This window comes from Eretmochelys imbricata, chromosome 10, assembly GCF_965152235.1.
Source record: "Eretmochelys imbricata isolate rEreImb1 chromosome 10, rEreImb1.hap1, whole genome shotgun sequence".
NCBI lineage: Eukaryota > Metazoa > Chordata > Testudines > Cheloniidae > Eretmochelys > Eretmochelys imbricata.
The window spans coordinates 63,979,770-64,051,858 of NC_135581.1; positions in this window are offsets into that span (position 1 = coordinate 63,979,770).

The following is a 72,089-nucleotide window of genomic DNA, read 5'->3' on the forward strand; positions in this document are numbered from 1 at the left end:
GATAGAAAAGCTTCCTTTGCTTTCTTTCTTTTTCTGAATGCTGCCCCAGAGGGGCATTTTCTTCTTTCACTCATGACTGCTGTTCTGTGCCAGCTGTAGTGACTCTCAACACTCAATTGAAGGGAACAAATAAGCAGGCTGGTAGCAGGGCCTGAGTGAGGGAAGATATCAGCATCTTAAAGGCCTAACTGGCTCCAACTACTTCAGTTGACTGCCTGTTCTCCTCAAGTGGGTTGAGGGAAGCAGCAGGAAACAGGAAGCTCCCTGAGAAGCTGGTGTTAATCAATCCAGGTTCCTGGGGGGTGCTAGAGAGGTACATAAGAGGCTCCTCCTCCTCTCTCTCCCTGCAGCTCCTGTTGCTTTCTGTTATTCCCTCTCACCTTTTCTCCTGCCTGCCTGTTATGTCTCTTGTGCCCTCCTTGCTCCAGCACAGCACTCCACCATCTCTGTGCACCTAGAACAGAGAGAATACGTATGCACCAGCAGCAGACACAATTTTCTACACTTTGGGTCCTAGTGCCCCCCTCCCCTCCACAGTCTGGGACCTGGCCGCCTCAGTTCACCTCATGGTAAGGCCAGCCCTGCATCTCTCTCTCTCTCTCTCTCTCTCTCTCTCTCTCAATATTCTACTCATGAGATTTATCTCTGATGCCAGTTACATCTGTAACCCTTCTGCCCGTCAGAGTTGGCAGCAACAAGGGCCGGGTTCAATATCTAGGGGATCCATTCCAATAACACAATGCAAACCGGCTCGAGCCCCCACCCAGTGACCTGGGACAAATATATACCACCCCCGCTGGGCGCCTCCAAGAGGCAATACTTCCCCTCTCGCAAGCACATAGCCTGAGTGTAGCAAAAGCCTTTTAATAACAGAGAGAAACAATGTGGCATTATGTTGGGGAAACACCACCAACAGGATTCATAACACAACCCATGAGCAAAAAAAACCCACCCCAGGCAAATTGGGGCATGCCCTTTTCCCTTTGGTTCTTGAGTCCAGCAACCCCAAATCACCCAAAGTCCCAAAAGTCCAATGCCCCAAAAGTCTCTGTCCCTGGTCAGGGCAGCCCCAGAGTTCGAAAGTTTATCTGCGGAGCTTTACCTCCCAACCTGGGTGGAAATGGGACGGGGGTAAGAGGCACCTTACATGATCTGAAGCTGACCGCCCCATAGCTCCATAGCGGCGCTCCGCTCCGCCAGCCGCCCCACAAACTCCTTCGCTCCGCTGCGCTCCGCCAGCCGCCCCACGAACTCCTTCGCTCCGCTGCGCTGCGCTCCGCCAGCCGCCCCACGAACTCCTTCGCTCCGCTGCGCTCCGCTCCACCAGCTGCCCCACGAACTCCTTCGCTCAGCTCCACGACCCACAAGCAGCTCCTGCCATCCACACACTGCTCCGCGTTGAACTGCTTCACCAGCCGTGCCGCAAACTGCTCCACAATATATCTTCAGGCTCCCCCACTACTTAACACAACACTCAGTGATTTCAGCTCTTAGGTGAATTCAGCTTGTAGTAGGGGAGCCCCAGTGCTGGTGCACTGTCAGCCCAAAGTGAGCTCAGCAGCCTATAACTAGACTTCTAATGAAATCAAAATTAGCTCTGATATTCCACAGTGGAGAGAGGAGGAAGTGCAATTAGCATGTAAGGCCCTCACCAAGGGGCCCATGCCACCAAGTATTAATACTTGTCCCCAGCCTCTCTCTATTCACACAGTTTTGGAACCCATGACCCTTGCCTAGCGAGTGCTACTTAGTTGATGGTGAATCCCTCCATCATAACAAAAGGCCACGTACAGTTCCAAGCACAGTTCCCATAATCAGGGTAATAACAATTTATTCTTCCTGCCCCAATAACAGAGACGCTGGGGATCCCACAGCAGCCAAAGTGACCATTTGAGCAGCTATGGTCTCATTCTAGGCGTGGTGGGTGTGCCTATGCAAATGACATCGGCCCCTGAAGTTCTTTTCCACAACTTGCCACACCTCACCACCAGATGTCAGGGTGGAGCTCATCCTGACACTGCTTACACATCATAAGTGTGCTTGTTTACTGAGACTTTCAGTTCTTCCTGTTTGTTCCCCCTATTCCTCGTATATATATATATAGATATATAAGATTGTGAGCAGATTGCTCCCCAGTTTTCCCTAGAGGAGTTCAGTCTCCATAGCTTCCAGTCTGGTACTTTTTGCAAACAGTACATTTGTACATAGGACTCTCTTCTCCTCTGCAGCTGAGCACCACTCAGCAAAAAGGGCTGGGCCAGTAATGATTCTGTGCCAGCTTAGCACTGGTGTGAATTAGAGCAGCCTAGGGGCTGCTCTCACACTTCTGAGGTGAGGTCCCTAAGGATCAGCATAGTGATGTTGGACCCATTGTCTCCCTTACCCAGCATATACTATGCACTGGAGGTGGGGCGATGAATAGCACGTGTGTCTACAGGCTTTACATCAGTGAAAAGTTCTATGAGCAGTCCACTTGTGATCAGAATCCAGTCAGTGCACCACATAAATCCCATATATGCCCTCAAGAGATTAAGTGGACCTAAGTGATGCACAGAGCTATGTTGGCCCTCAGCACAGGGTGAAATTCACCCTTTCCGAATACAACTCTTTCTGGTTTAGATTAGTTTTACTAGACTTAATATACTGTAAATGCTGCCTGATTTTCAAAGCACACTCTCTGTATAGTGATGTTTTTTCCTGAAACGAGGCATATGTCCTCAATAACCTGGTAGGATTAGATTAAAAAGCAACAAGGAGTAAAATTTTGACATGTGAATAAATAATCTGCACAGAACCAAACATGGCCTGAAACAGAGAAGTGTTACTGAACTGTTACATGTATTTTTTGAGAATGGTTATTTTGCTAATCAATAGTGTACGTACTTAATCAAATGCAGCAGGCTGGGCAAAAGGTCAAGCACTGATCACACATTACTGATCACGACATCTGCTGATGTTTCCTGCGAATTTAATTCTGCGTACTAATAAAGCTCACTTGCTATTAACATGCTTGAGAGGATGTGAAAAAGGGTTCAGCACAATCATGTTTGGAAAGCATAATAAAATGTCTTTTTGTCAGGAGAGCTCCCACTGTACAACAGGCGTCAGAGAATGCTACATTTGCTATTCTGTATATAAAATAAATAGCTGGTTAGTTATGTTACAGCTGAAACGTGAAATGTCAGTTTTTACTAATGAGTGCAGAAGGCTTGATTAAGACGGACTTCCTGCGTGTTCTGAACAGCTGGATGTGACTAGGTTTGGCATGTAAAGCTGGCTTGGAATACTTCTCAGAACAAGCACGATCCAATCTAGGGATATGCATTGGCCCTAAAATTTGTGATTTGGGGACAGTTCAGGTTTGGGCTTTGTGTTAAGGTAAAAGAAAAAACATAAAAAAGCTACTACAATGGAATGAAGGGCCTGATTTGAGGCCTATTGAAGTCCATGGTAGTCACCACATTCCCTTCAACGAGCATTGGATCAGGCCCAAAGCGGATGCAAAGCAGCCTACTCTAATCGTATGTAATCTCCATTAGGATAGGAGTGTGAGATCTGTTGAACTCAGAACTAGAATGCTTTGGAGTGAGCCAAAGTTCAGGAGCAGCCCCAGGGTCCGAGGCTGAGTTGCCACCTCTTCTCACTCTCTAGGTTATAAGAAGTTGCAAAGTGTTAAACAAGAAAACATGGCAGGCTTGCATCGGGGGGGGGGGGGGGGGGCAATGGTGCAACATGCGCTATCACTGCTTCCTGTAGAGAAGTTCTAGATGAAAGCATACTAGCTAACCTCAGTTATGACTGCACAACTTGACAACCCAGCCTCCTTTCCTCATGAAATGGTTTGATAGTGAAACCTAGAGGCAGCGTTTCCTTGTACTGCAGTGTTGCTTTTAAAATGCACATTTGGAATTTTAAAAAAATTAACATAACATTATGATGGGAAACATGCAGCATTTCAAGTTTAGAGATAATCCACACAGTTGATTTTGTTTCTGTACTGCAACTACTAATAGAATCCATGTACTACAGTGTCATTACCAGCATGTCATCCATATTGAAGTGTTTTGCCTCAGGTGATAGATGCTGTTGATCTTAATGTCTCTCAAATGTCAAAGCTCTGGAAACCAAAAATATGTGAGAAATGGTCTGTGCTGAAATTTTGTTTGTTGCAAGCAAGATTGTTTCCCTTTTCCTGCTCCAGGTAACTTTCTGTGGGCTGTCAGGTGTCTCTTACAGTTGCAGAACACACTAACATGCACATCAGTCTGGTAACAAGCAAGAAATTATGGCCTCTGTTAGTAGCAATAAAATACATAACTTTCTCTAGATCTAATATGGAGTGTGCAGCCAAAACTCTTGCGGGGGAAAATTCCACTACAGATAAACAGGGTTTTATTGGTAGGGTAGATACAGTAATACCTGCTGTCCTTGTAATTAGCAATTCAAAGCTTTTGAATCACACCCTGAGTTCTCCTTTTGGAAGTTGTACTTCTGAGAATGATCCTGCAATAAGGGAAAAACAATGGTTTGCTGATCTAGAGGCAACATTCCCAGAGGAATCATCTTTCCAGAGGCAGTAATCTGGGAATGATACGATGGCATCTCAATATATCTCTAGGTGAGCATACATCTGGTAGGTGAACAGCCAAGAGCAGTGGAATACACAGTTCTAATTAGGGATCCCTAAAGTCACACAACAGATTTAGATGACCTACAAAAAGTACTGGGCTTTAAAGTGTGTGATGCCATAATGTGAGGCATGACTGTTGCACAGTATTGTGAATATTGTTGATATAGTGAATGGAGGATAAACTATGTGCATATAGAAAAGGAGGACTTTTGGCACCTTAGACACTAACAAGTTTATTTGCGCATAAGCTTTCGTGAACTACAGCTCACTTCATCGGATGCATCTGATGAACTGAGCTGTAGCTCACGAAATCACTTCATCGGATGCATCCGATGAACTGAGCTGTAGCTCATGAAATCACTTCATCGGATGCATCCGATGAACTGAGCTGTAGCTCACGAAATCACTTCATCGGATGCATCCGATGAACTGAGCTGTAGCTCATGAAATCACTTCATCGGATGCATCCGATGAAGTGAGCTGTAGCTCACGAAAGCTTATGCGCAAATAAACTTGTTAGTGTCTAAGGTGCCACAAGTCCTCCTTTTCTTTTTGTGGATACAGACTAACATGACTGCTACTCTGAAATATGGGCATCTATTTACTCATAGGAGAGTTGGAGATTTTCTTCCAAATCAAATGAACAATAAAAAGACAAATGCCATTATTTCTTGGGGATAAGGATCTTGGGATTTCACTTCACTACTCCACTTTCAAAAACAAGGGGGAAATGAGCTAGGTTGAAATATTTTAATTTTTTTTGCACACACAGTTGTGTAAAGGCTGTGCTCTCTCTGAGTGGCCAACTCTGACTATACAGCTGATGTGGCTAAACAAGAGCAGCCCACCCATCAGAGCACCAAAGAGTTCAGCGATCACTTCATATAAAGCAAATAGCAAAGAAATTGAGTGCAGTAGCTTTCGTCTTTTGAGGTACAGTAGGCACAGAAATCCCATTATTTGCTAATCGGATTTTGCACATACCACCCCCTCACCACTTTGAAACTAATTTGAACTGCCCACACAATGTCCTCTTGGGTTGTCATTGGTGGAGCATCCATCTGCTTTACTTCAACACTTCAGTGTTAGTCAAGAGAATCAGGAAAAATATATCTTGGTATTTTCAGTAGGCACTTGTGTTTTTGTTCCTGCACCTGAAGGGCAGAGTTCACAAATGAGGATTTAGGTCCAAAAGTCTGAGAAGTGCAGCCATAGAGTTAAGAACAACACAGGCACTCTGATGTGTCATAGTGCAGTACCATCATATAAAGTTATCCTTGAAATGTACATAGAAATAATTTTTATACAGAGGGATTCATAAATATGTTAATTATTTGGGCAGGTTCAGGTGACATTTCCTGTGGCTAAATGCAGTTTTCTTTATGTATGCTGTTTTCCCCTCACAGCACGTTGTCATGTGCTTCAAAGGGGGCATTTAGGTATATTTACAAAACCACAGGACAAATCCATATGAATAGGCAAAATGATTAATACTTTTATGGCAGTTTTCTACTCAGCTAACAGGATTCTCTCCATAGGAATTTTTATAAATAGAGTCAGACACAAGATGTTCCAGTTGGAAGTCTCTCAGTATTTTTAGTCCTTGGAAATACCCTGTTTGCATCTCAGATTTCCCTTCCATTGACAAAATTAGTACAATAACTTCCTGCTGTCTCCTGTCTCTGAAGACTGATTCCTGTCCTGTAACTCTCATTTCCCTGGCTCTGCTGCAAAGTTGACAAGACATGCTTTGACAGGTTTCAGAGTAGCAGCCATGTTAGTCTGTATTCGCAAAAAGAAAAGGAGTACTTGTGGCACCTTAGAGACTAACAAATTCATTTGAGCATAAGCTTTCATGAGCTACAGCTCACTTCATCGGATGCATTCATGGAGTGAGCTGTAGCTCACGAAAGCTTATGCTCAAATAAATTTGTTAGTCTCTAAGGTGCCACAAGTACTCCTTTTCTTTTTAAGACATGCTTTGAGTTTTCTGAACCAAAATGTGCCTACAATGCAAAGCGTCTATCCATTTTGTGGGAACGCTATTGTCAGATAAAAAGCTGAGGAGTGAGAGAGTCCTAAACTTTTGATGCATGCTTTTAAAAAAATTATTACTTTATCTGGTTTTGAATGTCAATAGCAGCCCTTGTCCCTGTGGTGAATTTAATTTCTCTTTGTTCTCTGGTATATTGTTGGTGTCACTTTTTCCTTCCGCTTGCAAACTGGATAGTTTTAATTCAGACATGATATCTGTGTGCTCCAATCCAGAGGCCCTATCTATGCTGCTTAGGTCCCTTTCTACAGTATTCTTGGTGTCACCAAGGATGATTGTGCTTCATCACAGATGATGGCTCTTCCAGATCAGCCTAGAATTTCATGATTGCCAGAACAATATGAGATTGTCCCCAGTAGGGTGAGTGCCACTTATAATGCTGCGAAAATTCTGGATTTGAGGTTTTGGTTGAGAGTAGTGTTTGGAAGGTGACTATTACACAATTGTCATGGATTGGTCATTGTCTCCCTTGGTTTGAGACTGGCCATACCTAACTTGGATGGCTAAGGGACCTGTTTTGATGGGCTCCCTTCGAAGACTGATAAAACCAGTGAGCTTCCAGGCAGCCTTGGAAAAAAACATATTGCTAGACCATTCTATGGATTGTCTGGTAGGACTTTACAATGATCTTTTGTCTTCTATTATTGTGCATGGAGTAGCCACCCTCAAAGTCTCTGCAGTTCACAGATGATCTATGACAGATGCAGTTAAAGGGGAGGCAGCTAGAGTTTCGGGCCGAGTATGACTGATTGTGGTACACAAGTATTTTAAAACTGTATGCCATGGCTGTTTCAGAAGTGAAGAAAGGTTTCTTTGGATGAACTCCTGAGGATTTTGCTATTGATTTCACCTTTTGTTTCCATCCTGGTGTTTTCCAAGTCTTGCAGAGCAGCACTGTTCTGGGAGGTTAATAGCATGAGTAATTCCAGCTCCTTCCATTCAGAGTCAAATTTTCTTCACTGTTAGTAACTGCCATAGTACTTTGCAGACAAAATCTCTCAGATCTGGACTGAGGTTTTTTTTTTCTCTTTCTCCTGCGAAGCCAGAGAAAGTTTCTTGTAGGAACAAATGTCTGGTCCTAAGTTTCCACCAGTGCCACTCATGTTGGCTCTTGGGGTGTTAGGGCTACTCCAACTACAGCCCATGGGAGCTGGACCCAAGACCTTCGTGGCCAGTGTGGAGAAAATGGCTCTACTGTTGGTGGAGATTGTCTGTCTCTTTGCTGAGGAACGGAGTACCAGCCACTCCTGAGTTGTTGTAAGGCCTCTGCTCAAAAAATCTACTCTTCATGATTCATTCATTCCAGTGTTCCTGGAACAGGGTCTTCTGACCTCCTCAGGGTTTAAAGGGCCACTATACCCCCATTACAAGATGAGGGCTAGAAATAGGACTGTTTCAGATAATGTGTCTGTGCTTCTTGTGTGCTACAAATGCCTAACTTTTCCCCAGTCATTTGGGGAACAAATGGATTGAAAGGATTCATTGACTGGCAACAGTAGGGGGAGAAGTTTTTTTAAATTATGTTTGCTGAGTCTTATTGTATTTTGCAGCCTTTTATAATTTATGTTGTGAAAATAAAACTACATACAAGCACCCAGAGCATGAGAGAGAGAGATGCTTGTGTTTGCTTTATAAATCTAAATAATAAATAGTAAATATTTACTTTGGTACTTGATCATGTTGTCTGGTAACATAAGAGCTCTGATTCTGTAAATGATCTTTTTCTGAATTAAAACAACTGGCAAAGAGTATAGTAATCTGCCACCTTTTTATATGTGGGGAAACTGAGGCAGACTAAAAACAGTAGAGGTATTCAGACCTAGAAAAGAGAAGCCAGCCGGTTTTGCACAATTAAATCAGCTAAATAATAATTCTCAGCTTTCATTTCTCCCAAATAATGTTTTAACCTGTTTTTAAAAAATTATGCATAAACATTAAATCCTATTATCAATGTTTTATTTTCTGTAATAAATGCATCCTAAGCAATACAGAATAAAAGCTATAGGATGTTGGGAAATATAAAGACCTTTCCCTCTAGCTTGCTAGTGACTTTTTTTAAACCCTCAGTTATGCTGGTAATTATTTTTTTTTTTTGAGCTTTTAGAAAATGCTCATTGTAACATGTTCAAAGGTTTGAAGCTTAAAGAATAATCTAAATTCTCCTGGTTTCTTGGCAGCAAGTGTTCCCTAGCAGCAGTGATACAGTTCCCACTACAATGTCACTAGCAAGGTGTCCTGCACCAGACTCTTTCACCCCAAGTAATAAGTTGCTACACTTCTGAATGCCTCCTGAATGATCGGAAATAGGACACTTTGTACAGTGTTAGGTTTGTTACATTTCCTCTTGATAGCATCTTCTCATTTTTTTTCCAGAGCTGCATTCAGAATGTACCTGAGCAATGAATGAAATAATTGGGTCCAAAAATAAGGTTTTAGTTACTGAGGGGCAGGATGCTGTAACTGTAAATCGGTTGAATCATTTGGGGGGATATTTTATTCAAAGATACTATGTAATAATGGGGAGATAATGCATCGTTTTACTGCAGTTAACAGGCGTATACCCAGATCTTGTGGATATGTCTTTCAATACTCCCTTAAGGCCAGATACTCCAATGGCTTCAAGGGAGCCACATCAATTTACACCAGCTGAGGATAGGATCCATGGAGTGAATTTAGTGCATGGAATGCTCTCTAATGGGAGCATTGCTCACCTGTCATTACTCCATCAGAGCTTTTGTCAGAATGCTAATACTCCCAAGCAGAGCCACATCTCTTCATTTAGATAATGCCATGCTGAAGAGTTGGGTAAGATTCAGGATCAAACTCATCTTTATTGGAAGTTTAATCCACAGCCACTCTTCCTCTGGTTTTAGCCCCTGTGATAGGGAAATTGTCTTCTGTCAGCCAGAATGTTCCACATGAATACTTTCAGGGGAAAGGACAGAGGAATTCTGTGAGATGGCTGTATCCCAATCTGTTTAGGGGGTTGTTGTAGGTGACCAGGACCTTGCACTGAATTTGGAAATGGACAGGCAGCCAATGTAGAACATGAAGCACTGATGTGATATGCTCCTGATGCATTGTAATGCCTGGTACCAGCTTTGATTTCTAAGTGGTCCTTTTGATTAGACCCACATAAAGCAGTCTAAGCAAGAAATGAAAATGCATGGATCACCATGGCTATTAGGTTTTCATCTATCAGAAAATACACAATTTCCTGGCCAGCCATAAATAGAAAAAGGTAATTTTTTCCACTGCAGCTATCTGTGATTCAGAAGCAGAAACAAGTCCACCAGGATTCTAAGGTTGTACATCTCTTTTGCATCAAGGGGCAGATATACTCAGTGTAGAATAAGGTCATAGACTCTGTCAGTCCATATTGGACACCTTTTTGAATGGTGTCCAATCAGTTCCTTAACGATTGCCAGCTGATCAAAATTTGGACATAGTCTGTCCAAAGATTAATTGTATTGTCAGATCACACCAACTAGAGCAAAACATGTTCTAACTTTCCTAAGGGGTTTGCTCTCATTTACATGCCCTATTAATTTTGTGTTTTCTCAGACTTTACTCTTTTCTTTGCTCCATCTCCATACTTCATACTATCTTTGACTTAATTTGAGTAAAATTGTGGCCCTGCTGTAATCAATAGGAGTTTTGCCATTTGCTTCAATAGGGTCACATTTCCACTCTTTGTATCCTTCCCTTTGTGTCCGTGTCAAACTCTCATATCTATGGTTCCCTCTCCAGATCGCCTTTTATGTTTAAACTCCCTGTCATTCACTTTCTTTTCTTCAAATCTCTTCTCTAAACACTATTTTTGGTCAAGCCCATCATAGTGAATCCACTATTAAAAAGAACTTGTAGTTATGTGATGCATCCACTTCTGGCAGCCTGGTGCTTTGAGTCTGTATTATTTGCCTTTGGGCCAAATCCTGGTCTGATTGAAGTCAGTCGGGTGTTTGTCAATCATTTTAGTGGGTTGTAAGCTCCTTGGAGCTGAGGCCATGTTATTCCTATTTTCTATATACAACAATGGAGCTTTAATATTCCACTTATCCTTGAAGAAATTCCCTGCCTGGCAGAGTGAATTCCATTGAATAACACTGAGTTCTTGTATGAAAGACCCTCCCAACTGTGCAGGACAGAAGAAATGTGAAGGCCCCAGAAATGTGGTGTTAAGCATGCTGTCCACAGTCTACATTGTTTTATGGTGTCAATGCTATAACTTGTGCCTGTTGTTTCACAGATTCCCTTTCCTACCAAAACCAATAAACATTTAAAAAATAAAAAGAGATGTTTTGTAATCTCTTGTGCAAAAAAAAAAATCCACCTAGTAAGAGCCCACCTTTCTAAACAGATAAATGGGGGAACAGGTCTAGTCCACAAGTGTATTTAATGGTAATGAAGAGAGTATGGACAAATTATATTGGAAAAGCAATAAGGGCCAAGTTTGCTATACATGACATGTAATTTTGGGATCAATTGATTCACCTCTTATTGATATAGCCTGCTCCCAAAAATGCCACATTAGGTAGAGCAAACCATTCCTCATTGCTGAATTCCAATGTAGTTATTGTCTCTGCTGACTTCTGATTACCTTGCTAATAGGTTTCAGAATAACAGCCGTGTTAGTCTGTATTCGCAAAAAGAAAAGGAGTACTTGTGGCACCTTTGAGACTAACCAATTTATGTGAGCATGAGCTTTCGTGAGCTACAGCTCACTTCATCGGATGCATCCGATGAAGTGAGCTGTAGCTCACGAAAGCTCATGCTCACATAAATTGGTTAGTCTCTAAGGTGCCACAAGTACTTCTTTTCTTCTTGCTAATAGAGTAGCCAAAGATCCTGAAACCATAAGTTAGTAGCTTTATTTGGAGATGTTATGAGCTGCTTTTACTGTAAGGTGAATGTTTCAATTTATGTATGCATTTCAAGTAGGATGTTCAAAGGCACTCAGTATTGGCCTAACTCTGCTCCCACTGTCGTCAATGGGAGTTGCTAGTGACTTCAGTGGGAGTAATTAGGCCAGTTGAAAGCACTTTTGAAAAATTCCATTCCTCACTTTTTAGTTTTGGGAAGAGAATCAGATGGCTCAGGAGACATTGGTAGCTTTTCACTGGTGCAAATGTGATTCCAGTGCTCAGCGCTCAAAAGTCATTGCAATGGGATAGCTGTCACAAGAGATCATGATTTGGAGTTGGAATCTAGTGGACAGTAAAAATTTAAAAGAAACCCTGACAGGCACTACTTGATGGGCTCTTTTCTTGGCAGTCTCAGCAAAGAAGCCAAGGGCTACGAAGGAGCTAATGAGTGTGAAGCCAGAATCACACTCTCGTTATGAGGTTATCCATCAAGGTCAAGCTGAGGGGCATTGGTGGACAGCGTGAGGAAAGCCTGGACTGCTGATGTACCTACTCTGTGGGTAAATGGAAGATATCCATCTACAAGACTGTGAAACGGATACTATTTGTGAGCACCAAGCTCACTTAATATTTTTTGAAAATGTGGAAAATGTTAATTATTTTCCAATGGATACATCTGCCCAGTTCAGATTGTGCTGGAAGCAGTAAAATATCCTTCAATTAAACAGTTGCATGTCCCTGGAGGCAGAATGAGGGCAGGTAATGGCATCACTCTACCCAAGCTCTGTTCACAATTCCAGGTGAGTTGGATGCTTGTGCTATATAATGATCAGGAGTGAAATAGTTTAAAACATTGAAATTTAACGTCATCCTTAGGTTTCAGGGTGAACAGTTCTTCCCTGAGATGAAAGCAGGCAGTTCACACTGTTCCTTCGAAAGTTCATGCTGGCATACTTGCTTGTTAAAGTGAAAAAAGTTTGTGAACCCAGTTTTATGGTTAGTGCAGAAAAATGAGGAATTTGGCTGGAAAAGCCAACAAGTGAAACAGAACAAAGAGACCAGTCGAATTGTACATCCCAGCTCAGGTAGACAGGCTCACACTGGCACTGCTCAAGCTAGCACTCTAAAAATAGTAGTAAGGCTATAGCAGCACTGGTGGCAGCTTGGGCTAGCCACCTGAGTCCCAAGTCCACCTGACCCCCTGGGGCCAAGCTCTGGCAGCTAGCCTGAGCCACCAGCAGCCTCACAACATCCAGGCTGCTATTCTTAGCCTGCTAGCTTGAGCTCAGCTAATGCCAGACTGTCTACTTGCGCTAGGAATCACACCTCCCCGCTGCAGTGTAGACATACCCTAAATGGTGCCCTGAATACATCATTTGGGGCATTATGGTCCTTTTAGGGTGCAAAATGGGGCCCAAATACAACTAAAATTGCTGGCATAACTGCCTGTGAGGCGTTGTGACAAAGAACCATGATTTTTATACTTGCCTTCTTTTGTGTTCAGTAGGCAAAATGCCTTGTTCTAAATGAGCAATGGGGCCGTTCTCTATCCAAAAAACCCCCAAACAAACATTGAACAGAATGTATTGGTTGTTGATGAATGAATGAGGATAAGATCAATCAAGGTCAAGTGAAGGGAGTGGTTACAGCAAAGGACAGGGCTCCATGACAGAAGAAAAGAGCAAGAAATTAAGAAGTCAGGGAGAGAGGCATTTTTAGGCCCCTGACAGGCCCAGTTCCCCCCCAGCCCCCTTTCACACAGCTCTGTTTGCATGAGCCCTCCACATTGATGTGAATTTCAGCCCAAATGGCTAATGTAAATATTTCTCCAAAAGTTATTCTTTTCCTTAAAAATGTAAATATGAAAATAAAGTAATTTCAAAATCAATTTTGACAGTTCTTAATTGTCATTATGCCTAGATCTATACATAGTATTTGTACTGTTATAACAAATTTGGTTAGGGGTGTGATTTTTTTTAACCAATATAGTTATACCAGTACAATCCCTAGCTTTTTACCCTTCATACACAGGAGTAAGCTATAAATACCTTTATACAGACATACTTATGTCCACACTGGGAGGGGGAGGCGGGGGGGTTATATAGCTTTAATTATATCAGTTAAAGTGATATAGCTTTTGTGTGTAGACAAGACTTTAATCTCTCTAATCTATAGAATCAGCATCTGAGCAGCTCTCTTAATTGCCGCAGCTGAAGAACAATGGGTTTTAATGTTGGTTTCAGAAAATTGTTAAAAAGGCAACTTACATATCCTGTTGCTATCAACCTGCACACACAATTTGTGCTCTGCAGAATCTCATCAAATACTTTAGTTAATTACTTGCTAATTATGACATTGTTGAATGGCTATACTGTGGCACCCATATAATTGTGGAGCACAGCATGCTGAGCACTTATAAGCCTGAGCATATTGACTGGTTACAATAAATCCCTTGCTCATTATTTATCACCTGTTTAACATTCCTAATCTGTTTGCATATCATAACCTCAAAGAACAGCATATGAACTGCTATTAGTGATATACAGTAATTTAAATTAAGAGCAGAGAATATAGCGAAGCTATGTTTTGTGTTTGTGTTTTGAAGTTATATTTTATATGAATGTAATTGTACATCCAGAAAAACCCTTCTCAATTGTCAGTGCATGGTTGTCTTCTAGCTAACACCAGTATAACTTCATAGACTTCACTGGAGTTAATCCCAATTTACACTGGTGTAAATAAAAGGAGAATTGGGCCCAATGTGTTTTCATGAGTAACATACTGTGAGCTAAATCCATAGTGCAGCTGACAAAGGGGAGGAAAGGTGCCTGCCTTTCTGATTTCTCAGTTCTGGGAACATCACAGGAGTTGAAACGGCCTCTGAAATTTAGAGCAGCATAAGAGCTCTAACAAGTCTCCGATATGTGCAAGAAAGGAGAGCAGGTGGTGTAGAGATATCTGTGCCACCTTTATACCCTCAGTGCATTCCCCTGCATCAGTGGAATCCTCAACTGCTGCTTTAGGGCAGCTTCCTGGCTGATTTTGTGCTCAGTAGCATAAAGTAAGAAGAACAGGAGATACGAATCTGGCTCTGTGTTTTGTCCTGCTAAATAAGTAAAATGTGCCACCTTTAAATAAAATATTTTCTCCCTATCCCCTTTCCAAATCCTTGTTCTCACTCCCTCAAATATAGTTCTGGAGCTGGGAAAACTTTGAACGTAGTTGTCATTCATATTATACACGCTACCACCAAGAACAAGATATCAGGATTCCTACAGCTGTTGAACAAACAAGATATTTCATTAAAACTCAGTGTAAGTGTTACACTCGTCTCTCGTTCTTGCCATGCATCGTTCTCACTTTGTTCTCAAAATGGAATGTTAAAGCAGGAAATGTCTGATCAAAGGCCTTTCAAGATTCATTTTAGAAAAGTGAGTCACTCAACATTTGTACTGTCTGGGTTCTCTATTCAGTAACAATGCCACCTGCAGCATAAATATGCACTTAGAGAAAAGCTTAATGACAGTCATGTACAGAATATCTAAGTAGCACATAGCTAACTTCTAATTTCCCAGTAAATGTAAAGATCTTTCCATAAAGACAAACCTTTGTTCTAATGTACTGTAAGTTCATTGCCAGTGAAAGGAGATTGACTCTTTCTGACTGGCTACACCCTGTCTCTATAGTTCTCAAAAGGTTGGAGGTTGACCAGGAGCCTACACTGTCTGTTTGTGCTCTTACTATATGAGAACTGAAAATACACTTTTAAGCTGCTGCTGTTATTGTTGCTGTTCTTTTCAAACGGTGAAAATGTTGTACCGAGCTATTTAAAAATTAATGTCACATGACATGTCACAACTTGGTGGGTCTGGATTTGAAATACGCTAGGAACCAGATAACTGGTACAACCATGTCCAACCCCAGCCAGTGATGGATTTGACCTTTGGTCATTTTTGTGGCTGTACACAAAAAGTCCAGTAACAGAGTATCACCCCATGACAACTGTTGTCTACAGCCTATGCCTGCTTTACTGATAGTAATGCTGCTGTTTATTGATGGAGGAATTAACTGAGATCAAACAACAAAAATTTGCTTTGTGTAACTACCAAAGCACATGCAACTGAGCATGTGCACCTAAAAATAGGCATGCTTAGGCACAGTCTCCCAATTTTCCTTGTCACACAGACACGTCCACTGACTCAGATCCAGGAGAGCTGTTGCATTATTACCTTCCAAAAAGAGAAATGGCTGTTTTAAATGAGCAAATGTTTCTTGGCATCGATATAAGGGAAATGCCTCTATAAATGACAGAAAATATTCTCAGAGCTGGGGAGAGCCACACTCCTCTACATTCATTCTCCACTCATTCTCTGGAATGGCACATTTTGGGGGCTGTTTAGGGGGACAACACCCCCTAGCATTTCCCAAACTACGCCTGCGCCCGCACCTAGAGTTGGCGTAGAGCAGGCAGAGTTAGTTCTTTGCCTGCTCTAGAGACATTCTGTGCTAGAGGTATTCTCTAGGGAGACTTTTGCCTGCCCCATGACATCTCTGTATGCTAGCTGAGCTGGCACAACAGCACCTTAGAGCAATGATGAATTTGGCCCAGTATGTTAATTCAAGTCATCAATTAATTATCACTGTGTGCATTCCAGTTAAAAACACCAGCCTTATTGTATTCATCTACTCTTCTTTCAAATCCTTGGCTGTGGAGGGGTGGGAGAAATGTTTTCCGCAAAAGACTTTTTCAGTTTGGTACCCAGAAAACATTGTTTGCTACCTTTGTGATAAATGCTTTGGATTTGTCTCCATCAGAGGGATTTAGGCCGCCAAAAGACTAAGTCAAACATGGGAGGAACCACCACTTTTCCGTACATTAATTTTAGAAAATTGCAAGGTCTTGGAAGATTATTTTTCACATTTTTACCAGCAAAAACAATCTTAAGCTGGTTGAGACATAACCATGTAAAGAGCGGACCTTTTTACCATAGGAACAGGAAGGGAAAACAGAATAGATGACTGGACTGTCTCCTTTCATTGTTTGACCTTTAATTGAAAGATTGAAGATAAGTAGTTCCTGGGAGAAAGCAAAAGGCTGATTCACTTACCCTGTAGCTTCAAGTGAAAAAGCTTCCTGGAAGCCTTACTATATATTATGAATCATCCTCTTGTCATTCCAAGAAGTTCATAGCCAAGTAAAATGCTAGAAATGGATTTATAGTACAGTGATGGGCAGTAGGGCCTAAGTGAGAGGTGAAAGACCTCAAGATAATACATTCAAGCATCCCTTAGGACTTTTTTGTAAAGCTGATGTTTCTGACCTCAGGAACGGCTGTCTCTCTGTATCAAGATTCACTGCTCTCTTAAAATAATGCCATTTTGGAAAGTTCACTACTTTACATGACGTTTTTACAATGTAGATAGACTCTGTTCCTGTTTCCTTTCAAGGAAAGCATATCAGGATCATCACAGCTTTATCTTTGTGGGATGTCGAAGCATGCCAGCTGCAGTGATGTTATCTGTGTTGGGCACCAAACTGTAAATTTCATGGAATCAGAATAAAGAAGAGCAGCTGCAGAACAGGTTTGTTTATATCTAGTTGTGAAGTGTCCAATTAACAAATCCTAGAGATTGTGTGTCCACATGTCATAGAGGTGAATTTATTGTCTTGAACAGGAGCTGAGTTTTCAGAGTGAAGCTGTGTTGCCTTCTCCAAAAAAGTGGGATTCAGGGGTAAAGGTGCTTACAACTCCAAAGGGTTTCTCAGTATGTTTTCATTTAGTTGGGGAATACAACCCCTTTCTCACTTTGTGATGTGAAATCAGTCTTGTCTCATATTTACAGTGGCTGTTCCTGTTTCTAGCTCATAGGACCACCAGCAGATTCTGGCATATGCTATCAAAATGCTATCGGTGGAGGAACTGCTGTAAGAACACCTCACTGATTCTGTCTCCCACAGGAAACATCCTATTCTGTTTCAGGAGCTGACTTCTTCTGTGGCTCCTGTGTCAGGCACTCGTATGACAGGGAGTTTGACAGGCCAGGGGCTTATAGTATCTTTTTTAAATGCAACTAACGGCCACACCTATAAAGTTAGTAGATTTCCTAGTAGAGAAAAGGTTCAATGTAGATTATTAGAGCTGAGATCCCTGAGCAAGTTCTTGGCTTAGCAAGACAAACATACTCCAGCACATTGAAGAGGCTCCCTTACGCTTGCTAGGTATAATATGAGAAATGTCACGTTCACTAAGAGAATTCATTTTTAATAAATGGGGGAGGAGGAGCAGTCCTCTTGTTCTGCTATCCTCCCCAGCATATATGTAACCCATACACCTTCTGGGTGTGGTGTTCTGTCCCATCTAGTGGCAACAAAACCACGTAGAGAAAGATTAAAGAGTCTGCTCTACAGTAATCTGTATCTGTCATGCACTAGTCAGTCTGTGGTTGTTACATATACACACCTGATCACTTTGTTATATAAATACTTTATATTTTCCATATAGCCAACACCACCGTCCCTAACACTCTCCTTTCTGGAGAGGGGTGGCTGGCTAAGGAAGATTGTATGGCAGTGGAGTTGTCTGCTTACCACAAGGGCTGAATTTGGCCCAATGTTTTCAAATACATTGAGCTTGATTCTCATCTGTCATGCTGGTACAACTCCGTTGACACCAATGATCTCACTCTTCATGTACACAAGAGCAGAGTGAGACCTTGTTCCCAGTTAAGAGTTCTTCTTAGATTGTCTGTGCAGTGTTACTAAGGTTGGCATTTAAATGATCACAGCTAGGACTTGAAGTGAACACTTCACAGAGGTGAATAAGGTGCTGGAAAGATTTTTCTTTTTTCTGATTCTATTGTTTAACTGGAGACAGCTTTCTGCAAGGCAGAAATGCACTGATTTACATTCTGAAGGTTATCTTTCCAATGGAGAAGGATAGAATAGATTTTTTTTATTATACTTCATTTTATTTTTGAGGAAAGATTCTCTAGAAATGCTGTTAACTGGTGTTGGGTGGCAATAGCAGTGAGGGGTTCTCTTAGCAGTGGGATTTGATACTGGATTGGATACATTTTATATTTTGGTTGATTTCTCCTTTCTTTCCCCTTGCATGCTGGCAAGTGTATTATCAACCTTGCTTTTTGCTTTATCCATAGAATCTTTGGCTCATGTTGTGTTGATAATGGATATTCAGTTGGAAGGTGTCCACTAGAGAATGATTAGATATTTGACTTCTATTTACCCCATCTCACAAGTCCTTGATATGTGGAACTACAACTGATTTCATTCATTCAGCAAAAACCTAATGCTGTGTTATCCAAAGTGTGCTGTAGGATTAATTTTCATATTGAATACTCCTGTTTTTAAATTAATGGGGAGGGAGAAGTATTGTTAATCCCTTTAAAGGCCTACTGCTCTCCTTACTCACATGAATAATGAAATTAACTACAGTATATTTACACGTCTAAGTAAGGAGAGCAGGATTTGGCCCTTTATAAAGCAGGAATAGCTATAGTACACCGGCATCTAGATATTGTTATTGGGCAGTAAAACTTCAATGTCTTATCACTTAGCTACAAGGACACTTTAAGTCTCTTCATTGCTTGCCCTTGTTTGCCTTGTGTCAACACCCCACAGAATTTCAGCTGAAGATGGAGGTAAAAAGACCACAGGGAAGGTGCCTGTGACGTACCCCCACGCTTGTGTGTGTGTTTACCCCCACACTTACCCTGGAAAAGGGTTAATGCAGAGTGAGAAGGGGGCTAATTAACTCAACAAGCCACAGCTGAGTGGAATCAGGTAGCCAAATAATCCCCTTCCCTGGCTGAGTGAGGGAGCCAGCTGAGGAGGAACGAGCTGGGACTATAAAGACAGGAAATTGGAAGCAGAAGGAGTGGCTGGGAACATCTGCAGTCACTTCCTAGCAGCAGAGAACAGTTCTTGGAGGCTACAGGGACAGGGAGCCCACAGATACGCCCAGAGTGTGGGGAGGGTTAGGAGGCTGGTAAACCCCAGAGAAGGGGGGAGTACCAGATGGTGGTAGAGGGCTCAGGGAAAGCCAGTAAGGCCTAAAAGGGAACAGACCTTGACTTCTGGCTAGAGGGTCCCTGAGCCAGAACCTGGAATAGAGGGTTGGCCCAGGTTCCCTTGCCAGCCACTAAGGAAGTGGCATTGAGGCAGTGAATGGGAAGACTGTCTAGGATTGCTGAAGGAAGACATTGGTACCCCAGAAGGGGAAAAGATGTAGGGTGGCCTGGCTGCAGGGCCAAATCATGAAGAGGAGGCTGAAACTCATGGAGCAAGAGAGGGGCTGCAGACCCAGAGAGAGAAGTGGAGAGATGGTGTGCAACTCACAAGCTATTCCCCAGAGTGACTAGGAGGAGGCACCATCCTAACAGTGAGTGGAGCACCCCATCACCGTACCAGACAGCTTTACGATCAAAAGGGTGCTCACAAAACAAAGTGGAGTTTGTGGTTTGATATACATATATACAGGCATATATTAAATCATCACATATGGAAATTAGGCACTCACCTGCTATTTGTGCCTTTGAAAATCACTCCCATAATCTAACACTTCATGTAAATTAGTGTGGTAAAAGAAACTGTGCTTTTGCTTTTATTCAATTATTTTTTTGCCAGTGTTTACTATTAAGTTATTAACTGAGCTCATTACAAATACAAGGAATCAAAGGACTGGAATTAACATTTTAGTAAGTAAGATGTTATCTCCTTCCATTCACCATATTTTTATTTTAAATTCTAATATGTGTAATGTTTTACTATTGAATGATGCAGGGGTTTCCATAAAGTCCAGTGAGAAATGGAATGAGGCTTTACACTTGGCTTATTCCAAGGACAAGTATAATTCAATTTGTGAACAGGTTGGGATGATTTTTATTAATATAAACAAAACCAACAGAAAACCAACACCTCTGTTAAATTTTCAGCATAGAACTTGCTTATCGCCTGATAAGTGGCAGATATTTTTTTTCTGATAGTCAGAAATATGCAATAGATGGAAGTAGGGGATTTCCTTAAGAAGGCTTGGAACTATTGGAGAATTAATATTTTGTTTTAAAATAACTGTACTAGTTACAAGAGTTGCTGGAACTATTCCTTCTATTAGTTTACTATGGTGCAAATCCTGCATTTCCCCAGGAAGTTCCCAAATGCAGACGAACGGGTGCAGTTCTACTACATAGAATTCGGGGAGGCCATGTCACCTGTGTGTACCACAGAGCATAGCTCCATGGGGGCTCCTTGAACTGCAATGTGGAGAGGCATTGGCAGGGCAAAAGAAAGGCAGGCCACAGCTGGTGGATCCACAATTATGAAGGTCTACCAGGCCATGGAGTGGCAGGCCCAGCATACAAGTAGATACTGCTTCAGCCTTGAGACTGACATAGTAGCCATGCACACGCTCCCCTGATGTTCTGCAGAATTGGAAAGAGGAACTCTTTCTTGGAACTCACTAGCATAGAGCCTGTGTACTCCGTACATGCTAAACAGCTCTGTGTAGGGTATTATTCTTGGGCTGGGTGAACACAGTCCACCTCCAACTGAAGGACAGAGCGTTGGTGTAGCTCTACAGCTACATTAAAGATATTATCATATCACTAGTATTCAAAAGACTATGCTAATACCTGTTATGTCTCTAAGCATGCCCATTGTGAACTAGAAGATTTTCAGAAACTTGATCAGTTTCAATCTGAGATGACTGATCATTCGTTAATGCAAATGCATGCCTTCTCGCCAATTATCTAACTCCAGAGTCCTTACTAGACATTCTGGACATTAGTCCAGCCCTTGGACTGGAATAGGTCCCATGACCTCCAGCACCATCATGTTTCAAACCCAGTGGATCTGTGCCAGACCTACTGGCCATATTTTCTGTCCCCTGGCCCAACTCAGTATTCCCAACTCTCAATATATTGGGCTGAAGAGAGCCCAGTTCCACATGATACAGAGGTTGCAGATCCCCCTGTCTGCCTGCTTCACTCTCACATGCAGTGCAACTATGGCAGTTCTGCTGCTTTGAGGGCTTCCATGGCCTCTTTTATAATGGATGAAAATTTTAGCGTAGAGAGCACTGGTGGAGTTTCTAAATGCATCACACCTACTGATATGTGATGGCCTCATTAGACATGCATAGGCAGAGTTCATACAGATATTTCCATTCCAACGTATTGCTGATTAGGGTAGTTTGTTCAGTTTTAGAATTGATTGAATGAGGAAAAATATTAGATAATTTATTGAGTTATTGACCAAAAATATTTGATCAAAAATGTTAATGTGAGCTGTAGCTCACGAAAGTTTATGCTCAAATAAATTTGTTAGTCTCTAAGGTGCCACAAGTCCTCCTTTTCTTTTTGCGGATACAGACTAACACGGCTGCTACTCTGAAACATGTACATTTTTCCATGTACATTACGCCAGCTGTACATTTTCTCTGTTATGTGTTTAAACAGGACATTTAAAAAATAGCTTCCACAGAAGAAACAAATATCCAAGCAAATATTTGATTCATACAGAGTAGCTACCAGGCAGACTATTTCTCTAGTGTAAGCAGATGCAACTCCATTGACTTCAATGGAGATATGCCAACTTATACTGGGGCTGCATTAGCTCATATTTTTCACTGTAATATGAATTATTGTACATGTGCAGCAGATACAAATCTGTTGTGTCAGTAATACTCCGTGAAATATAAAGTGTGTCGAGATATATATGGTTCCATGGTTAATCATAACAAAGGAAATTAAACCAGCAGAGGCTAGGGAAGAGTGATTAGGTGTCTGACTTCAGTTTACAAAACAAAGGAAATAAACTCCACCATTAAGCCAATGTGTAGGATATCAGCATAGCAGGATTCTCCAGAAAGTGGATGAGCAACAATGTTAAGCTCAACAAGATGTGTTTTAAGTACTGTTGCATATGTAGGGCCAGTATGTCCAGGGGCAGAAGGAGTAAGGAGGGTACAAGATGCCTCCACCACCTTCCAAAGCTTAAACTCCATCAATAAACTCTATAATTATAGCCCAGTCATTCTAACTTCAATACTTGGAAAGATATTAAAACAAATTATTAAATGTTCAGTTCAAAGCACCTAGAGAATAATAGAGTTAGAAGGAATAGTCAGCATGGATATGTAAAGAACAAACCAACCCAATTTCCTTCTTTTACAGGGTTACTTGCCTAGTGGATGAGGGCGGGGGAGGGCAGTAGGTGTGATAAATCTTATTTTAATAAAGCTTTTGCATAGTCCCCCATGACAGTCTCATAAGGAAACTAGGGAAATGTGATATAGATGAAATTACTATAAGGTGGGAGCACAATTAGTTGGAAAACAATACTCAGAGAATTCTCTACAGTTCACTATCAAAATGGGAGGATGTATCTAGTGGGGTCCCAGACAGGTCAGACCTGGATCTGTTCTTAGTCTTTATTTTCATTAATGACTTGGATAATGGAGTGGAGAACATGTTTATAAAATCTGCAGATGACACCAAGCTGGGAGGGGTTGTAAGCACCTTGGAGGGAAGGATTAGAATTCAAAACAACCTTGACGAATGCGTCTGAACTCAACAAGATGAAATGCAATAAAAGAAAGCACAGAGTACTTCACTTAGGATGGAAAAATCAAATGCACAACTACACAATAGGAAATAACTGTCTAGGTGGTAGTACTGCTTAAAAAGATGTGGGGGCTATAGTGGATCACAGATTGAATATGTGTCATCACTGTGATGCAGTTGGGGAAAAAAGTAATATCTGGTGTATTATCCAGAGTGTTGTATGTAAGACACAGGAGGTAATTGTCCCACTCTACTTGGATATGGTGAGGCCTCAACTGGAGTACTGTGTCCCATTCTGGGCGTCACACTTTAGGAAAGATGTGGACAAACTGGGGAGTCCAGAGGACAGCAATAGAAACGATAAAAGATTTAGAAAACCTGACCTATGAGGAAAGATTGAAATAAAAATGGGTATGTCTAACCTTGAGAAAAGAAGACTGAGAAGGAACCTAATAACGGTCTTCAAATATATTAAGGCCTGTTATAAAGAGGACTGTGATTAATTGTTCTCCATGTCCACTGAACAAAACAAGAACTAAAGGGAATAAGCTGCACCAAGGGAGATTTAGGTAAGATATTAGAAAAAATTCCATGTATAACGGGTAGGTCAGCACTGGAACAGGCTTCCAAGGAAGGTCATGGAATTCCCATCACTGGAGGTTTTTAAGAACAGGTTGGACAAACACCTGTCAAGTGAATGGTCTAGGTTTACTTGGTCCTGCCTTAGCAGAGGTGCTGAACTTGACAAATTTTCAAAGTCCCTTTAGCCCTACATTTCTGTTAGTCTATACCCTGGAGGGTGACTAGGTACCAAAAAGGCAGCATCAATCAGTAAAGGTAGACTTTAGCTGGAGCAAATCCTTGCAACCAACAAATAAGAGGGAAGTAAAGTCAGAATTAACCCCTTACTCAGTAGGGGCCTGATACTGCACTTTATGATACAGCTCTCGTGTTCTGGATGCCAGTGTCTTCATACCAGCCTGTGGAGCTGACTGCACACAGGGTATGTGTATGCCGGCACTGGAAGGTATAATTCCAAGATCGAGGAACCATACTTGCTCTAGCTCTGATCAAGCTAGTGCACTAAAAATAGCAGTGTAATCATGGTGGTGTGAACACCAGGAGGGGATAGGCACCCAAATATACACTTAAGGTCTTATATGAGATTATACTTGAGGTAGCTAGCCCCTCATACTGCCATGGCTAAATTCTGTTTACTGAACTAGCTCTGATCAAGCTGACGTGATATGTGCTGTAAATTACACCTCCAGCTCTGTAGACCTATCCACAAAGGGCCTTGCTTGTTACGTAAGGAGGCTTTAATGATCCTTTGCATATAGAAGGGGGATTGAGGCAACTTTACAAATGTTGTTAGGCAGGCATATAAATAAAAAAGTGACTGTAATTTCTATTATGCTTAATATGCCATAACAGCGTGCCAACCTGGATACATCTTTGCACATGCATACACACATGCACACAGATTTTCTTACAAGTTATTAGGCTGGCACATCAGCTGTGAAGGCTTATAATAGAAGTCGGTAAGTTTCAGTATACTACGCTGTGTGGAATCCAATGCATTTCAAGATGTTAAGACTTAGCAGTAATACAGCAATTAAAAATGTGAGGTATCAGAAGCTGCAGCTCCGCGACTAATTAAAATTAAACTGGAAATCATTTAAATGTTTTTGTCAGGGGCAACATTAAACTTTACAAAGAACAAATATGCTGTGGCAAACCAATTAGAAATATTTATATTTCTGTTTTTTTCTGTAAGGTGACTTTTATTTACCATGTTTGTCTAGTTATCTGACTAATGTTTACCAGACTATACTGTGACTTGTGTTTGGTTTTTGGTCTGAATCTGCATTTTGTAATCCAGAATATCAGAGAAATACAAAAGATTGCATTTGAGATCTTAGCATTGACTAACATCTGTAAATTCCTCCTGGTTCTCAAGGGTTAGATAAATTCATAAATCCTTCATATTTTACACACACAAGCAGCCCCAACAAAGTTGCATGGGGTTGGATGGCTCCTGTGGGAAAAGATTGTAGCCAATGGCCACAAATGTGGTAATTGAAGCCTTTGACCAAATAGGTGTTAAAAATTAGATATGACAAGTTGTCAGAGAGAGAGGGGCTGGGATTTTCAAAAAGCCTAAGGGAATTATATGCCTAAATCTCATTGAAATTTAATAGGTGAGTGCCTAATTCCCTTAGGTTGCAAATCCCAGCCTTTATCTCTCTATGGCAACCTGATTTCTGATGCTGCTTCACCAAGTATAGTCCTAATAATACAGACATGTCTGTGAAGATGTGAGGATGATGGAAATGCTTATATTCAGTGCCTTTATTTCAGAATAATGGTTTAAAGGGTTTTAGATGAAAATTAGTGAAGTGAAGCAATTTCCTGCTAAATGCCTAGCAACACAGGCTTTAGTCTGTATTAGGGATGTAAACATATGCCTTAAACTTCATAATGGAATTTATTAAACTTAATGGGAAAATTTTTATTATATTGCAATGCTACAGTGAAGCTCTTCTTCCTTCTCTTTTCTTTGCCTGCAGCTACAAATAAATTTGACACTCCATATTATGTTATCCTAGTTCACTGCAAGTTTATCATGTTACCTGAAACCATAGCCTGAATCTGAAATTGCTGGCAAAAGTGGTTACACGTCATGCCTTTCATTCAAATGAAAGAGGGATATCCAAATGTCTCTGATCACATGTAAAATGACTTTATGGCAAATATGTTGTGTTCTGTTTAACTATATACTGCTGTTGTTACTGAGCCTTCAGCTAACTGGAACAGCTGGAGTAATCTTCCCACTTCAAGGACTTGCAGTGGTATTGTGAGTAAATATAAACAGACTGCACTAATTGTAACTATCCAGTGTCCACCATTGTTCAAAACCATCTCTGCAGGAACTATATGTAATGTGCAAAATTCTGTCCTCAACTACACCTATTCAACCCCACTGAAGTTTATATGATTGCATGAGTGTAACTGAGAGTAGAATTTGCATTCTGATTGATAAAGCTGTGAGTATGGATTAATAATAGTAGTCTGCTTTATTTACAAGGTGGCCAAATTTGGCCCAGTGGGTTGCACAGTTGTAATGGAGGTTTCATAGCTCTCATCACATTCTACACCCGAACTCAACCCTCTTAGCTTTGTGTCTCATTACAAAACCCAAATTCATGCCAGAGTTCCCAAAAACTTTACTGAGGGGTGGATGAGCCTAGGCTTTGATTGTTCCATAGCAACAGCGGGAACTATGGATGAATTCTGACTGAATTTTACAAGTTTCACTGATTTTTTTTAAGGTTTCAGAGTAGCAGCCGTGTTAGTCTGTATTCACAAAAGGAAAAGGAGTATTTGTGGCACCTTAGAGACTAACCAATTTATTTGAGCATAAGCTTTCGTGAGCTACAGCTCACTTCGTTCATTTGATCCTGAAACTTGAACAGAAATTGAGGGTACAAACCATTGTGACCCAAAACAAATGAAAGGTTTCTACAAATCCCATATGAACCTAAGCTGCCAAGTTTCACACAGTTTGAACTGTAACATGCCCTTATATTTGTAATTAACAGGGAATATTTTAGCAGTTTTAAAAATGTAAAGTTTCTGGGGTGCTAATAATTTATTAATTCAGTGTCTGTTTCAGCTAATTTCCTTCCCATGAATGCCAAATCTTCCTGACCAATTCAAAGTTCTGACAATTTCTTAACTTTCCAGTTAAATAATTGATATGTCCTAGTGTTACTAATGAACTGAATTAGTAACTACTGTATGGTGCCACTATACCTTTAGTCATATGGCCTGCCTCACCATCATTGCTATTGTAAGTACTAAAATTGAAGCATAGATCAAATGTGGGCATTTCCTTATGGAAATTCACCACAAAAGCTAGATAGATTTCGAGCCAGAGAACTGTGATGGTTAATAAACCATGCTCTGTTCTAACACTAAAATATTTTGCTCCTAGATAGAAATGGTAATGTAAAGTCAAAAGAGTTAGATTTTAAGCTCTTTGGGGAGGAGGCCAGTTTTCGTTCTGTGTTTTTACAGCACCTACCACAATGGGGGTAGTAGGCACTAATGCAATACAAATAATAAATACAGCTAATAATCATAATACTCAGCAACATTATGCTTCACTGTTCCGTGCTGGGTATCGCTGGAAGATGATTAATCACTCACTAAGTTAAAGGGAACGTTTTAAAGAGACCCTTTAAAAACTAACTTTGTTTTTTGTTTGGATAGTGAAATTCTACTCTCTTTTATACCAATTTTATTCCAGAATAACTCCATTGAAGTCAATAGACTTACTCCACATTTAGATTTGTATAACTAAGGGCAAAATTTGATCCAGAAGTTCCAAACATCCCCATTCAAGATTCTGGTTCGTTGAAAGATAGTGTTGTGGTCTGCTGTTCAAAACCTGTCACAAGGCCACAGAAGTCAATATTCTTCCTTCAGACTAAGGGTTCAACCCCGTTAACAATTAATACAGAAGCAGCAAAGCTGGATGAAATGCTTTCTTTTTTCCAAATTTAACAGAAAAAAGAGAAGAAAAATTAAAATATTTTTGTTAATATTTTCCTGGTATAGTTCTACCAGTTACAGAGCTGGTACTGAAATTTTTCAATTTGAAAACTTGAAAGAAGAAAACAGGAAAACAACATTTCACAGTTTTCCCGCTCCCTGGTTTTTGTTTTGTTTTGGTTTTGGTTTTTCTCTCCAAACTCTAAAATTGAACTTTGTGCTTGCTACCCTTATTTAGACTCATTGACCCAGGCACAAGAATGAAAGGCTCTGTAGTAAGTGTTTGCAGACTATAATATCGGTTCTCCTGGACTCAGCAGCCACTTTCAGCTCCCTACTAAGGCAAATCTTTGGATTCAAAAACCATACTGAAATATACAAAGTGAAATCCTGGCCCCAATTAAGTAAATGGCAAAACTCCTATTAACAGGATTTCACCCCACTGTTTTTAGCCTATATATGCCCTACCGTTATGTCTTTGTGGTTTTATTTTTTTAGCGCGGTTCTAATTTAATCTATCCATCATCATGGTGTCTGTGTTAAAGAAACTATTGACGACATTATCAACCCTGCTAAAGTCGATGTGATGAACACTAGAAGTGTCAGAATCAGCTGATAGGGAGAGGAACGCACTGGTTTTCATAAGTAATTCTACCCACAAAAATGTAGAACAGTCTCCTCGTTCTTGCTTTTCAAGTGCAACGAAACCCTTTCTCTTCAAAAACATGTAAAATGTCACTTGCTAGATGACATAGAATCATAGAATATCAGGGTTGGAAGGGACCTCAGGAGGTCATCTAATCCAACCCCCTGCTCAAAGAAGGACCAATCCCCAATTAAATCATCCCAGCCAGGGCTTTGTCAAGCCTGACCTTAAAAACCTCTAAGGAAGGAGATTCTACCACCTCCCTAGGTAACGCATTCCAGTGTTTCACCACCCTCCTAGTGAAAAAGTTTTTCCTAATATCTAACCTAAACCTTCCCCACTCCAACTTGAGACCATTACTCCTTGTCCTGTCATCTTCTACCACTGAGAATAGTCTAGAACCATCCTCTTTGGAACCACCTCTGAGGTAGTTGAAAGCAGCTATCAAATCCCCTCTCGTTCTTCTCTTCTGCAGATTAAACAATCCCAGTTCCCTCAGCCTCTCCTCATAAGTCATGTGTTCCAATCCCCTAATAATTTTTGTTGCCCTCCACTAGACGTTTTCCAGTTTTTCCACATCCTTCTTGTAGTGTGGGGCCCAAAACTGGACACAGTACTCCAGATGAGGCCTCACCAATGTCGAATAGAGGGGAACGATCACGTCCCTCGATCTGCTGGCTATGCCCCTACTTATACATTCCAAAATGCCATTGGCCTTCTTGGCAACAAGGGCACACTGTTGACTCATATCCAGCTTCTCGTCCACTGTCACCCCTAGGTCCTTTTCCGCAGAACTGCTGCCTAGCCATTCGGTCCCTAGTCTGTAGCGGTGCATTGGATTCTTCTGTCCTAAGTGCAGGACCCTGCACTTATCCTTGTTGAACCTCATCAGATTTCTTTTGGCCCAATCCTCCAATTTGTCTAGGTCCCTCTGTATCCTATCTCGACCTGCCACCTTCTACACCTGCAACCAAGACAAACAGGCCTATGACACAAGCCCCCGCACAAGGGAACTCTGCATGCTGTTGGCACTGGCATGGCACCCTTGCAATTTTCCCTACCGTTAACACCTGTTGCTTGGAAAGATAAAGAGATCAATGTGTTTATAGCAGCAGATCTTTAGCTCTCCCCTTATGAAATACCTGTCCAAGTTTCCATAATAAAATCTTGTGCTTCAGCGTTTTCTAACTTACCTGAACAACTTGTTCTAGGCAGCATCATCTCCTATGGAGTCTGATCCAAAGCCTGTTGAGGTCGATGAGTCTTTTTAATGAATTTCATAGGCTCTGGATGAGGCCCCAAAAGTTTTATCTTATTTTGCTGTTTAAAATCCTGTAGCCCCAAAGAGATCATACATGAGCAAAGCCTCAGATGGTCAGCAGAAGTGATGATTTTACAGATATTTGAGCTCCCATCATTTACATTTTAAAATGGCTGTTTTCAAAATGAAACTTGACAGGATGTTTAGGGTCCCTGGCCCTTGCACAAATAAATGGAGCTTGGCGCAAAGAGATTTTACCTCTGACTCTTGATGCAAAGGCCAGTGATAGACACAGGTCGTTGCATTCAGGGTAGCATGGGGATTTCTTCATCTGGTAGCTGAGAAGTGTGGGTAGGGAGGGATAATTGGGCCATTTTCCTGCCAATTCCTCCAAAGCAACCAGCAGATGTGGTGCAGTGTGCTGGGGTAGTATGCTACACTATTTTGGGTACTGCGCACTGCACAGTGATGAGTTCAGGGAGGGATTTTTCCCTAAGCTCCCATAGGTCAGACACAATGTTCAGCACAGTGCTGTGTCTAACAATTCAGCTTTTTCCATTTTGAAATGTGTTAACTAGATAGTAAAAAGTCAATATCTGTATTAAAAAATTAAAATTGGTAAAATCCTATCAGAACTTGGGGAACCAGCAAGATTCCTATGCTAAGTGACCTTGCAAGGTGAGTAGAATCTCTCCACCCACTGGAGCCACCTGTTGACTATACATCATCAGTTTGGATTGTAAGCTTCCTTGGGCAGGACTTTACTGTGTGCAAAATATCTAGCCCAGTGCTGGGACTTTATAAGCAAAAAATACTTCGGCTTGGTAAATTTTTTTTCAAGAACATGTTTAGTGTACTGAAAGGGCATTGTTGACAGCTCTTCATGGTGAATTTTCATGATACAATAGTATGTAACTACCTTAAATTGCTATTTGTTTAATAGGTAAAAACTGCCTGCATAGATAGATATTTGACAGGCTTTACGAGGTACCAATAAGCCACTCAGATCTCTCAAGTATAAATAATACGCATGCTAAAAAACTATAATTTGTGGCTGAATTATTTCTTTTTTAATGTGGAAACCTTGCAAATATGTATCTTTATTTCTTCTGACACATCATAGAAAAGACAACAGAAAATGCAGACGTGCTTCTCTCTGGCAGATTTCCCAAATGTACTTAGAGTTACCCACCTCATGTAAGAGCTTCTCTGTATAGAATATGCAATGACTTTGTCACAATTATGGACATCAGACAGAGGGTTTTCACAATCCTTCATTCTGCAGATGTTTCAGCTCAGTGTGCTGATCAGCACATTGCCCCAGGGAATTGCCTTGCTGATCAGCGAAGCAACTGTGCACTCCTCTGGTTCATACCTAGCGCACCCTTTCCATGGCAATTATTAGCTTGGCACTAATAGAAACCAATACATGCAATAGAAGAGCAGTTTCAAAATACCAGTGGTGCATCTTTCCTCAGAAGAGAGACTGTAATTATTCTATGTGGTGACTCCCCTAGTTAGAGGTAAAGTATTACATTGAGGATGTCTCTAAGGATGCATACCAGCTCCTCTGCATAACATCATCCCTGAGTAAACACATGCATTTGGAAAATCAGGCATAAGGACTTGGATATTGGAGGTGCCTTTTTAATAGATCTATTTAAAAATATTGCTATATATAAATCCTGAGTATGGGGACAACTTTATGGACAACTTTATTGGTACTGCAGTCTTAAGACAAAATTCTTTGCTGGCATAACTCCATTGACTTCAGTGGGATTAAACCAGCAGAGAATTTAACCCACAGTTTTTTTCCATATTCTCTCCTTTGCTAAAACAGAACGTCAGCATCAATTTATGCATGGTTGGCTGGAGCAGTGTTTGCTTTTAAGCAGTAAGCCCAACAGTTTCCAAAGCAATTGATGATTTTGAGTGTTTTCATTTTTGGGTTCCCAAGCTGAACCACCTTGCACCTGATTTTTAAAATGACTGAGCAATGAGCACCAGCAGCTCCCACTGACTTGGATTAGAGGTGGGAGTACTCGACACTTCTGAATACAGGACTCACATTAAGCATACAAAAATGAAGGAACCAAAAATATCAGTGGCCAAGAAAATTTGGACCTTAACATGTCCTTGAGATGGTCAAACTGGTAGCTAGCCTCTAGTGTCCTGTATTATTCTAATACTTTAAGAATTTAAAACTTGAGCGGTCAGTGCCAAATTCTGGCACAGAGAATTCATTCATAGTAAGACAATTATGAGTGCAACATGGCCACCCAAGGAAGTACGGAGGCATAAGGCAACCCTTTGATCTTCTGGACTACGTGGATCACAGCTTGGGGGGAGGAGAACAGACATGGGTAGCAGCTTTATTCTATACTCCTCACCCAACATGGTTCCATCAAAGCTAAACATGTGCAGAGGGGAAGCACTCAATCTAGGGAAAGTAAGTGGCAGAATATTTCTTCTCTTGAGCAAAGGGGGAAATCAGAAACCAGAATGTGATTCTCAAAGTCCTGCTCTGTTCCTGTAGTCCCCTCATAATGTTACAATCTAGCCCTCAGTCATTAGCTGTAGGGAGTATTTGCATTTTTCTTCATATCTAAGAATATACAAGGATAGCGTCTTTCCTGCCCCCTTCCCTCCCTCTGCCCCCGGTAAACCTTTAGGCTTTGTTAGTCAGAGTACATTCCTCATTTACTATTATGCTAAACATTTGACAAGTAATCATCTCTGGAAGGAAAATGATTTACTGCAGCAGTCTAGGGGTGTCCTATCTATAACAATAATAATGCTTGGCACTGTTGTATCCAAGCTTGTAATTATGTTTAAGAATGGAATACTGGTCATGACTGGATTTCTCCTACTTTATTTCACTCAAGTGGGATTCATTATATAAGACTTTGAGCCATTTAACACAATTGTGTGGAGGGATTTAATTTTTGAGGTAGGAGAAGGAGCAATATGAGCAGGATTCTGTCTAGGCCTGATGGAAAGTTTCCCATTGAAATTTTTTTCCAGTGGAAAATTGCGGGTTCAGTGAAACAACTTTCACAGAAGTATCAGCTTTTGTCAAAATACGTTTTTTGTTTTGTTTCAGAAAAATCAGTTTTTGGCTGAAAAATGTGTTTGGGTTTTGGTTGCCAAACAAACAAACAAACAAACAAAAAAGACCTGTTTGGGGGTTTTCAGTTTTTCAATTAAAAACTAAAATGTTGTGGGGAAAAAAAATAATTTTCCAGCCAGGTCTAGATTTGTCATTACAAGTAATCCTTACTGTTTCTGCACCTGCTATAATGAGAAGCAATGGGTTCCTCTGTAACCCAGATACAGGGGTTTCAGATACTGGTATGAACTGTCTGACTAGTAAAAAGAAAAGGAGTCCTTGTGGCACCTTAGAGACTAACCAATTTATTTGAGCATGAGCTTTCGTGAGCTACAGCTCACTTCATCAGATGCATACCGTGGAAACTGCAGCAGACTTTATATATACACAGAGAATATGAAACAATACCTCCTCCCACCCCACTGTCCTGCTGGTAATAGCTTATCTAAAGTGAGCATCAGGTTAGGCCATTTCCAGAAAGCTCATGCTCAAATAAATTGGTTAGTCTCTAAGGTGCCACAAGGACTCCTTTTCTTTTTGCGAATACAGACTAACACGGCTGTTACTCTGAAACCTGTCTGACTAGTAGTACAGCAGCAGTACCATGGGACAAGTGTAGCGAACCCTCTTGAAGAGGAGAGCTATTCGTTGGCTGTGCATTAGCACAATGGGTTTTTTTTTATGGATGATTGCTTAAATGGTGCGTGCAGCTGAGAGTTGTGGGGCCTGGTGGTGGAACATGGTAGGTCTCACAGGAACATGTGCCATTTGGATTACTTAATCCCTTCCCAAAACCCTTCTGAAATCTGTGCTGTCAATCACACAGTGGTCTCCACCAATTTATTTTCAACGTTTCATTCAATTACTTACACCTTTTATTGTCTTCTTTCCAGGTATACCTATTTGGAATGGAAATATGAGGGGTTTTTGTAATGCACTTGAGTGGTTTTCATTTAGTGTATGTACTGTAACTGAGCTTCCTTTTTCTCTTTTCTATTGTAAACTTTATTGTGTTTGATAGATTTTATTACATACGCTCCCTGGTTTCATACCGTTTACTTCATTAGTCATAAAAGAATCAGGCTGTCCCATCATTCAATCTACTTTATTACCCTTTATTCTTTTCTTTTTTTCCCAATGAGTTCCTTAAAAACACACCTGCCTAAAACTAAAGAAACTTTAATATCAGTAATAGCCACCTCATGTATAGAAACTCTTTTGCATGTGAGAATACAAAGAGATCTTTGCTGACCACATGGGTCCAGAAACAGAAGCCTTGCCCTTGGAAAGCTACCAGCATTATTACCTTTCTTTCTTAAAAAAAAAAAAAAAAAAAAATTTAAACTCTTTATTCAAAAAAAAATCTCAATGTGCACAGCCACAATGGTTTACTAGACTGACTGAGGATGCTGATTCAATCAAGCTGCTTCTAATGACACTAGAAATACTGTAATGGATGGAGCGTTCCTGGCCTGACCTAAATTGGATTAGATGGTTTACTAATGTGATGTAGGCAAGCCAAATCAGTCTCTGATGCCATGAGGATTAATCTATGGGGACTATTTGATTTCTAATGTCCATGTGTGTGCTAAAGTGCAGTCATATCTTTTGATTTAATAAACTATGTTTTAGACTTCCGAGCAGTAAGCTCATTTGAGGAGAATGAGCTAATTAGTAGAATCACCCTTTTTAAAGGAAGTTTCATAACTTGTTGCTAAATTGAAGAACACTAAGTACTTCAATCTTAGATGATTTGGCTGCTCACACAAATTCTCTTTGATAGTTTAAATGCTGAGGACAACACAAGAATTTGGAGTTCTCTGTTAAGAGACCAAACTTAATGAAGCTAGTGTATCCCATTAAAAACTCGTTGTTGTTGAACTGAGGAGCCATAAAAGACATATATCCTTATAAGTCGTAATATATTAGATTAATCAGAATGTATTCCATTCATAGCAGAACTTCATTAAAAATTAAGCCTTATAACATGAGAAATTTGCAGCCAAATAAATGCTTAGAAAGGTGTGGGTATATGTGGGAGGGAGAGGGGGAGAGAGTTTGCACAATAGAGTGCTTTTTGTTGTTGTTTAGAATTATTTTTTAGAGCCCAGATGTTTGCCAGGCACTTCTCAGAAGACATGGAAAGACATGCTTTCTGTCCCAAAGATCTACAATTATAGATGAAACACAGCAAGTGTGGGTGGCAAAGAGATGAGGAAGGATGAGGGTAACAGATATGTGAAACTGAGGTTACATGGTTTAGGAATGCGCACATCTGGGTACATCTGTCATAGTATAAAAGTTTTATTGACATGAATGTAAAATGACAGCATTACTCAAAAGTAGCATAGTCACTAACGGGTGGTCTTGCACCCACTGAAGTCAGTAGCAGTTTTGTCATTCAATTGAATAGCAGCAGGAGAATTGTCTTTATCAAGTTAGGGTATCCATAGTATAATTTTCCTTTCTTTTTCTACAGCCATGACATGGAATAAACTATGGACTCATGGAGTAAACTACATTTATTCTGTACCCTTCACCCTCTCAACTGCACTCTGCCTTCTACTCTAAGCTGGAACTACTGCTAATATTCCAAACTTCTCAACTGGTGAAATAGTAATGAAGTAGAACTTACCAAAACTTTGTTTTCTTCCTTCCACAAATAGGGAATTTCCCCACCAACTTATACTGGTCTCAAATCCAAGACTGACATATTTTTTCAATCCTAGAATTGTGACCGTTTTTAGATCTGACATCCTGACTAACACCAGCAAAACATGTGTTTCTAACTTAGCCATTCGCAACATATGAAACCCCATATATCCCTAGAGTGGAAATTACATGGTGTTCTGTGTTACATGCAAAGATTTCCATTTGCTGTAGTGTTGTTTTACATTTCCATGCAGTTCTCATCTTCAGCTGAGATTTTTCAAAGGAGCTGAAGAGATATGGAATCCAACTCCCATACACTTCACCATGGTGTATGACGGTTTGAGTCTATAAGGAGACATTGTTTTAAGAAAATATACCCAGAAAGTATTTCCTTCAGACAGTTGTTCAGCCATGACATTTTTCCCTTTGGGAAAATGTTGATATCTAATAAACTGTAGCATCTTTCAAGTTAGACCACTGGCTGTAGATCTTTTCCAGTAATGATAACTGACTTGTGATGTCTCAATCAGGTCTGGAGGTCTTGCACATATTGTTTCTAGTATTTCTGTGTGTTTCTGATGCTGAGGGCCAGCTTTTCAAATACATGTGCTTAAATTATACATACAAGTACACTGATGCATGTACATAAGTTGAATATTGCATTTATGCTGAGCAATTGTGTGTGTTTGTGTCTGTGAATATACAAATGCCAATTTGTTTTTGTACCTTGATGCAATTATACGCTTGGGTTGCCTACATGCTTGGAAATTTGACTCTGAGGGATATAAATCATACCATGTTGCTCTGCATATGAACTATTGCTAAAATGTACCTGTAGTGCCACTAGTGAATTCAGAAGTTGGACGCAGGTGGTAATAAGCTTCACAGCTCTGATTCTGAATCACAGTAGTCCATTCTTTTAGTGTGAAATTCCTAACACCTGTGCAAAGCTGGAGTAAAGGGCATTTTGGGATGAGGGGGATGGAATTTATCACCCCAATTTTAGGACAGGGCCCAGAGTAACATAATCCATCGGTTGTGTACTGGCTCCAGTCTACTGTCCCTATTATAAATGGGGTTTGAGACCAGTGAACTCAGGCAACTGATGAATCCACTGGCATGTCCCCTTCACTCTGCCAACCCATCCTGAATCACCTTGCCTGCCATGGAAGTAGTGATTGATATACAGAGTTTCAGAGCTTGCTGGATGGCTGCCCTGGGGTTAGGGACAGACACTGCTGAACCTGGAAAGTTTTGGGGAGGAGGGATAATTCTTCTCACCCATAGGGAGAACAATTATGGGTATTAATTCTGCTCTGACAATGAGTTTCTCCAAACTGGGAGGCTTGTGTGAGGCAGGGAATGGAGGATGTTCTGTTTTGTAACTTAACTGAATGTGATATCAAATGGTAGGTGTTTGATTATTTCTCTCTATTTAGGAGCTGCTGGATGAATATATTGACATTTATTTATACCATATGAAATGGTAATATCCATGTGGTAAAACCCTTTTTTTGCTACCATATATTACAATTAATAATAAATACCCACATGAGCTGTATTTACTTTGAACTTGTGACTTGCTCCCCTGCACTCTGTCCACTAAGACCCAAACCTCTAAAGCTGCTTTGAAAGAGTTTTAAAGAGTGTGCCTCAAACATGTGCCTTTCTTTACGTACATGTGGCAGGTTGTGATAAGTCAGACTTTGAAATCATGACTCACTGATATAAGGAGATGCTATTTTAAATAATCTTGTCTAACTTTCCTCTCTGTCCAAGACTTATATCTGGTTACAAAGGTACCTGGCTTTGCAGATGTAGGGCTGCGATATTAAATAATCACAACAAAAAGTTTTCTGATAGATTCCATGTATCTGAGCAATTTGAAGATAGTGTCATTAAAGTATCATCTGTGTTTTGTTAATGCACTGTTATATCAACAGCAAACTGCATGCGACATTCCTCAGAATATTACAATATGCAGTACGAAGACCAGGTCTCATGCAGAGCATAGGAATAACTATAGAGTGATGACCTGGAACAGCACAAGACTAACACTCTGATTTTGTATTTCATCTCTTTGTACTCCTTGACTTTCAGAAGCAACCATTTCATAAAAGTCATATTTGCTTTCCTTTGATTTACAATTATTGAAATTTTAATAAGGATTGTGCAGCGACTCCAGACATCACATACTGTCAGTGAGGAATTATAACTTTATTGCAGCACACACTGACAGCCAACTCATAAAAATGAATGACATTCTATATCATAACATCTCGTAGGCTGTTCAGCATGTTAATAGCTCACTTCATCTTTCTTTAGCATAATGAGGCAGACAGTGTACCAATATTCAACGTGAAAATGAAGATTAAGAAAATTTGAACTGAAGCAAGAAAGTAACATTTAACAGAGTATCAGCCAACATTCGGATAAAAAGTTTCAATTAAAGTACTATTAGCAAGCCTTTTATCACTGGAGCAAAGCTTTGTTACCAAAGACCAACAGTTATTACAAGAAATGACTGTTTCCAGCTACACTTGGCTTTTGAAACTACTTCTGATAGGGTCTATAGTCTTTTCTTGCTGCTTCTGCTCATATTTCCCTTCTAGGTTCAGTTGGATAAGATATTTAGATCATGCTGTAAAAAGCTCTTTTTTTTTTCAGATAGATCAAATTAAAAACTGGAGAAACATTGACACGAGAGGATTTAGTGGCTCAGCCACATTTCTAGTGTACTTTTCTGCAGTCTATTCCATGAACAGATGAAAATATTTTGTTTCTAATCTATAAAATGTTGTCATCTATACCACTGATTGGCGTATTTGAACATATCTGAAGGTATATTCATCAATGTATTTGAACCCGAAACATGCAGTTATAACAAGAACTGCATTGTACAAAAGCAATAACATAGATACACTTGCATAAATGTAAATGACTGTTAACTTATCATCTGTACTGCAGAATCCAAGTTTTCTACATCTTCCATTGGCAAACCACAAAGCGCTGTCCTAGACAAAACTGTTCATTATGCCCAAACTCCTATAGTTGTGTTGTTCAACAAATCAGTCATTGTACAGAGCCCTTGTTAATGGAGAGAGATCCTCATGAACTCACTATAGTAGGGCATGGACTTCCCCATACTAAGGCCATGATCCTAAAGCACGTCCCATTCAATTAAATGGAATTATTTATATGAGTAAAGTTTGTACCTGCATAAGTCTTTGTAAGGTCAGGACTATAAGTTGCAACTGGATTTTTGCTTTGAGATGAACAGATGAAAAGCAGTAGCTATGTGCAAAGCATACTATTAGCCATAATTTAGATGAGGTAACTAACCAACCCTGGCTGAGACACACTATGGTTTATGAGAGTGTATCATCTGTTGTGGAACCCAGCAATGTGGGTTCTAGTTTGGGGTATGACACTTTGCTAAGAATTTCTAGGACCTTTTTCCCAACATTTGGCTGTGCCTGGCTAAAATAACTATGTAGAGAATAAGCATATCTTTTCTGGTGCTCTTTGGGGTAGGCAGGCTCTGTAGCAGTTATTACCAGGTTGGCCAGCATCCCTCACCTCTTTAATGTGACTCAACCTTACTCCATACCACCCCAGGGGAGTAAACTGGTGGTATGCCCCATCCCATTTATTTAATTTTTTAAATATTGTCTTCATTTAGCTATGGAAAAGCAAAAGGGGGAGAAAGTACAAAAAAAAACCCCAAACCCTGAGGAATCCCAGAAACAAAAGATCCGTTCTTGCCAACCTCTGCAACAGAGGTTTTTGGATTTGGAATAACTAATAAAATAATGTAGAGGATTGCATTGCAATTAAATAATGCATCTGTCACAGTTCTCGGACCAGATTAGTCTCTGCTGATGCAGGGAGAGGCACTGTGCCTGGCTTAGAGGGGTGTTCATCTTCTCACCTGATTGGGACAGTAGGTAGCCTGTTTCCACTGATCCCCTTCCCAGTGGGTTCCTCTAGAAAAATGACTGCTAAATCCTCTCAGGGCAAGATTTCATCTGTCGTAGTGACACTCATTAACCAGACATCACAGCCCATTTCTGGGTCTGCACTGACTAGGTTGGGTCCTTCAGCACAGGGGAAGTTGCATGTGCTATGCAGTACTGCAGTCCCTCACCAGATAGGCTTTCTGCCACAGAGGGTCCTCTGTTGCTAGAAGGGGGCACTAGAGCTGCTTGAAACTTGGAATTTCCATTGCATGGGAAACATCAACATTTGAAGTTTGTTTTTGTTACGAATCAGAACAAAACCAAATATTTTAAATTTCCTGTGAAACTGAAATTCCAAAAAATTTCACTTCAAAAATATTTTTCCATGGGCCATTTCATTGAAATTGAGACATTTTCATGAAAAAAATCTGTTTTTGATGAGGCATTTTCCAACAGAAAATTGTTTTCTGGCCAGCTTTAGCTGGCACAGACCCTGGGTGAATCACTTGATTTTAAAATAAGTCCAAACCCCTATGTAAGCAGGGACTATTTTGAAAAGAGGCTTTTTTCTGACCATGTCTGTATTGTTATCAGCAGGGGGCTAAGAGGCACAAGGTAACACTGACATGCTAAAAGAGCCACTAAAGTAATGTCCAAACTTCAGCCAGCTCTCCCTTCTCCAAATATTAAGAATGTTGCTAAAGGTTATTTGTGCCATTTGTGGAAATCTGTGTGTGTCTGTGTGTATTTAGTTCCTTTTCCTTTACCTGATCTATTTACTTTTAAATGGTCCGTAGTTCTGCTTATTGTTTATTTGGTACAATTTTGGGTCTCTATCACCAACCAAACATTCATTTTGATTTGTTAACTAATTGTCTAAGCTTGCTCCTGGTTTGATTCTTCACTCTCTCAGGCTTTTTATTTTGGGTGATTTTGAAATTTATGCTGATGCTTCAGAACATCCACTTTTACAAAGGATTAATGATTTGTCGAATCTCCTTAGTTTATCAAATTATGTTAATTTTCTTTCTTGTAAAATGGGCCATATATTAGATTTGGATATCTTACTTAATCTTTATCTCAGCCATATAACACACCTTATCCTTCTCATTCATTTTCCCATTGACTGACTAAAGGTTTCTCTCCCTTTCCTTTCTTCTCCTGTGATATTTGCTAGCCATTCTGGGCCCAATCCTGTCTTGGGACCAGACAAGTGGTTCCTTATACCCAAGCACAGTCCTGTTGAAGTCAGTGTACCACCACACAGGCAAAACTCTTTATGGGCTTATATGGCTTCATCATTTTTCTTCCTCTTTATTTTGCATAACTGATGAGCTATTATAGTTTATCCTGTGCCAGTTTAGCTGATGGCATTGCCCTTTGAGGGCCAACAAGTGATACCTGTCACTGATTGTTGAGTGTGTGTTACTTATGTCAGATGATTAGGGCTGTCCACAAGGAAAACAAGGGTGGATATTGATCTGCTTGTGGGAGCACAGAGCAAGATCAGAGACTTGTATATTAGATTCTCAGCTCTGCTATTGATTCGCTGTTTAGCCTTGGGCAAGTTACAGATAAAATAAATACAATACTTGTCTATATCGTATGGCAGGATAAGTTTATTTGTGTGGAATTCTCATTTTCAGATCTGAAACAGAGTGTGTCTAAATTTTTGGGGATCCCACAAGGCCCCACCTCTTCTTAGAGTTTGTTTGTATCACTGGCAACAGCCATGATGAGCACCAGTGAGAGCAGCGCAGGCTGCCTGAAGACAGGACCCCACATGGGCCTGGCTGCCTATGGTGGGAGCGTTTCTCAAGTGCGGCTACCAGTGGCTTTTCTTGTGGTCACAGCCTCCTGGGCAGTAATGGGGGTGGGGGGTGCAGGGGAGGAAACAAGCAGCGGCCCCAACCCTGGGGCTGCCAGCAGGGATTGAGCCCTGTCCCTCTCCGGAGCCACAAATGTCCAAGGAGAAGGCAGCAGCTGTGAGTTCCCCACCTTCCTGGGGGCAAGGGCTCTGGCTTCAGCCCTGGGGTGGTGGGCAGCAGGCTCCAGCTGCATGGCAGCAGGCTCTGACCCCCGGCTGCGGGTTCTGCACCTCCCTCATCACCCCTGGCCCCTGCCGCCTCCCTACTTACCTCCCCATCTAGGGCTTAATTTGTCCCCTGGCTTGCCAGGGCCGAATAAATCTGCTGTCAAAAGTGATATTTGTATGCTTGCTAATATTACTTTTCACTGCCTCCCAGCTAGCTAGCAAGTCTGCTGCTATGAAAAGTGATATTAACAAATATATAAATATCACTTTTCACAGAAGCAGACTTACTAGCTAGCAAGTCTAAAGAAAAAAAAGCAATCAAAAAAACAAAAGAAACAACAACAAAAGATAACATGCAAAGCACCTTATTTATGTTTCTATTCTATATAGGTCCAGTAAAGAATAGAGACAAAACTGTACACTATTTTTATTGTTGAGTCTGCAAAAAAACCCTACACAAATAAATTACAATGATTTGGACATGTATCTGTGCATATTTTTGTTTTTCCGAAAGTTAATTAAGTATTTTAGGAAAAATTATCAGAGTGGCCACCAAAAAATTTGTTGTGAGAACCCCCTAGCATGCCCTCTGCAAGGAATCTGACAGCCAGAGAAAAGTCCCCTCCTAGAAATCTGGTAACCAAGGGGGTACAGAGAGACGGGTCCACTTCTGATAAGTAGAAAGCTGGCCTAGGAGGGAAAGGGGAGTATGACTGACCATCCCTGGTCTCTTCTAGTGGGGGGGATTTAGCATTCACACCCAAGCCCAAAAGACCAGAGGCTGGGGTAGGAAATACTCACAGGTAGATTTGCAGCTGGTGAAGAGTTCAAAGACCCTGCAAAAGAAAGGCAGAGGTGGCAGGAGGGATCTCAGCTGTCCACTCACAGCACCCCATTCTGACGGAAAGTCTCTCTGTAAGAAAATGTTGTTTTGCCACATTAAAAGTTTCTGCAGGAACATGTCACTTGGCGTGAAATTTAATAATAATTAAAAAAAAACCACAGAAAAACCTTCAATTTTGACCTTATTCAAGTAAAAGATTTTAATTTTTCTCTTTGAAATGACTTTTCATTTCATTTTTTATTTTATTACATCATAATTTGTAATATAAAATAAGAAAAGTCAAAATTATAACTACAATTTGTATGAAGAAAAATGTTTTGATTAACCCAAAATGAATTTTTTCAAAGAAAATTTTGTTTTGTGGGAAATTAAAGGAAACTACTGGGGGGAGAGGTGTTTCAGCCAGCTCCAGTGCAAATTTGGTCCTGAGCTGTTTTGAAAATTTGGTCTATGGTTCCTGATCCTGCCAACATGTAAGTGTGTACTTAGCTTTTGACTTAATTGGGAGCACTCATATTAAGCACGTGGAGAGATGTTGGCATGACTGAGGCTATAGAGAATCCCCAAGTCTCAAAAGTGATATAATATTTAAGAAATCCACAGTTTGGTGGTTTTTATAGATTTTTTTCTGAAAAGTGTCAGTAATTTTCAAAGTTATATCTATTTAGATTTCTTATGCCCTACCCTAATTCCACCATAGCATGTGAGCTTCACATACCAGTACCAATGAATGTACCTTGGCAACACCCCATTGAGGCATTGAAGCGTTGCTGTGCCCACATTTAAGAGAGGGTGACTTGCCAAAGGTCACACTGAAAGTCTGTGGCAGAACCAGGAACTGAACCCAGCTCTCCTGAATTCCAGACCAATATTTTGACCACAAGATCATCCTTCCTCCTTTTGGCAACCCAAAAAGCACATTTTTGCCAAATTTCCTATTTCTAAACACAATAAGCTTTAGAAATTCAGGGCAATGAGCCTCCAAAATTCAAAAAACTTCATGTCTGACACAGACCCCCCAATCCTTATGCATTAGTTTGCTTCCCATTCCTGCCCTGTGAGTAGAGCTGTGAGAACAGAAGTTTGTTTGTGTTTTTTATTCGGTGGCTAAACCGAAAAATGGACTGTTGGGGGAGGGATTTCAAATTATCCAGTGAAACAAAAAATTAGAAAAAAAATAATTTTGAGTCAAACAAAACATTTCATTCAATCGGAAATGAAACTTTTTATTTCGTTTTTGGGTTTTTTAACCTTTTTATATATAATATAAATTGCAGTAAAATTCAAAGCAAAAAGATGTTTTGAACTGTAAAATCAAAACAGTTTGTCCAGATAAACCTTTCAATTTTTTTGAAACTTTCTTCTTTTTTCTTTTTCCTTCCCCTGGCTGAAACAATTGGCAGATTCAATCTGAAGTCACAAATAGGTTTGATCAACCCAAATCTGCATTTTTTGGCCCTCCAAAAAAGGTCTTGTGTGAAAAATTTCACATAGCTGTACAGGTGGGAAGCTACCAGTCTCCAGCTACATACCTCTGATTATGTATATATACACACACCTCTCAACATCCGTCTCCTCTTCCTCCCCTGCAACCTCTCCTCTTCCTGCTATTCATTTTATCTTACTCTTTTTTCCTTTCATCTACTACCCTTCCTCTATTGCTTTCCCCTCCCATCTTAATGTTCCTCTTCCCCACCCTCCTCTCCTTTCAGCCGCTTACTTTCTATCTCTGCTCTCTCCCCTTCCCTAACTGTCTCCTTCCTGGTTATAATTCACGTCCCCTAATTCACCTGGTTCAATACACTTCCTAGTCCCTAGCAGCAATCTTGATGAACATCCCATTTGCACAAAACTCTGGGTTTTTTGTGAAGAAAATAAGTAAGATCAGACAAACTCCCTGTCACAGGGTGGCACTGGCCTTTTAAGGGTACATCTGTCCAGCCCATGGCAGTGAGCTCTCAGCCGAGGTCAACAGACTTGGGCTCACAGGCTCATGTTACCTAGCTAAAAATTGCTGTGTAGACATTGAGGTTCAGGCTGGAACTTGGGCTTTGAAGCCTAGGGAGGGGAGCTGACCTTGCTGCAACTTAAAAGTGCTATCTTCACAGCTATTTTAGTACAGTAGTGTGAGGCCCAGGCTTAGTAGCTCATTGCTGCTGACTGTGTAGATTTACCTGAAGAGGAAGGAGGCTTGTGCATCTGTGACTGGTCATTTGATGCCCAATTAGGTTTAAGAGAGGGCACCTGGGCCCTAGAATGAAGCAGACCTGGTGAGACAGAGCCTTGGAGAGTCAGGGAGGGCCAATGAATGTTGCTTGAAGCAAAGAGCTGAAGGACAGCAGTAACTGGGAACCGCCAGTGAGGAGCTTGGAGGAAGCTGTTGGTGAGCACTGGCTAAATCTGTGGACCCCTGATAAGTGGGAGGCTTGGGCAGTGGCCCCCTAGGAAAAGGGGAAGATCCAACTTGGTCAAGGAAGCCAAGCTCAGAAGCCAGAGGGTTGTTGCAGGAGGGTAGGTCCCCTATGTAGGGATAGAACTCCAGATAGGGAAGCTTGGAGAAGTGGAGCACTGCAGGATGGGGAGCACTTGGGGTAAAAGTGAAGTGTTGTAGGAAGAAACACTCTCAAGTTGGGGGACCTGAAAGGTGGAGACCTGGATCAGGAGCTATAAAGGAACTGAAAACATAGTGCTGCGATTGACTTTTTTGGTGGGTGACTCGGAAGTGATGTTCCCAGAGAGGGTAATGGAAAACCCCTAATATCTTTATATGTTTACTGTGGGAATTGAAGAGTGGTTTTATTACAAGATTTCTGGGGAACTATGACTAAATTATGACCAGAGGTGGACTCTGTATCACACACTGAGTGACTATGTTCTTTTCATGGGCAGATAAAGGGAAACTGAGGCAGATACAGCCTGCCACAGGTCACCCCAGGTGGGGGTTGCCTTATGACATGCCATAGTTTTGATGTTCAGTTTTGCTTTGTTGCCATTATCAACTTGTTTCCCTAAATTTATCCACTTCATTAATGATGAGACTACATTTATTATTCAGAAAAATACCTCAAATCAGCTGATTCATTGATCCTTGTTTGCCTTGCTTTAAATAAGTCATATCCATTCCTAGGGCTCTTCACCAGTCTAGTTTATATTCCTGCTTACTCAGGGTCAGCTTTCACCTCATTAGAACATGGCTGCAATTACTATTATAATTAAAGAGCTCAATTAATTGGACTAGATTCAGTTAGTTTTCGTCCGGTCTCTTACCTCCTGTTTATTTCAGTGGCAGGTAAGAAGGGTGTAGTGAAACAGCTTTTGCAGCAGTGGCATATATTTGATTTTATCATTAAGTCTTAGTTTTCAGATCTCATCTCATATTGGTGAAACTCAGGAGTAACTCCAATCAAGTAGTGGGGCCAATTTATCCCTGTGTCATAAGTGAGTTTAGTGCAGGGCTTGGAGGCCTGATGCAGACGAGCACCACTCTAACTTTTATGTGGCTGCCAACGGCTCATGGAAACTATTGCAGCAGCCAGGAAGAGCTAGTATGCAACAGCAGTCTGGATAGACCTCCTGCACCAGTGTCTCCTGTGGAGGAAGTCACAGAGTCAGCCAAACTGGCTCTACAACAGACAGGGATGTCCCCTGTGTTGGTGGAAAGAGCCAGCTTGATGGTTCCACCACATCACTAAAGCCAGCACAAATTTATACTGATGTAAAGCCAGTGTGTTTTGAAGATTGAAGTGTGTTTTGAAGATTGAAGGTTTATTTCTGCCCCCTCAGCGGGCAAATGCAGACAGCAGCCACCCGCCTTCCCAGAGTCTTTTCCCAGGCCTAGCAGGCGAGCGGCTGTATCCAAGGGAGAGGACATTAAATAAGAGTAACATGTCATGAGGAGTGGGCTGTACCTGTCTATCTGTCCAGCTGTGCATACATTTCTCCCGGGAGGGGCCGTGCAGCGGCTGGGTGGGCTGGTTTAGACTGGTATGGACCTCACATACACAGGTGTAAATTTTGGATAATTCCATTGAAGTCATGGGTGTTGCAATGGTGTAAATCTGCAATGGGAGGTGAATTAGGCCTTTAGTCTGGCTTTGCACCAGCTCGTAGTGTTGAAACTACTCGGTTGCAAATATGCAGACATGCCCTTCCTGCATCTGGTTACCACAGAGTTATGATGCCATTTACCTGTTCATAAACTTTTTGTGGCTTATAATGCTACTAATCACAGTCCTTTCTTTTTCACCTGGGATTTTGGTCTGGTTCATCAAGCTTCGTTTATCTGTTTTCTGTTGTTGTTTGTCTCATGCCATTTATCTGGGGAATTATTATTGCAAACTACCGACTGACATTTGTGGTCCCTTTTTATTTTTCATTTACAGTCTTCCCTTGAGTAAAATCATTGTTTGCGGTGTCATTGGTATGCAGAAAATACTCAAATATACTTTCCAATCCTTACAGATCTTGTGAAGCAGTTGATGTTTTGCATAATTTTCTATGTGATATTCAATCATAGATGTCTTCAAATTCCCTTAAACCTAGTAGGTAAAATATAATCAAGCTCTTATTGAATGCCTGGGTTTCTATTCAAAGATTTCTAGAGTTGCACCTTGGAAGCGGACCATCCAGGAAAGAAATATCAGCTTTTTGCTTTTTTGTTGTTAAAGATTTTGCTTAACTGTTTTGGCACTGTGGTTATCATTGGTTTATTTTGGCTTTTTAGCCTTACGTTTGACCATGCAAGAATCTTTTTTTTTTTTTCTTAAATTGTCTGATCTTTTTGCAAAAAAAACCTCATGGTTTTAACCTTCATCAACAAGGAAAATGGCCTTCTTGTATGATCAGTGCAGTCTCTCCTGTACCACCCAGGTTTAGCTGTGTACAGTTTGCACGTCAGGGCCGGCCCACAACATTTTGGCACTTGAGGCAGGGAGCTCAAATGACACCCCCATTTCCCCTCGCTTAGGTCAAAACTTTAAAAGGTCTCAGTTCTGCCTTCTTCCTGTTTTACTCCTCTCATGATACTGCTCTGCTACCTACCCCAATAAAGGAGAACTAACAACTTAAAATGCCTTGTTCAAAAATTTTAAGTAACACTTACATTTGCTGTTCAGGCGTTCGAAAGTTAACTTTTCTTGTCTGCATAGTAAACATTGGCATTTTTATCTGTTTGAATAATCAAAGTGGTGCTTTCCCTGCCTTCTTGGTTGCAAGGATTTGAACTGTTCCTGAGGTCCACAGTCAGGGCCAGCTCATGCTCTATTGAGATGGTTGCAAGGCCAACCAGCCTCTCCTGGGTCATTGTGGAGCGTAGATGTGTTTTTATTAACTTCAGCTTGGAGAAGCTGCATTCTCCACTGGCAACTGTGACAAGAATTGTTAGAAGTATGCGCAGAGCAGCAAAAGCATTTGGAAAGAGGGCGGTCATCTTATTTGTGCACATATATTCCAGACAGCCTTTGGAGTTTACCCTGCTGAAATGTATCTTGAAAGGCTTTCAGTTCATCACCTAAATCACTCGCATCAATATTGCGCATGTCATCAAGTGTCAACACTGTCGCTAGTGCCCTGCATTGCTGGTGTAGGACTTCTTCAGGTGTAGTGAGGAGTTTTGGAATATCAGACAACATCCCAAATATACTGCTGTGTTCCTTGAGCGGCATGAAATGTTCTTCAACTGACTGTATTGCACAATCTAGCACCTGGTTAAAGAATTCAACTTTGAATTGTTGTTTGGGGTCTCTTATGGGATTATCCCGTGCCTTGTAATCAAAATGTCGTCTTCTTCGGTGACTCTTGTATTCTTGAGTGGGTGGGAAAATAGCTTCAGTGTGAAGTTTCTCTGCCAACTTCTGTGCGCTCTTCAGAACATTTTGAAATCCCTCATCTGACTGTTAAGACTGTAGGTATGACTTTATTTTGTCCAGTTGTTCCATTGCTCCAGATATATCAAGGTCAACACCTTGGAGTCTCTTGCTTACATTTATTTCAAACAGTATGTCATGCCACAACAATAAGCCACACAGAAATGTGAAGTTATGTATGTTTCTGGTGATTCCATTTCCCTCTGCCACTGTTCTCTCACAAACAGTTCCTGTCATAGCATTATCCTCCATAATGGCAACTATGGCATCATCTATCTTCCCAGTTTGGTGTTTGATAGGCTTTATCGCCTCCATTTGACTTTCCCATTGTGTGGCACTCGGTGGTTTCAGTGTCAGAGAGGATGTTCCCAAATGTTGCTTCAAAATTTGCCATTGATGAGTTGATGCAGAGAAAAATACATAGATGCTTTGAATTACATTTAAAAAAAATTCAGCAGCCTCACTAGAAGCTAATACTGCATCACTGACCACCAAGTTCAATGAATGAGAGCTGCATGGGATAAAAAAAGCTCAAGGGTTTAACTCTCGGATCCGTGTCTGCACTCCTCTGTTCTTTCCTCTCATGTTGGCACCATTATCGTAGCCCTGACCTCTTGTGTCAACTCTCACAATTCCCGTATCTTCCAGCTTTTTAAGAAGCACATTTGTCATACCAGCTCCTGTAGTATCATCAATGTCAATAAATTCTAGAAAATGCTCTCCGACAGTCACCATTGCAGGGACATTTTCACTAGGTTCTGTTGTTGTTACAAAATGCACCATTAAAGTCACTTGTTCCGTGTGGCTGATGTCAGGTGTGCAATCCAGAATAACAGAGTAATATCTTGTTGACTTCGGATCTGCCACAATCTTCTGTTTGACTTTTGTTGCCAGTAACTGTATGGTCTCATTTTGAATTGTTTTTCCAAGGTAGTGGTGTGTGTACATTTCTTGGGTGGTGACTCTTCTTAGATGCTCCTGGAGTACAGCATCAAACTCCACCATCAGGTCCACAATTTTAAGGAAGTTTCCATTGTTTGGCACATAAAGCTGATCTGAAGTGCCACGCAGTGCTAGGTTTTGGGTAGTAAGCATTCTCACAATGGCAATGAGCCTTTTCAGAACATTTTTCCAGTAAAGGGACTCTGATGCAATCTTCTCTTGATGCTGATCATCTATGGTGGTCGTTAACCTTAGTCTTATCTCAAGCTCTTTCCGCCTGTGGAATGCTCTCTGATGATTTGCTGCCTTCTCATGGCATGCCAGATTTCTAGCCAGATTTTTCCAGTCCTTTGTTCCTGTGGAACCCAATGTGGCTGGAACATTCGACTGGAAGAGTTTGCAACAAAAACAATATGCAGCATTCTGGATTTTTGAGTACATAAGCCATGGCCTCTCCACTCTGTCACCATTGGGAATTTCACGCCAGTAATGTGTTGGATGGAAACTTCTATTCTCATTATCTTTGGGGAACATGAAGTTTTTCACTTGCTGTTACCCATGCAGTACAAGGAAGTCCCTTAGGCTGCTGCTCAAGTGGACCCACAGTCCTGGATCATCTAGATTTAAGGAACTAAGCTTAGCAGCAGCTGTTTCTTGTGCCTCCACCACACTCTTCTCTGATCTACACTTTTTTTTCTTCAGGAATGTGCATGGTTACATCCGTTTGAGATGGAGATATGGATGCTGCAGTAGCTGCCAGGTCACCTGCACTGTGACTAACTGGAAGATCAGGCATCTCCTCACCACTCACATCCTCGCTGGGGCCGGAAGGCTCACTATGAACATTTGTGTCTATGTATCTCAGGAGAGCTCCTTCCTGCTTAGATAGAAGAGCTTCCTTAGCTTTCTTTCTTTTTCTGAATGCTGCCCCAGAGGGGCATTTTCTTCTTTCACTCATGACTGCTGTTCTGTGCCAGCTATAGTGGCTTTCAACACTCAATTAAAGGGGACAAATAAGGAAGCTGATAGCAGGGCCTGAGTGAGGGAAGATATCAGCATCTTAAAGGCCTAACTGGCTCCAACTACTTCAGTTGACTGCCTGTTCTCCTCAAGTGGGTTGAGGGAAGCAGCAGGAAACAGGAAGCTCCCTGAGAAGCTGGTGTTAATCAATCCAGGTTCCTGGGGGTGCTAGAGAGGTACATAAGAGGCTCCTCCTTCTCTCTCTCCCTGCAGCTCCTGCTGCTCTCTGTTATTCCCTCTCATCTTTTCTCCTGCCTGCCTGTTATGTCTCCTTCCTCCAGCACAGCACTCCACCATCTCTGTGCATCTAGAGCAGAGAGAATACGTATGCATCAGCTGTAGACACAATTTTCTACACTCTGGGTCCTAGTGGCACACCCCCACAATCTGGCACCTGAGGCGGCCACCTCAAGTTTGCCTCATGGTAAGGCCAGTCCTGTTGCAGGTTATGTGCAAATCATCTCAAAATTTTTGTTAATGCATGATTCTCGTCCCACTTGAACTGCTTGTATACCAGGATTCCACTGACTAATCAGGGTTACTCCAGTTACACTATTGTAAGAAGAGAATCAAGCCCTATATGTCCCTAACTTTATAAGGATGAAGGCAGCCTCGTTTATATTGTTATAAGCAGCGAAGTTGGGGTGGTGGAGATGGGGTGGGGGAGATCTTCGGAGATTCAACTACTTTCCCCTGTTCCTGTTGCACCCCATTTCTAGCCCTTCTCAAACACTCCACTCTCCATCGATCACCCGGAGCCAGATGCACAGAATGAGAATGATCTGGTGACAAGGGTCATTGCCAGTATATTTTAGCACGCACATTAACTGATCTATCTTAGTAGTCACCTCCTTGCTGGTCTTTTTGTGGGGACCTTCACAGCTGGGATCTGATCTCCCAATAGTTTTGGTGTAAACTAATGCAGAGCTGGAATATGACTCTTGTAATGCAAGTATGAAATGTGTGCTCAGTAAAATATGTAACTGTCTTTAACACTTTCAGAAGCAAAGATTCTTCCTAACAGCTCGAAATACTGTAATTACATGTAAGGAGGTACCTCTTAATCCAAAATCTATAGGTACACTGCCAGGTATCTTGTAAAATCTGCTTTTGTGCGTGTGTGCTCATACATTGTAAGAGGTTTTTCAGGCTATGCAGGGAGCCATATGGGAGTATCTCAAATTAGCCAAGCCCTTACATTTTAATTATTTTTAGAAAGCTGCTAGATAATTGCATTCATGGTTGAAGTATGTGTAAGGACAGTGAATGATTTCCACTGGTCAGAGTAATAGCACTGAAACATTAGCAAGAATAACGTATGATGCCATAGTTAATTTACTACTTATTTTAAATCTTTTTTTAAAGAAAATTTGCTGCCTATCTCACCAACCCCTCTCCATAATGTCTGTTTCTTCCCTCCTCCCCCCAGTTATTTGATGCTACACCCAGGTCCTTATTTTATATATTTCATTTAATATTAATATGAGTGTTATTAAAAACCTTGTGTAACGACCCACCATTGTTAACCTTATCACCATCCTATCTGCTGCTTGCTTCTGTTGTTCATGTTATATCCAAAGGAGCAATCTCTGTTTTGGTCAAATACTGAACAATTACTTCATTTTGCTTTACAAAACGATTTTCTCTATAAATTGTCATCTCCGAGTTGGAACTGAGCAGCTGGGGGAGGGAAGGATGGAGTTAAAAATGGCATGGGCTTAACCTTCAATAAAATACATCTAATGAGAACAGAAGGAAGAACGAACAAAATAAATGTACATCAGAAAGCTGTGATATTGGCTGAAACCAAACTTATTATCTGAAAGTACCCCTGCCTGGTGTTCCTGATTTTAAAAATACTGAGACATAACTGGGAGCTAGGAGATCTGGATTTTATTTCTGACATAGGTTCTTTATGTGCCTCAGTTTCCTCATCCATGAAATGGGGATAATATTTCACTTCCACTCAGGGTACTGCAAGTCTTATTTAATATGCTTTGATGGCCTCAAATGTAAAGGGCTGTATGAACCAAATTTGGCTTTGTTCCACTGGTGTAAATCCAGAATCAGAGACTTACTTTTGAAAAGGAGAGCAGGCTCTCTACATACCAAGTATTATTATTATTATTTATTATTAGCCATAATAATCACAAATCAGTTTAATGTATAGGTTTTAATTTACAAAAATTGAGATTTCTGTGAGATAGTCTCAGAGGGCATGAAACTACAAATATGCAGGAGTGCAGAAATGTAAAACTGTGCGGTTACTGAGTCATTGTCAACTTACAAGTGGAAACTTTCCTTAATAATAACAAAACATTTGAATGATCTAGAAATGTTAGAAGATAAACTTCAGAATGTTTGTCAGTTATGAAAACACAGGCCTTTATGGGATAAAACTGTAGAGTCTTATGCTTGCATTTATAAGAGAAACAAACAATTTATTGAATCTATAAGGACCATGAATTTATTGATATTAAGTCTGCAGTTTCGAGTGCTGCTATGAATCTATTACAGTAAACTGTGGGGATTTTTTTGTATTCATGGCACGTATCCAGTCTTTTTTGCGGGGGAGGGAGGGAAATGCCCTAATTTGGTCTAAGTTGCTATTATTTGACTGAAATATGTCCTATAAACCAGAACACATTGGATATTAAATATTGACTTTTCCCTTGGAAAGACTGATTCATTATCTAGCAGAAATTACACTATAGTAAACATCCACAAGAAAATAGAATCTTTAGTCCTGTATAATTCGTGTTGAAAACTGAAGTTTACAATAGTAGTTATGCCTTTCAGATCTTGCCTTCTGTTCACTCTGATACCTTCCATTACCTGGTGCTAGATGCTCCCTCTCAGGCATTGTTGTTTAAATAATGTTTGTAATCTAATTTAAACTAGCTGTGAGTGTTAAACTGTTTGAACAATCACTGCTACTAGTTTGCTAAAAGTGGCATCACATTTTCTAATTTTCTGATACCAAGTGCAGCCATCAAACAAGTGCTGGAAATTGGCCTTGGAAACTTTGTTGGGGGTGCTAACAAAAATATATGGAATTGCACAATTTCAAGAATGAAAATGTTGCAGTCTTTTACTTAATCGCCTATATTCAAGGCTTTTTTTTCTTTGCTTTTTTTTTAAAATAAAAACTAATGGGATTGGATCCTCATCTGTGCTCGGTTCACAGTTGGAGTAATGGAGCATGATGGGAAAGATGGCTCTAAATAATTTGTACGCCTCCCCATATCCTGGGCTTCCTGGGGTCTGAAGTAGCCCCTGGCATAAGCTAGAGCAACTCTGTGTTTACTCCAATTTACGGCAACAGAAATAATCCAGCAGCCCAGATTGCTGGAGGGCAGGACTCTCTGGCCCTCGCCACAACCCAGTCTTCCAAGTATACCGCTAAGCAAAGAGCAGAGGGATCAGGTGACATAAATCAAGTTAAAAGCCACCAGGTGATTTCCTTACATCAGAGCAATTCCATGCGGTACAGTGCAAAGGAGATTTAACAAGGGCCAAGAATCTGGCTCATTACATACATATGTATTTATATATATATATATATATATAAAATAAATGGTATATAATGCTAATCATGCAATGTCTAGGTTTGGGCACAAAAATTAAAACAAACAAGACAGCCATAAAATCAACCAAATTATTGGGAGTCAATTTTGGAGACAACCTCTAAAGCTCAGGAACATTCTATCATCAGCATCCAGAACCACATCAGCACTTTTCAGCACTTTAAAAAAAAAAAAAAAAAATCAGACCCTTTTAAGTCTTTCAAGTAGGGCACCAAAGAATCACTACTTACTTTTGGCCCAAAATCCTAATATTAAAACATGTGGTACACCCTAAGGAGACTCAGAAGTAAAGGCCTCTAATGATGTCACTATTGATCACTAAGAGGAAGTGAGCCTGTCCTTATTCCAGACAGTACCGTAATAGACAGGAAGTAAACTAAAATAACATTGTAATCAGCAGTATCAAAGGCTGCCAAAAGTCTAAAAGGGATATCGTGTCTGGTGCAACTCAAAAGAAATAATTATAAACTTAAATGCCATCTTTTAAAGAGACCATTCTCTTTCCCTATATATGTTATCTGGGCCAAAAATATTATGTTCTGAACTGGAAAATCATCCAGATGTGTGTTTAAATTTATATCCACCTGCTTGTCATCAAGAAATTAAAACAATATTTGACACACACAAATTTGGCTTCCTTTTTAGAGACTTACAACAAGGATTACTTGAAGAGCTGGTTAGAAAATGTTTGGGGTTTTTTTGTTTTTGGTGTGTTTGTTTGTTCCCCTGCAAACCTTCAACAAAAACAAAAATGATCATTTTGCATTGATGTTTTTCTTCAAAAGTTAAGGTTTTTGTCATAAAATTGAAAAAACCAAAAAATTCTGTCTGGGGGATTAATCATTGAAAATAGTTGTAATAAAAAAAAATCATTTTAGGGGGTGGGGTTCAGTTTCTTAACAACCCTTCCAAAACATTTTTGTTGACACTTCCTGCAGAAATTTCCATTCTGACAAAAAGACCATCATTTTTTAAAAAAAGAAAATTCAAACAAAAAATTTTAGCCAGTTGCTTTTGTTTTGTGCTCTCTCTGCTGATTCTGCAACATCACTTACCAGGTTAGCAATAGCCTCTGGGTTGGGTTTACATCAGTAATACTGGTGCATAAAGCAAAGGTGAAAACAAAAAATAGCAATTTTAATATCACCTCCCTTTTAAACACAGGAACAAAATCAGGGCCAAATCTACAACTGGCCTCCAGTAGATGGCTTGCAACATTTTTGTTTACCCATGTTTTTTCATGCACACGCTCAAACTAGTACATGAACGTCCGATAGCTGTATGCCTCGCTACCTAATTTATGCAAGCAAATGTGAGCTCTGCAGAATGCACACAAGTCAGTTGAAAAAGTGATTATCTGATGGAAATGCATTTCCCTACCAACTATGCTTTCTATTTTGAAACTTCTAAAAGGCAATTAAGCCCTGTATTTTAAAAAAACAGAGAATTTATATATATTCTTTACTTCATCTTAACTTGACTGCTTCCGTTTTTTTATTTGTGAGTATTCCAGCAACTTCCCTTGAATGTTGCTTTTAAGTACAGAATTCATCAGGTGCTGAAAATAGCTTCCCAGACTAGGTGAGTCTTTCCATTGTATTACCCCTATTTGAAAAGAACCTAATTGGTCTACAGTAATAATACGTTAGATTTTAAAATCCTGATACCAACTTACAAGGCTTTGTATGTCTTGGTTCTGTCTTTTGGAGACTTAATCAAGGGGCTTTGTTCCTCTTCTTAAATAGCTTTTATCTATTCTACTTGTACAGACAATCTAATGGATCATATCCATTTACTCACTGTACTCCACAGCAATGAAATGTGATTCCTTTATGTTTTATAACTCCAAAATGCTGTCTATTTTTAGGTCAAAATGAAAAATCCATTTGTCTTATTTAGCTTTTTAAATATTTATTTTATTGTATTTTACATCTTTGTGCATTTGCCCTAGGGCATTTGTGCAAAACGTGCTGTTGAAATGTGCATATGGTTGATTTGATTTTTAAGGCTGACACAACAGGACTCAGGTTTCACTCTCTGAAAAACTACAGGAAAATGATCCGGACTTAGTAGAGAAAAGGGAATATTGCATTTGCAGTGCAGGAAGAATTAGCATTCCATTAAAAAGGAGAACACGATGAAACATTAAAAGAAAAAAATGGGCCAGATTCTTAGCTGGAGCTATGCTAATTTATGCCAACTGAAAATCTGTCCCAGTATTTTTACTGCGGTCTGTAACCTGGGGAGTGAGCATAGAAAGACAAACCAACAACTGTTTGTTTCCTTTTCAGCTGAATGCCTACATGCATAAAAATGATGATTATTATAACTGAGATGCAACAACAGACTCCCAAGCTGTAGTCTTCCTAAGACATCCCTCCATAGGCCAGTAGTAAACTAACATAGTATTAGGGATGGAAAATTTGGTCTCCAGGACCATGCTAATTGAAGACTGTAATCCTGATTCTGCGGTCCTTATTTAGGTGGAATAATACTTACTTACATAAATAGTCCCATTGATGCCTTTATAACCTTTGTATGCCTTTGTAGTGGGCCAGATCTTAGTCATGACACCGTTTTTACTCCGTCAAAATTCCCACTGTAACCTACCTTGTCTCTCTCCTAGTCTGGGACCAACACCGCAAACATTGTAATCAAGGGAGTTTTGTGTGAGTAAGGATTTAGTAAAAACTGAGGGCTGCAGGATTTGAGCCAGTGCAGTTGCTTTGAAGAAGGCTATGCTTCCTGCCCTCTCAGCTAGAACTTGGGTATTGTGAGGGAGCCAGTTATTCCAAGGAAGTTGGCAAGCAAGCACGACAAAAATAATAGAATTAGAAGGGGGGGAAGGACTTTTTGCAATTAAAATGGCAAGTACTGGCATTTCTAGTATGTGGCAGAGATCCTGCACGTTTTACTCCGGAGTAACAAAGAAAAGAGCTGTGTATGTCACCATGGAAATGTGAATGGAGCTCCTTTTACAAACAGAAATGTATGCCATCCCTTTCTATCTACTCAGAATGTTTTGTAGTGGGGTAGACCAGAAGAGTGGTATGTGTGTAATAGAAAAGATATGAAAGTGTTGTTGTATTACTTTGAAGCCATAATATTTTTATTATGTTATATATTAATATTCAGTTTGAGTAATACAAGACAAAAATTCTAATGTGTGTGGACCTTTTAAACTATTCAGTGAAAAAATCCAGTATTAGTAACCAACAACATAAAATGGCAGAGATCTAAGTTGGAGCAAACAGCATAGAATGAAACACAAAAAAGGTCAAATGTGTTTATCAGTAGGGTGTTTCCCCCCCTTACCCAAAAACTGCATTTCAGATTTCCAAAGCCTTTTATTTGATATAATCTCCTATTTATTTTCTGTCACATTTTAAAGGGTTTAATTAACTACAGTAAGTATAGAAATGTAATATTTATACAATGCACCATTACAGTAGGAAATTGAATAGATAACAGTTCATAAATGCAGCTTCCCATACATTATTATCAGCCATTTCATAATAGTGATCCTAAGGAAATGGAAAAATTACCTTATTTTTCCTCTGTCTTCTCCATTGAAAAAGAGGAAGGGTTATTTACTTCTTTCTGCTGTCTCTGGAGAGGAAGTCAAATGGTGTGCAAAGAAGGGATGGAGAGAATTTCCTGTTCTTCTTTATAGCAGTTCTGTGATGTAGTTGCAGGGAGAGACTAGCTAGGAAGCTGCCAAGGCCGTGAAACTCCTGTGCAATTGGAATTAGGAGGTAATCAAGTGTGGAAATGGGTCCAGAAAGAGAACTGGTATTTTGGGGAGTGGGGAAGAGACTGCTAGAACAGCATATTTTTATCCTGTCCCCCCCATCCCCCCACTCTCAAACCTCAGGAAATCAGTCAACATTTTAATAAGTAGAATAACGTGCTGAGGAGAACCTGCCAAAAGGAGCAGATTCTGATTTCATAACTTGCTTACATGTCTAAGTTCTGGTGAAATGCTATGATGTTTTACAATTGTTCAGGTAATTTAATAAGACTGTCATCAGATTTAGTGGACATCATGGATTTGTAGGCTAGGCTACCTGCCTTGGACAGACTATAGGGAAAATGCAAGACTGGTAAGGACACTTCTGTACAGCATGTAGGCAAATTTAACTCTGAAACTTTTCACTGTTTCTCCCTGAACTGGCTTCTCTCTCTACTTGAAAGACAGCAAAATCTTCACTGTGGTTGTACATGGTCTTCCCAGAGAAGGTAACAAACAGCAATATTAATCATAAGCTCAAAAACTCTTAGCTAACGTTACACTTCTAGAATAGATATGTAGGTTTTGTAGTCCTCCTTTCTGGACTGCAGAGCCAGATGAATATCATAAAATATTTTCCATAAGCAGTTGCTTGAATTTAAAAAAGAATTTATATTGGATATTCTTACACAAATGATGTGGGAAGTTCATTTCTAGCTCATAAGCTTGACTATTTGAATCAAAAGTATACAGTAGATGAGCAAAAGGGATGGGGTTCGCAAAACCCCTTGCCAGACTCCTAGTAGATTTATTTGCTTGGGGTACAATTTAAACTTAATTTTCTCATATCACAGTCACAAAATTTAAGTCTGTGTAAATATGGTCATAGTTGTGAAGTTTTGTGGTCAGATCCTTTTTTGGTTTAATTGCCCATTTCCACCCCATCCCCATTACCCCCCACCCCCCGCTGCCCCAGGAATAAGGTTTAGAGACAGTACTGTGGCTCAGAATGGAAAAAGTTTTAATATTCCCTAATCCTGCTTATTTTCTACCTTTCCCAAACACATACAGAGCCCAGTAGCTTCTTCAAAGCATGCTCCTGATTTATTTTCATACACTCAGAGAACAGAAACAGTACAAGGTGACTTACAGATCAACAACACCTAACCCACACCACTCAAATTTTGAATATGAAGTTTAAAACATTTTTGGGGAACAGTTTGTGATCAATGCACAGTGTAATTTATTTTAAAAGTTGCAAAAACAATTGAGTAATTTTGATTAATAAAGAAATTAATAGAAAACGTGAGCTGCTTGAGGAACTTCCATTATCAGAAAAAAATCACTAAATGAGTAATTACCTCTCAAGGATAATTATTACCATTGCCTAGCACCTATATTGGCTTATTAAAACTTGTTCAGGAGTGACCATTACCATATTTATTATGCATGTTCATAAATTCATAAAAATTCTCAAATTTTTGATTTAGGCAAAATTCGGATTAGGAAAAAGGCAGAGTACTAAAAGACAATAATAACCACTTATATTTTATATAATTATTTTTGCCACAATAGTGACAAGGTAGTGTTCTATGTTTTAACCCATTATTGAAATGCAGCCAGCTTTGAAATGAAACAGGGCAGCTCTTCAATACCATGTAACAATACTACACAATAGTAAATAGAAAGCATTTACTTTATCCAGCTGACAATATAGGATCATTTTAGGTAGGCAGAATGTTGGAATTTGGCTAGGACACAACAGCTCTTATGAAAAATTCCGTGGGAGCTTTAATGATCATGTTAGCAGAGACATAAAAATAGATGTCTCTGCTAAAAGTTGGAACTTAAAGTATAGTATTGACCCTTTAGCATTATAATAGGGTATTTGTTCAATCAGTACCTACTCAGAGAGTGCAGTACTACCTCCTGCATTTGGAACAATATACTTTCTACCTACCGAACCTAGATTTTCATTGACTTCTCCTAATCAAATAATAAGACTGGTATTGCTTAGCTTATGAGATTGTTATAAGTACATGGACATCCTGTAGTGTCTTGAAGTTACACTGATACACAGATGGGCCAAATATTTGATAGCAACTTTGCAGTGAATAATGTGCCCGATATCTTTATGTGACACCAAAAATCCTAGAATTTTGCTAGGATACAAAAATGACTCTTGGATGAAATATTATTTTGAATTTACAAAATTGGATGTGTCATAAAAACTGGTGGCTGTTATCCATACATAAAGGTCTGAAAGCCAGTTGATTCACAAGTAATTTTCCAATTAATCTGTTCTCTTAGTGGGAGTTACCCACATAAATCATTTGCTCATCAGTGGGAGGATAGACCACATATGGCACATGGCTCATTTCTTAAACTTATTATTCTTTTCTAGTGTAATAAATGGTATGGGTGGAAATGCAGGTGTGGGCACATCTGTGAATGGCAACTGCAGCTACTTTGGCAATGCTAGAAAATTTTCAGTGAACTATATAGCTAGAGAGTTTGTCACCAGAATAATTGTATCAAGCGGTTCCAACTCATTGAATCTCTTCTCTCCATATGCTTAAACATCTGGAATATGAAGAAGCTCTATATATCTGTACATATGTTGATAGGAAAAACAGTTGTACTGACTTCCACATGCTACAAACTAGTATCCCATTTACTTACCATTTTCTTTGTTTAAATACCCATGGGATACATTGGAGCCAAAAAAACTGACAAATCAGTGGTCTACAAAGATTTATGGAGGAAACTAAAATGAAGTCTTTGAAAATAATGTAAAAAAGAGCATGAAGTTTTTATAAGGACTGATTTTCAACCATTCAGTTGTTCAGTTGAAGTGATGTTGAAAGATGTTGAATATTCATATTTGTAACATTTCTTTCAGCCAGGTAGAGACAATCATTGACACCAGTGTAAGTGTGAAGTAAGTCTATTACAGTCAGTGGAATCACTCCAAATTTATGTTGGTGTAACTGAGATCAGAATCTGCCACACTTACCAAAATGAAAGTCCCAAACCGTTCTTTCTTCCACTTATTAAAAAAAAAAAAAAATCTATAGGATTTTGTAGTAGTATTCACAAATAAAAGAAGCTAAGCTCCATATTCATTCACACAACTCATTGCTGATTAAAATCTACAAAGATTAGCACAGTGATTTATAATAAATTAATAGAAAACATAGTGTCATTGCACCACATTGTCAGAAAAGTCTCATTCATTTTATCGGCACCAGAAATGCTCACAGCACACATCACAAGAAGGTATTCTCATTTTATGAGATATTGCATAACTAAATTCATTCATGAAGTGAACATGAAACAGTCCCCTTACATCTCTCCTTCTTTCCTCTAAGGAGGATCGTGACAGCACTAAGAAAGGATAAGTAGACTGAAGCAGGCTTTGTAGCATAACTGTTGGAGATCTCAGATACATGTAGTTCACAGGAGAAAACATTGTAGCATCTACCACATCATGTGTCATGTCAACTGAGAAAAAAATCCATCGCCAGTTCTCAAATGTGATTAATATTAGGGATTACAATTAAGGAAGAAAAAAGAATCCTATTAGGTTTGAAGACTTGATTTGTAACTCTTTTCTCTTCTTCTAGTTTATTTATTTTTGGTTTTATTTCCTACACCACTTTTTAAAAGAAAATTATATTGATTTCTGTATTGAGGTAATCATTGAAATTGAGGCTACAAGTACATGTGGCAGATTCACAAACTAGCCTTTGGTGCTGCATGGCTATGCATGGGGAGAAGGTGCAAGGAGCTTCCCTTTGCTGTGCACAGGATCCAGGTTTAGAGAGGGGGGCCATCTCCAGAGATGGGCAGTAGATGTTAAGGGGAATAAGACTGAGACACAGGAATTTGGGGGAGTCTGAAGAAGTTATGCTTGCTTAATTACCATTGGAATACTTTAGGTAAAATACACATGTAAACCATTGTTTTAAAAACCTTTTTCTCTTATGGTTTAGTCCTACTGCTAAAGGCTTTGGCTTAAGAAGCTACCTGATCAGTGTAGACCACTGGTCACAGACTCCAAAGGGAAGAACAGCAGGTGGGTAAGCAGGGTGGATACTCAAGGTACTGTAGCCCAGGGACTAATGTCAGAGTGGAAGAATTGTGAATTTCTACCCTAAGATAGGTAAATTCATGAGGTTTGACACCTAAGGAAGTGCGCTCAGTGATCCCAGAAAGGAGACTGAAGTGTAGTTAGCCCTATAACCATGATACAGATGCCTGTACTATGTGAGCTATCCCTGGGGTGAAGGCCCATCCATGCAGTCCATCCTCAAGCACCTCCCACCCAAAGTGGGCAGTGGCGTAACTAGTTAAGTTCCACTTCACTCTTAAGATTAAAGACCAATATTCTTCCTATCCGTTTTCTGATAAGCAGTAATCCTAGAAGCAGTGAATCCACCCATGTGAGGTGCTGGCTGCTCTCTACTCCCATTCACTAATGGAAGCACAGGGTTCTCACCATCTCATGGGATTAAGTCCATTATCACCACCCTATAGCAAGGATGATATGATATAGATAAAGTGCTCCAGGAAGTGTAGAGATGCCACACTTCCTCTATACTCTAGATATAGCTTTTGGTAGCCTATTATACTTCCTTTCTGGAGCCAAAACAAAGAAGCTCAGGACAGGGCCATCACCAGCTGCAGCTACACAGAGCAATGGGGAGTTTAGTTGCCTCATTTCTGTACATAGCTCCTTCATAATAAAGGGTTTAATCTTGACAGCGGTCATCAGTAAGATACTCTGTGGTACCGGGGTGGAAGGCACAGTGTTCTGAGAGACCCAGTGGGGGGGTAACATTGAAATGGCTGCTACAGCCCCTGTGCTACTGCAAGTAAATCCTCCCACCAGCCCTGAGATTCAGGGGAAATGCTGACTATGCCTGGCTCAGACAGAGGTTCAGACAGCAATTTGAACTGTATCTAAAAGCCACTATAGCTGTTATGCAGCTGTGTATGGAACATGAAGAGAACACTCCCACTTGTCCACAAGAAGTGAACTATTGCCTGAAATGGCAGGAGTGAAATTCTTCAGCAATTAGATGCAGCAGCAGGATTTTGGCAGATCCCCTTAGACACTGGGAGCTACAAGATCAGCACCCTCAATACACCGTTTTGCAGATACTGCTTCCTAAGACAGCATTTAGGAGTATGTTTGGCTCCAGAAGTATTTCACTGTACAGTAATCCAGATGCTAGAGGGATGAGCAGGCATGACCTTGTACATTGATGATATAATTTGGGGCAGCACTGCCATTGAGGAGCATACTGGAAGTTGAGAGAGCTAATAACCTTAAACTGAATAAGGCCAATTTCAAACCACGGAAATAACACACTTGAGAGAGAGAGACTGACCTCAAAAGGTTTCTTGCCTGATGAATCAAAGATTCAGGCAATACTGAATACTAGGGAGTAGAGGGAACCCACAACTGGGCATCTTTATTTTTGAAAAAAGAAGATTGAGAGTGGTGCAACCTGATACATCTTCTAATATATTAAGGACTCTTGTAAAGAGGATGGTGATTGACTGTTCTGCATGTCCATCGAAGGTAGGACAAGAAGTAATTGGCTAAATCTCCAGCAAGGGATATAGAAAAAGCTTTTGAACAATAAGGATAGTTAAATACTGAAACAGGCTTCCAAAGGAGGTTGTAGAATCCCTGTCACTGGAGGTTTTTAAGAACCGGTTAGATAAATATCTATCTGATAAGGTCTAGGTGCACTTGGTCCTGCCTCTGTGCAGAGGGATGAACTAGATGCCCTCTGGAGGTATCTTCCAGCCCTACATTTCTGTGAACATGCCAAGACCTGAAGATAAAAAACTAATTCAAAGGCTGGTAGGCATGTTGAATTATATCAGCAAATTCATACTTAACTATACTGCTCATGCAACTCACCTAAGACATCTCCTCCACAAGGTCACAATGGGGAATGGATACCAGAGCATGAAAAGGAGTTCAGTGATTTAAAGCACAGTCTGACATCCGCTCCAGTGCTGCAATTTTTTGACCTCTTTAAAAACACCAAACTCTCCACAGACATCTCGAAAGGAGGGTTGGGAGCAATACTATTAGTGTCATGGAGCTGATTGGTTCCCAGCCTCACATAAATCTAGGGCTATAGTAGACACAGAGAAGATGTAACTATGAACTGAATAAGAGACATGTACATCATTACACCAGATGTAAATATTTCATGACTTTCTATATGGTCATAGCTTCAAAATAGAGTACAAACCACTGACTGCAGGACACACAAAGGGATAGAGTACCCAAGAATGCAGTGACTACTTTTGAAAATACAGAATTATGTTGTGACCTGAGAGTTCCAGCTGGGACACCACTTAGCAAAGACAGACACATTCCCAAGAGCATATGCTCCATCGGACAGTATTCAGCCTGGTAATGTGGAACTAGCAGTAAACGTACATATGAACATATAAGTGTCATGTGCTGTATTTCCAGCAGGGCCGGTTCTAGGTTTTTTGTCACCCCAAGCAAAAACAAATTTTGGCCTGCCCCCCGCCACCCCACCCCCTTTTGTTTTTTTGGCTTTTTACACCTGTTTGCACTTTGCAGTTTTTTTGACTGTTTAAAATTTTTAAAAAAATGAAAACCAGAGAATTTGTAGTTAGTGAAATAAAACAATTTCCTACTAGTGTACTCATTTAATTTTAATAAAATCACAATTACAAAGAATTTGGGTTCAACTATACACTGTAATGAAAAATGTTAGTGTCTTCCAGTGCGCCCAGTTTCTCATAAATTAAAAGAATTTATATGAACTGAATGTTTCTGGTTTTTATACTTGCGTAGTCTCTTAATAATTCAGTGAAATCTAAATTTTGTGCAATGGTACTTTTCAACTGAAATTAATGCAAGTCCTGACAAACGATTTTGAGACATGGTGGACCTCAAATAATTTTTTAGTAATTTTCAGTTTTGAGAACCTGAGCTCACCAGAAGCCACTGATACTGGTAATGTTAAAAGAATGCATAATGCTATAGCAGTGTTTGTAGTGAGGTGCTCAGGGCTGTACATCCCGCCCGTGGGCCCCCAGCCCGATCTCAGACCCGGCTTCACCCCTGCAGAGGGGACAGTAACCAACAGAGCAGCTGGGGGGGGTGGGTCAGCCGTGGGGAGGGGGACAGACCAGATCCTGGGCTCGGCTCTGGCTCCTCCACCACTTGTGACACATGTGGCAGGGGCAGGCAGGGGCGGCAGGTGGGGAGGAGCTGCATCGCCCCACTCCCGAGGTGGCAGGGGGCCAGGGCCGGGACCCCCGTGCTGAGCCCACCGCCCCACCCCACACAGGGGCTCATTGGTTGGCTGAGCGGGGCTGGGGGGAAAAAAAAGATGGCCGGAATGCCATCCCTGGAAATGTGCCACCCCAAGCACGTGTTTGCTTTGCTGGTGTCTAGAGCTGGTCCTGATCTCCAGATATATGGGATAATGGAAGCAGAAACAGCTAAAGATGGAATTCTTTAAGCAGTGATACAAGCAATGTGTAAAACACGAGAAAAAATCAAGATTTCCCACCTTCTTAGTCCCACTATAAAATGAGCTGTCAGTGATCTCAAGCATGCTCTTCAAGGAGACAGACTGTGATTACCACAGTGATGAGAGGATCTATTGGAATGAATACACACAGGGCACCTGGGAATGACCAAAGCAAAAAGGAGTGTTCAGAGTTATATTTTGGCCACAGATGAACAGTGACATCAAAGAAATGGTGAAAACATATCAGAAGTACAGAACTCCCAGCAGAAGGAACCAATGATACTGTGCAGTTCCGTGAGACTGAATTAGAATGACATATTCAGCCTGGGGAGATATCACCACCTGGTTACAATGATCTACTTTACCCCTCTCCCAGAAGCAGTCACACTTGAAGATACCACAGCAGCAAAAGTTGTCAGGTACATTAAATCTGTATTTGCATGTCATGAAATTCTAACAGGAATAACTGACAGGGGACCATAGTTCAAGAATAGGGAATTCCTGGACTTTTTCTAAAATGTATGATTTTTGCCACGAGACATTCGTTCCCAAATATCCTCAAAACAATGAATTTGTGGAATGTGGACTACGTACGGTGACGAATTTGCTCAAAAAAGCCATGGATGCAAGAGAAGATCCATATTTAGTATTACTGAACTACAGAGCTACACCTCTACAATGTGGAATATCACCTGCTGAATTCCTCTACAAGAAATACCTATAAATACTTGATGGCGACAACAATAACAGGATGACTAAGGAGTCTGTAATAGTGAGGAAAAGTCTAGGAAAGCAAAGTCAGTCAAAATATTACACTGAAGGAGCAAGACCTCTTCCACAGGTTAAAAAAAATGAATAAGGCAAAAATATGAAAAAATTAAGAATATGGCAGGGTGGGCACTGCCCAGGGAAAGCTACAGTGATTAGAGAAGTCACCTCGCTCAAACTTAGTGTTCACAGATGAAGGCAAAATCTTACAAAACAATAGTAGACATCTGCTCAAGATACCTGAGCCATTGGCTGAGACAAATGAAATGAGAGTAGGCACACAAGGTGAAACAAGTCACAATCTGACCCTGTTATTGATCATGAGACAGAACGGTCTGTTGCAGACAAGGACTTGCCTTGGGGGTTTGCAATATAGCAGATCAGGAAGATTGCTGAATAGGCTGATAAAAATATGTTGTGTTTAGGCAGCCTGAAGGGCTGTTAAGTCAACTATTGTATCTGGTATAGTTTGTTTAATTTAATAGTGTTTTAGTTCAGTAAAGGATCTTTAAAAAAGGGAAGCTGTGCTATCGGGTAAGTCATCCAGGAAGTGCAGAGATGCCAAACTTCCTGTACACTCTTTATGTAGACTTTGGTAGCTCACGACACTTTCTGCTGGAGCAGAAATGAAGAAGCCCACAGAAAGTCAGTTGCAGGCTGCAGCTACACAGAGTATTAGGCAGTTTTGATCCCCCATTTCAGTACACAGTTCCTGTTCCTAATGAAGGGTTTATCTTCACACTGGTCTGCACACAGTAAGATACTACAGATGATGTCTTTGAAACCAAACTGTGTGTCCTTGATTTTAGGTTTGCTAATCAGGGTATTATTTAAAAAGAAAAACCCTAGCATACTCTTGGGCAAATGATGCCATTATTAAAAGTGACCAAATGTGGTCCAAAATAGTGGGTGAGTGTTTCTATTAATTGAAGTGCCAGTGTATTAGAATGGAGTCTTTTGCCAAGGCTTTGAAGTCTCTGACACACACAGCCACTCAGACAAATCTAATAAAGACTACATTATTTGCATAATTACTTTCTATAGAGACCATGGCTATTGCAGAGCAGTAGGTGTTTTCATAGTTTACAGGAGAAGAGCAGAAAAAGGTCAAAAATTCGCTGTATACTATGAGCTTGTGGCTCCGCTTGCGCGCGCGTGCTCTCACACACACACACACACACACACACACGTATTGTGAAATGACACTCCTGCTTCCAACACTGAAGGGACCTTGCACCCTGGTGATCTGTTTCAAAGTCCAGTGTTCCTAATATGAACCCTAGTCCCTTACACCTCACTTTCTCTTGCACTGATTGAAAACCGTGGAACAGCAGAGCTGTGGTTCTGTTTCATGGGGAAAGAGAAATTACAGAGGCCATGCAGAGACTGTAAACCCTCTCCAAGCTGCAAACTACTGCTGTTAAGTGGCTTTCTTCACAGTAGTGCAGCCGCTTTCATGAGGCTGGTTGGGCCAGTGTTGAAGTAGGAGCAAGATTGTAGTCTGCAGGTCTGTGAACTGTACGTAGAAGCCACGGAGCAGCTACGGGGTTGTTTTCTTCCTGGTCCCAGGTTGGAAGGAGAGGGCAGGATGTGTAAGTTCAGTATGAAACCTGGTGACTTATACTTTGCACAAAGGATTTGTGGTCTATATGTACAGATGTCCTCAAAGTTCATCCTAATAATTATTTACATAAATCTCATGTACACCATCTTAAACTGTAGGCATATTGCACACAAACCCTAAAGATAATTCCTGCAAGTCATAGATCTTTTTCCTTGTGATAAGCAACAAAATCTCCCTAATGGCCTCCTTTGTACTTATTATTTCCCTCTCTTTCGAGGAAAAGGTTGGTAGTACTAGTGAATGGAGCTGCCTGGAGGATGACAATTCCATTCTTACAACTTTTGTGGGTTTGAAATTGGTTTTCATTTGGCATTGGAACAAAAGCAGAGCCTTTCAAATATTTTTGTGAAACAAAATTGTATCAAAACATCCATTTTTGGATCCAAAAGGTCATGGTTTGTAATTCAACTCAAATGGCTGTAGAGCCTTGGACCTCAGAAAACATCCCCCCATACTTTGGTGAAATCAGGATAATTCTGTGAAATGTTTAGCTTCCAAAAGACAGCATATTTCAACAGAAACGTATTTTGTCAAAAAAGTTCCAATCAGCTCTAGTAGTGAGTCCAAGTGAGTAAAATTTTCAAAAGCATCTAAGTGACATCAGAAATTAAGTCCCATTTTCAAAACAAATTTAGACATTTTGGAGCCCGAGTCCCCTTGACTTTCAATGGGATATTGGGACCTAAGCATTCTTGAAAATCCTACTAAGCACCTATCTGGATCTTTAGGGCCCTAAATACCTTTTAAAAATCTGGCCCTAAATGGCTTAAGATTTATTCCCATTTTCAAAAGTTCTTTTTATAAAATTGCTTCTCATTTCTTCTCTTTAGTTGTACTTTTAATTGCATAAAACCCAACAATACATCTTTCTAAGAAAATGCATGGAGACAGTTCACTGTGTATTAATTTTGCTTGTATCACTGTTTATATAATCAGTTATTGTAGGGACAAATCCTGAAGCCGTCACTCAGTCAAAACTCTCACTGAAGTCATTAGCCGTTTGCCTGTGTATGAAATTAGTAATGCCTTCATTATTTGGCCCATTGTGTGGTTAATTCTGAGGGTCATATGACACTGCAGTGGAGAAGTCCTGCCAAATATAATCACTGTTCAAGTGATACTACTGTTTCATCATTATGTACAAGTGGCCTTAAATTCGTCTCTTACTTCTGAAATATCTCCTTGCCATCTCATGTGTTGAGTTGTTTTGATATGTTTGCTAAGTGATGAGTGTGTTTCTGTTCCTATCATCCATGTGTGCAGCACTACTAGGCAGGAATGCTTAGGGTCTTTATATACATGTGCTCCACAGAATTCAGAGCTTGACATATGCTGCCCTAGCACCACTCATGGAATGCCCTCTATTTCTGCCTCTGCAGATATCTGTGGAATAATTTGTACTGTAGTTGAAGGCCTGTGGATAATTTTTCAAACCTTGGAGTGTTTATTCTTCTCCTTCCCAGTGGGGCACAAAATGTCAAAGAAGAAACTTGCCTCTCCCTTCCTCCCCCAGCCCCCAAATGTTACAATCACTTTGTGCAATGTTTCACGGAATGATTTATGGTTGTGAGAGCAGCCTGCAGATATGTAACTGACCTGTGCCACAGACACCATTTTTACTGCTCTGATTCTTCCCCATATGAGTGTCAAGATAAATGCATTCCTAGTGTTGCTCCATTAAGTTGAATAGAACAACAACAGGGATGGATTTCGCCCCACGTATGTTTTAAAAAAAATCCTACAATCAAACATATATATAATCCAATAGAAAATTATAAGTCGCTCTAAAAACGTCAAGGAACATAGGCTGCATTAGTTGGCAAAGAATATGTGCGAGAATTAAATTGAGATTGTGGGAACCTTAAGTAAGACATCTGATGGACTTGTGAATGCTGAACAGAGGGAGCTGCAGTAAAACATTGCCAGACATTCTAAAGTCAGCTTTGAATGTAGTTAGATCCTCCAAATGGTGTAAATTATCATAGGACCATTGAAGTAAAGGGAGCTGTGACAATTTGCACCAGCTGAGGTTCTTCCCTAGCAAATTTTGAGCAATCTTAGATCTATATCCTTCCATCATATGGATAGGATTGTAACAAATCTATTATGCTCAATGCAGAGGAAGATCAGCTAAATTTGTGTAGTGCTTCTAGGACTTAATCCAGCACTTTGCAAGACTGAGCCTTCAGTATATTTATTTTAGTTCATTACAATGACATTTACAAATTTCAGACCTTTTTCTCATCTATGTTAGATGATGGGTTTTGCCTTTCAGTCTTTCTTTCAGTGCTTCATCAGGTGCATTATGTTGCCCAGTATAGTGTCATTTATGCTAATAAAATGCACAGTCATGAATCTGCCTTGAGGAGGTTTTAAATAAACCCTTGCACATTTACGAATTCAGATGAATATATCATTCTTAACGTCCTGTTTAGTTACATGTTAAATATTTGTCATTTAATGCAGTCATTTCAATTTCAAGAAGAAAAAACTTGTAGCTAAAATAATAGAATTGTAAAGGCACTGTAGAATAGAGGTGACTTTCTCTTTTAAAATCTTTATTGGATGTGGAATATACTTTTTACATTTTGTATAACAGCAGTTCTTCCTGAAATATTTAAGGCTAGAATAAATGATTATTGTATAGCGCATGGCGCACAACTGTACCTCTCCTGAGGGAGTAGCATGCCGGGGATGTGGACTAGGTATACTGGCCAAACAGCATTGACTGAAGAAACATACTGAAAAGCAAGATATTATTGTACAGCTGTAGGCACAATCTCCCAGAAGCAGCCCTGCTTGGGTTCAGAAGGCACAAAGCTATGGATTGCCCAGAAAAACCTCAGCAGTTTCTAATACTGCCAGCAGTGCAAGCAAAATTATGGATGAGAGGGGAGAGCCATCTGCACCCTCTCTCACAGTGGCGGATTTAGAGTTAGTGAGGCCCTGTGCGCAGCTTCATTTTTGGGGGCCCCCTCTCGGGAGCCAGCCAAGAAAAAGAACATTATCTCCCCCCCTCCACCCCGTTTTTCGTTCTTTTTTTTCTTCATCCTCCTATATTATAAGTAATAGGAAGTAAATTAAAATAAAGTGAGGTACTTTGATTGGGGCAGGGGGTTGGGGCACAGGCTCTGGGTGGAAGTTTGGGTGTGGGGTAGGGCAGGGGGTTGGGGTATCAGAGGAGTCAGTCACTAACCTTGGGCAGTGCGGCTCCCAAAGCGACCAGCACACCCCTCTGGCAGTGGCTCCTAGGCAGAGGGAGGGCTAGGCGGGTCAATGGGAGCTGCAGAGTCGGCACTCGGGGCAAGGGCGAAGCGCGGAGACACCACCCTGCAGGGGCCACAGGGACATGCCAGCTGCTTCTGGGAGTGGCACGGCACGGAGTGAGAGTGGCAGCATGGGCAGGGAGCCGGCTTAGCCCTGCTGCGCTGCTGTTGGCATGTCTCTGTGCACCCCTTGGGGTGGGGGCAACATGCGGATCCACCTCCCTCTGCCAGAGGCACACAGAGACATGCCAGCAGCCGGCCGCTTTTCGGGAGCCATGTGGGGCCACCGGCCACGGAATGCAGGCAGCCTGCCTGCCTGAGCCCTGCTGTGCTGCCGGCCAGGACTTGGGGGCAGGTTGTCAGATGAGATTTGTCCTACATTTTGGGGCCCACCTTGTCATTGGGGACCCCGTGCTACCACATTGTTTGTTTGTTTCATGGTAAATCCGCCTCTGCTTTCTCACCTAGGGCCTGATACTGCAAGGTACTGAGAATCTCCTGAACAGTGCTGACTGCTTTCAGCTTCTGTTGACTTCCATATAAACTGAGGTGCTCCACCTTCCAGGGCTAAACCCTTAGGACCGTTTGCACTGGAATGTCCATAATTTGGCCCACAATTAGTATGTTACAGAAAAAATGGGAGGAAGGAGATTATTTAAAGTCACTTTTATGTTGTAAGGCTAAGCATACATTTATTCACTATTTTGTATTATTGGCTGTGTGCTGGCTGTAGGCCTTATCCAAAGCCAGTGGGAGTCTTTCCATTGATTATAATGGACTTTGGATGAGGCCCTGTGTGACTGCTAGAACTGGCTGGAAAAAAAAATTCTACAGAAAATTTTGACCTTTTTGTTGAGAAAGAGAAAACTGAATTTATTTATTTATTTATTTATTTATTTATTTATGTATTTAACCAAAACCTGCCAAACACTTAAATATTCTCAGATTTAAAACTGCAAACACCTGGAAAGTTTCAAGGTGTTTTTTGTTTTTGTGTTGTCCTTCCCCCCCACCCCCCCAACAAAAAAAATTAAAAATTCCAAGAGAGCTGATATCTTCTGCAAAAATTATCGTGTGGTCAAACACAATTTTCTGTTGAAAGAGTTCAATTTAAAAAAATTAATTCGCCCTAGTGACTGTCTATAATATAATTATTCTGATGATTCTTTTTATTTCAAGTTTTGAGATATTAAGTTGTGATTGAAGGGTAGATGAAAACTACTGAGTCTAATGGCTGCTTTGCAAGGAGGAAATAAGGACAGGTTGCTTACAGTGGCAATTTTCTTCTGTTTTCATTCATCTTTACCTATTCAAATGACTTGTAATTTTTCAGTTTGAACCCCAATGGCACAGTTGTGTGAGGATTCAGCTAATCTCCTCTGAGATGCCAAGTGCGTTCAGCATCCATGGGAGTGAATGAATGAACGTTTTTTTTGTTAATGCAATGGTAGCCCTATGGGCCCCAGCTAAGAATAGGGCCTTATTTGATAGACATAGAAAATCCTTGCCCCAAATAGCTTACAGTCGAAATAAACAAGCCAAATGAAGGGTGGGAG